We start from the raw sequence: 69,846 nt of genomic DNA on the forward strand, positions 1-69,846 counted from the left end.
AAAGCCTAAAAGGCATTGCAGTTAAGCAGTGGCATAGTGAATACTTTCTTTCACATCATGGTCCTAATCTTCAAATCAACATCTGTTTGGGTTTTTTTATGGAAAGAAAAAAAAGACTGAAAAACTGCATCAAAATATCAAGCAATCTGTGCCCTGTTGAAGAGTAGGATCAGTCATGATCCTACTTAGGATGACTGCACTAGCACTTTTGACCATCAACCCTTTCATCTGAGTCCTTCAGAAGGGTTTGAGATAGTCTCTGGCCACTCTCAGTTACTACCTGTCAGTGGTGCTTCTTGCATTAGAGTAGAAAGATGCAGTACAGTACAAAAGGCATTTAAGAAAGATATATCGCAATAGCCTAAAATGGATGACGTTGTACCTAGCCTCCAAAACTGTAAAAGAGTAATAAGAGGTTTAGTAACCATCATTTTTATCTGCCACTAATTGGAGCCAATTCCAGTAATGAATCACCCCCTAGCAGTTTGTTAGAGGATGGGTCAGTGGTATAGACCTGGTGAATCATTCAGAAGTGCCAGCTGCAGTCTCCACAAGGCACAGATAACCAGGGCGAAGCTGTAGAAACTTTCTGACAGAAAACAGAGGTAATTCCATAATCTAGAAACAGACTGGGATAAAGATAAAACAAACAAGCCAGCAGGTGCTGATTTGATAGTTCTTTCTGGGAGGACTGGTTGAGACCCCAGACTAATGTGAAACCTTTTAAAGAACCTCAACAGATTCTAGGGATGAGCAGACGAGAACAGTCTGAAATACAAGAGACAAAAATGCAGGGTCCTACTAGCAAAGAACAAACCTTCCAAACACAGTGCACTGTGCTTAAATTTTCCTTCCCCACTTTATTTTAGTACAAAGTATATGCTCAAATCTACTTTATTTGGTTATAAAGAGGCATGCCTTCCTCAGAATGAGTGACAAAATTCTGATTTCTGCTTTTTTCATAAACTACTGGTATAAAGAGATCCCTTGAAAAGCTGCTCACTTCTATCTTCCTTTCTGCCAGATAAGCACAGGAGCAGAGCATGAACCCTCCCCTGGGAGCTCTGCCCTCCCCATCCTGGCCTGGCTGCTTGGTTTGAGCAGAGAGCCTTGACAGCTCCGTGTCTCTTTGGCCTGTGCTCTCTCTCTAGTCAGGTGTTGGCATTTTAGCACAGCACGAATATGGAAAGGTAACAAAGCAGCTGAAGGAAAACCTCAAGGAGATGCACAGTGGGAATAATCCTTAATTCTCTATCTCACAAAGAGACATTTCCACACACAGAGAACTGCAGCTGCAGCAATGTGTGCAGGCTGCTCCTGTTGAGGCAAGTGCAAACGTCTCTGATTCGATGCCCGTGATAGCTGAGCGTGGGTCCACATGCTACACAGGCGATTTTCTAGAACACCCTGGCAACAACATCAACATTTGTCTCTTTAGCAGTAGTGTTCAGTGCTCATCTAACATCTCTGTACTGATATATAGGTTCTTTCCTCACTCTCTGTTCATGTTGGCAAAAAATGCAGCTACTGCCTATTTAATGAGGTGTCTAAGTGCACCAAAAATGAGAATTAAATAATAGCCATTTAGCTCAGAACTCAATTTTTTTCTGTCAGTCCCTTACTACACTACGTTTTCCGATCTTTATGGCAATAAAGGCTTGCTAAAATAAACAGTATGTTGTTATGTCAGGATTTTTTTTTAAATCATTGTATCCTAACAGAAGAAAATAAGCAACATTATTTCAGAAGTTGGAATTCTTTTCCTTCTAGCATTCACTTGCTAAAGAGTGAAAGGGTGGAGTATTGCTATGGCTGAAAAGAAAGTTGTCAAAATTAAAAAGGTAAACGTAAATTATGTTAGCCAGAAGCAAAGAGACTTGCAGAAAGGAAAGTAGTTCAGTATCATTAATGTCACATACAGCTACAGAACATGGCTCTGACTCCTAAAACCAAGTATATTTTGTTAATACGTCCTGGTCTGTCAATGATAAGCTCATATGAAAAATTCCATGAAAGCCAGCAGGGAACAACTAAAGCCTGAAGACTTACAGATGCACAAATTTGTAGCAAAGAGTTAACCTTTCCAGGGAAAAAACAAAAGTTCAAGCAAAGTAATAGCTGTGTAGTAAATTTATATATATGCAAATACTTTTATTCATGGGAAAGGGATAAATTAATCCAAAGATTTAGATTAATTAGAACAATCAGGACAAAGAGAACTTGTAAGTCTCCTGACTTTTCTCCAGAGAATAAATTTTCAGGAAGAGCAAGTTCACAGGGTCTTATTCAAAGATGAAACAAAAGGAGCCTCATTTCCAGCAACGAGAAAGAAACTTGCTCACTATACATCTCAGTGTTATGAACAGAATTAATATTGACCTGCAGGACCAACATTATCAAGTTCAATGATACCAGCACTTCTGAAAAACTGGAAACACAAAGTATATTTCCCCATACAACACAAATTCGGGCTTAGCAGTAGGACAGTTGGAGCTTTGTCTTAATACACAGTGAGAAAGAAACTAGAGAAAATCAGTTATCTCTTTGAGCATGTTCAGTTAATTTGAGGTTTTCAATAAAGTCATGTTTTTGATGCTGAGTTAAAATTGTTACTAATGCAGTGATCGCAGCCATGAGAAACCAAAACAGTAACACATAGTCTTCTTTTTCAGATTTACAAAATTCTATTTTCAGCAGACTAAGCAAGACTAGGAAAAAATTGCAGTGCTTCTCAGTTATAAATAATACAAGTAATTAAAATACAAAGGCAAATGAAATTTTACTATTACAGAATTTATAAGAGAGATAATTTAATCAACTAATGAAATTTCCACCTCATCTTCATTAGTCCTTCTAAAAGGTAATAAATTTATCAGTAACTAGATGCAAGAAGAGTCTCTTTAAATTATTTTGAGATTATCACAGCAGGTTCATGAAGTGCCAGAGAATAACAAGAAGGCCATGGGAATTGCTTGAGAAGCAATATCCTCTACAAGTTAGAGGATGCAGTGAGAAGTTCAGGACTCCTGATTCTGTAGAAGAGATATATTTTTTTTTATCCTGATGGTTTGTGCTGGATTTAGCACAGAGTGTAGAGTTTATGCCCTACAATGGGATGATCAGTGCCTGCCCTGTCACAGAGTTAGAATGGGGTGGACAAGCAATAAGCACTGCCCTAAAGCATGACACTGTCAGTTAAGCTATCAAAATTGTATAGAGAAATATGAACCAGCTGAATGAGCCTTATTGCATCAGAGCTTTGCATCACAGCCAGATTCCTAACAGAGGATCAGAACATTAGCTTTACTGCCATTTCCAACTGCAGCTCCTACATCCTTTCCAGCTGAGATTCTTGCCAATTTTAATGTTGCAGGCTAATGTGCCAACTACTTATAATTGTGTTAATAAGGCTTTTTCCATGTGAATATGTGTTCACTACACACAGCCAATAAAACCAAAATACACTGGATCTTTATCTTTTAGCCCTGTCCCAAATTTTTTTTCTATTCTGCAAGCCCATTTTTTATTTTATTCTTAACTTTTGATTATTTGTGTTTCTTGAAGTGGACCTACAAAACCATTGATTTGTTTTTTTCCAAATGACGCTTCAGAACAGATTTTCTTTAACAGCAGAATGATTATTACTTTTAAGATTTAGGACATATGTTTGGGTCATTAAGTATTGACTTAATGACTAACTCCACCAAAGGAAATCTCTGCAAAACCACATCCTTAGACACCAAAACTACTCTGCTACTTTAAATGCTTCTCACAAACAAATAAAATGAATACAATTGACCTTACTTGTTGATGTGTTTGCTAACAAAGTACATGTTTGCAGGAATACAGATGCATGGCAAATGCTTTTTGTATCTACCAAAGCACAGCCCATTAATAAGGGGGAGAGCTCACTCAGATTAGCTGAGGGAGCCAATTAGCAGATGAGGGCAATGAGGTGACCACCCCCAACAGAAGGATGACAATGATACCTGCGTTCCTCCTCTCCTGACCCGGAACAAATCACAGCATTTAGCTGCCTGAAAGACCATATACTTATTTAAGAGGAAGAAGAGTTGAGTGGTCTGAGGTTTGTTGCTTTTTCTAATCCAGTGCTGATAAAACACGTCGTCCAGGGAAGAAGGCCAATAATACCAGCTTCTCCCATCTCAGAGGAGGGTCCTAATGACTGGCTGCTATGAAGAGATCGTGACTTACACTTGTTTGATCCTCTTCCCTATCCAGAGAGCTCACTTTGGTATAGCCTCAACTAAATAGCATCTCCTACAGCAGTCTCTTGGATGAACAACTCTTATTCCTTAGAAAGTGGGAGGCTTGGAGTTGAAGCTCCTGACTCCAAGGGGGCCTGCAATGGAGGCCCTAAGTGAGAGCTTGGGCCCCAAGGCAGTTCAGCGAGTGGTAGGTTTCTCCTTCACTGCTCAAGGCCATGTTTACAGGGCTCAAATGCAGCCTGATGCTGTATTTATTCTACCTACAATCCCAAACTCAGTGTAACCATGATAAAAAGCTTGTCAGATGGAGCACAAAGGTTAAAAAGACCAGCTCTAGCTTCTCTCCCTGTCCCGGGACACTTGCCAAGTAAGCGATGGCAGAGCAGGAGCGAGAGCTGGAACACCAAGCTGTAAATAATATTCGAAAGCCTTTAAGGCTGGGAATGCATACAGTCATGACAGGAAGATCAAATTCCATTTCAGCTTCCATCATCTATTTTAGAACTGAAATATCAATTAGAGATGTGACATCTTTCCAGGACAGTTTCACCTGGCACACCTAGTTGTACTTGAGCTGGTAGAGATGTTTCTGTGTATAATATCTGTCTTTTTGCATCTGTAAATGGTCTGAGCAGTACAACTACACCTCCAGCAAGAAGCTGTACCACTGTCATGTAACTGATGGCACAAACGCTAAACATGTGTGTAAATGTAAGCCCAGGGTGAAACTGAGCACTTGGATCCTCACACACAACCTCTTAGAGGAGAAATGACAGCAGGATTTTTTATTTGCTGCCTCAAAAAAAAGCAGGGCAATTATGTCAACAAGACATTCTCTGCCCTTGTTGGGGGCTACAGAAACCTTCTTTTAGGTCTGATGCTGAAGTATTTTTTCCTTTTTAGAAAAGGTGTGCTCTGGTATTTCGCCCTGAAAACAGCAGTTACATCTAAATACCTTTTCGTGTGAACTTTTTTCTTTTGGTACTAACGGCACTTGGCTTATTTGTGCAAAAAAACCCCAATATTGTTATTAATTAATGTTTCTTTGAAGTACCTCATGCTGGCAGCCAAAGGGTTTGCTTATTCACATGAGATTAGGTTGCTGTGTGAGACATGCAGGAGGTGAAGCTCAGTGAGGAGTGGATTTTCATGTCAGTGCCTGTCGAAAAACAGGACAGGGCAGAGATGCAGCCAGGTTATATCACCCACTATACCATCCAGTGCTGTGGGTGAGAAAGTGAGCATCAGCCTGTGGTTCTAGAGCAGAGGGGAAGAGCTGTGGCGAAAAAGTTTCTGCTACAATACAGTCCAGGCTTGCATCTGGGGAAAAAAATTTCAAAAAACAGACAAACAAACATTACCACTGAATTTGAAAGTCAGAGTTCTGGAGTTAATGACAACAGCTTTTCACTGTTGTCTGACTGCTGCTACAGTTACTTTTTTCTATTTTTTTCAATTTATGCACCACATGTGAGGTGATACGAGGTAAAGTATTGTATCTATGCCAGGAGCAGACACATATGTTGAGGGCTGATTATTGCAGGGGGCTAGAGAAAATGCTCAGGCAGTGGAACTGGCAGGAAACCCCAGGTAGTACACAGTAACTAAAATGTTGCCTACCTTTCTCTGTCAGGGGTGAGAAGTTAAAGGAACCCATAGAAATACATTCCACTGCCCCCAGATTTCTTTTATTAGTCCAAGTTAAAATGTTACTTCATTAATTGTTTCTGTTTCAATTAGCATTTGGGAAGCCAGTGCCCTCTGCTTGATCCACAAGATGTGTGGGTTTGTTTCTTAGTAATAGCATCAATAAACTAATAGTATTTTGGAAATTCCAGGTTTCCTATTAGATGAAATTCTACTACTTGCTTTCAGTCAGGAGAAAAGTTTAAGTATACAAGATTGAAGTAATTTGTTACCTTTTAAAATCACAAAAGTCACACTGGGATTTTACTACTAAAATCCAGTAAAAAATATTTAGAATATTTTAAGACAAAATTTTCTGAGCAATGGAAGATAGACATACCTTTTAATTACATTTGCTTTAAGTTGGGAATTATTAGCATGTCTAGTTCAACTGTTAGCGGCAGAGAAAGCACAGTGATCTATCCTCACACACAGAAATACTGACTGATTTCAGAGAAAGCAGTGGGCGCTCTCAGAATATCAGCAAGGCACAGCTTTAATGAAAACTCCATCTTTCAGCTTTCACAGGAGCATCCTGCCCAATCTTTAAAGCAATAATAGTAAATTTGGCCATAAGTAGTTCAAACCAATTTGTTTTCTAATATGACTTTTTCTCTTCAAGGGCATTTTGACCACAGATTAGGAAACAATAAGTTTCACGGAACAGATTCAAACGGGTGGAAGCTAAATATTGCACTGAACAGGTTGCTGTGACTTTCAGGTCTGAGCAAAGCCTTGTCCAGAAATTCACCCCATTTGCCTCTCTCTGTTTCTTCACCATTATTAAAGGTCACCACAGCAGTATTTTACCCACAGAAGGTACTGGAAGTTGCCTTGGAAAAAGTCATGGAAAGTTACTCAAAACCACATTGAAGTTTTGGTAAGGTTTGATATCCTTGAGTATGTGTGGCTGCCATTATTACAGTGTAGAATTGTACAATCAGTTATTCTCTTCAATTGTTGTTTGTTTTACTGGTGTTGAAGAAGCAATACAGAACTTCTTCCTCATCTTCATTTTAGATTATACAATTTTTGGGGTTTGGCTCCAGTTGGCAACTAAGCATCACACAGCTGCCTGCTCCCAGCAGGACAGGGGAGAGAACCAAGAGAGTAAAAGTGAGAAAACTCATGGGTTGAGATAAAGACAGTTTAATAGGGAAAGCAAAATCCACACATACAAGCAAAGCAGAACAAGGAATTCATTCACCACTTCCCAAGGTTATTCACCACATCCCTTTGGTCAGCTGTGGTCAGCTTTCCCAGCTGTGTCCCCTTACAGGTCCTTTTCCCCCCCCATCCTCCTTGCTGACAAGGTGGTAGGAGAAGCAGAAAAGGCCTTGACCCCATGCAAGTGCCGCTCAGCAACAGTGAAAATGTCCCTGAATTACCAGACTGTTTCGACATACATTCAAAACATGTCCCCATGCCTACTACTATGAAGAAAATTAACTCTATTCCAGCCAAAACCAACACAACAATGCAGTGATTTTCTGCTCAGCAACTTATGGTGAATATATAAATGTAAAAGAATACATAATTGGCTACTTCTTTTTTCTCTTAGTTGTCTTTGTTTCTTTCTGAACATGTAATAAAAAGTGATCCCAGTCTCGTCAAAAAACTGCTTCTTACAAAGTCAGCAGTGAAAAAAAGTCTATTCTTGAAGTTGGAACAGCAATGAGTAAAGAGGTATCATGGACGAATTTGCTACAGAACTGCCTACATCACTGAAGTTAGCATTGAACCTACATTACCAAACTGCCGAAAACACATCTAGGTTCTTCTCTAAACTTACCAAAGGCGAGAAACTAAGTGGTACATTTCAAACAGCTACAGTAATTAGCACCTTTCCCATCCACTGTTAATTGCCTCCACAAAAACAAGAGTCATAATCATGCTGCACTCCAGCTTGTCACTTCATTACACTAATTGCACAGCCACCAAATTTTGAAACTTAAAGTAATGCACTTGTAAACAGAATCTTCACTATATGCCACAAGTGTTTAATTGGGTCTCCAGGAGGCAAAATCTTCTGCTGTGTAGCTGTGATGAAGTAGATCACTGTAATTATTACACATACTTGAGAGGAGATGCCTGCAGAAGCAGTGAAAAATCACGTATTACTACTCAGTGAGTGGAGCACAAACACATAATATAAAGCTAGCCACCAGAAATCTCTTAGCTTTGTAACTTACAGACTTCCAAATTTGCTCAGCTTGCTATCAGGTTACTCTTGCTTCGTGGTAAACACTGCTGTTCAAATAACCATGTGCACAAATAAATTTAGCAGCTAATGGAAGTGGCTTTATATACTCATTATTTCTTGCAGGATTTTAAGAGGGTCCAATTTTCAAGGACTGCCAAACAGGTCATCTTTCAAAAATCAGACCTGTTAATATTCTTTTTAGTAAGGTGCCTTAAAACATAATTTCTAAACTCAGTAACTTCTTAAAATTCAGTTTTGTTGTACTGTGGTGGGTTGGGCCTGACTAGCAATGAAAAATCCAGCCTGACACTTGCACTACACCCCTGTGCTGTGGTACCTGGACAAAATATCAGGAAAGTTAAAAGATTGGTTGATCAAGATAATGACATTTTAATAAGAAAAGCGAGAGTGTTGCCCACAGGCAAAGCAAAAAGAAGAATTCATTCATCACTTCCCATTGGCAGCCAGATGTTCAGCCCCTCACAGGAAAGGTGGGTCCCAGCATCCATGATTATTATTTGGGAAGTTAAGCGCCATAATGATCAGGACTACCACAAATGTCTTCCTTTCTTCCTCCTTTCCCCCAGCTTGTACTGTTGAGCATGATATCATATGGCATGGGACATCCCTTTGGTCAGCTGGGGTCAGCTCTCCCAGCTGTGTCCCCTCACACCCCTTGCCTACCCCCAGCCTACTGGCCTTTGCAGGAGCGGTTTGGAAAGAAAGCCCTGGTGCTGGGATAGCACTGCTCAGCTGTGGCCAAAACAATGGTGTATTATCAACACTGGTTTTGTCACAAGTGCAAAGCACAGCCTCACTGATATGAGCTCCATCCCAGTGTGACAGCAATGAAAGACACTGAAGCTTTTTTTTTTGTCCTACACACACCCCCTTGCTGTCTCTGATGGGCAGTGTGATGCATCCTAAGAACATCAAGTGAGAAGGAACTGTCTGGATGGTTGCATAATGAAGACATTCATTATGCATGGGGAGAGCATAATGAATGAGAGATGGGGGAGCTGTGAGGATGGTGATTGACTTTGGTACACATCTGCCTGCAAATGTTATAAAGTGCTACTGGACACTGGGACAACTGGACAAACTGGTCTCCCAAGGTTGCAGGCAGCTTCTGGTGGATATTTCCCTTGACAGGGATGTCTGCAGGGTACATCCAGCCTGAAGGTGGGGAACACTCACTTTTAGATGAGTGAGTAAAAGTTCTGAGGTCTGATCACATACAGAAATAAAACCCTACAGTATCTCCATAGGTGCTTTGTTTGTGCATTCTGCAAGGCCAAAGACTGTAAAACTGTACATTTCCAGCCAAACCTGCTTGTATTATAATCCTCTAGACCTGCTTGTATTAGATACTGCACTGACAATATTTAAATACTGTATTAGCTATAAACCTAATCATAATCATCCACATAATCAGTGTCATACTTCTCACACCTGACCAAGAGTCTTGTCTCTACCAGCCTGTCAAACCCAGCAAGACCCTGTACACGTACTTTCCATATTTGATTTCTTCATAATTCCTGTAGAATTTGGCAGTACTGATGTGTCTAGGTACTCTTTGTGCTATCCCATCTATTATTTTGGCATGTATGCTGATTGCAAGCCCACTGGGCAATGCAACTAACTCTTTTATAATAAATAGTAAGATAATGCCCTCTGAGTTCAGCCTGTGTAGAAGAGGGATTATAGTAAAATAATTTAGAATACTTAAAGCATTACAGCATTTACTTAGAAATACCCTCATCCAAACCTAGAATATGTATTATAATGCTTTACTACCACAGCCTAATTGTACAACCAGACACTGAATTTCTACCTTTAAGAAAAACCTGAACTATAAGGTTTTAGTACACTTTAATTAATCCTTTGTCCACCCTTCTCTATCATCTTTCACGATAATAGCAACTCCATCCCAGCCAGACCCCATACTAGCACTTTCTCTTTCCTCTTTCTGGTAGCAAGGGACAGACATACTTTTAAAGCTGTTCCTCAGCATTATTCAGTTTTAAGAGTGAGACTGCAGATGTCTAAAACTCTGCATTTGATTATGTAGTCAGCATCATAAAACACACACCTTCAATTTTTTTAAAAAGTCCAATAAAAATATCAATTTCTGTGAATAATAGAGTGCCTAAATTTTACTAGGATGGGCATTACCAGCTCACAAGGCTACACACAGGTCACAAAGGACTTTTTCTCCCTCACTTAATAACAACAATCTTGGAAAAGTATGCTCCGCCTGTTAGTGCTCTGGACTGCTCAGCAGTTTTTGTCAGGGTGATCCTGGACACAAGAAAAGAATTACCCTGTCGTAGCAGAATGCAGCCTTGGATTCAAGCTGTGTGGAACTCTGATGCAAAGCTGCTATGAGGAAACCTGGCCCTGGTCTTGGGCCGACAAAGAGGAGACTGAATGAAAAGAATACCTTATATCCTGGTGCCCCCATAACATCCTGATGCCCCCAAGTTAAGCGTCACTGGTTTTATCTCCACACATCTACAGACATGTGATACCACTTGGCAAAGAGACAAAGGTAAGTGCCAAAAGAGGACAAATCGTGTGTTCAACATTCACATCTGCATAACCACCAGAATTAATATGACCATATGATGAGCCTGCATTCTGATTACATCCCATCTGTGCAAAATCAACACCAAGGAACAAGCTGAACTGTGAACTGGAATTGATGGAATAATTGTGCAGGCTGATGGAAAAATGTTGAACTGAGCTTGATGGAATAATTGTGCAGGCTGATGGGAAAAAAAAACACAGTTACAAACCACTTCCTTAGATTGTTAACCTCCCTCCTGAAAGAAGGTATAGTAACTCCACCAACAAGCCAAACATACTGAGAGTAACAAAAATAGGCCACCTCCAGCACAAGAAGTTGTGATTGCAGCAGTGTTTCACACGGGTTTCTTTGGTAACATCAAAGACTGGAAAGGGCAATGATACCTCTAAACACAGCATACAATGAGTCCCAGTTGCCATCTACTCCTGCTTCCCAGAGGTCTGTAACAAAACTTTACTCTCTTCACAGTATTTTCCACCCTGCACCCTACTGAAAACAGTCAGAAGTCAAAATTTTAAAAGGAGCCTAGAAAGGCTAGAGACAAAAAAAATCATCATTTCTTTTGAACCAAAGGCTCTCTGTAGCATCCTTGGAAATTCCCAGCCCCTGCTATTTTGGGAGCTGAAGATTGGTGTTAAAAAAGATAAGTATTCTTGCCTTAAAGAGTCTTTACATTATTACATTTAAAACTACTCTACTCACAACACAACAGAGTAGACAAGCACGGCCTAAGTACACAATACTCACAGTGCTGCTGTTGCTATGAAAGGGAAAGGGAAAACTCCAAATGTGAGGCTCTGAAGCCTTTTGAGTTAAATATCCTCCTGAACAGAGGCTACATGATATACAGACCACCCTGATGATTTACACTTGAAAAATTATTAAAAGTTTTCAAGTAATGAGGATCCACAAAAATAATTGTATCACCAGATGAGAATCGTTAATGCAAAAAGCAGAGTTTAAAGACATATTGTGCATGATTTTAAGGGCTGCAACAGCCTAACATGTCTTTTCCTAATAAAACCTTCTACCATGTTGTTATTGTGTCCTTCCAGTTGCATCAGCATTCTGATTTAAGGAAATATCTGTTATTTTATGCTTGACTCATTTTCCTCTGTCAGACTGTAATTTGTCTGTGTCACTAATGGGTTTGTCTGTGAATAACAGCTCCTGGAAAATTCTGCTTCTGAATTTGCCTGAAATTCCCACGTGATTTACGGAAACTGTTTCCAAGAGTTGAGGTATCATCTGGTTTCTAGCAATGCCAAGGAAAGTTAGTGTTGAAATCAGCAAGGCAAGGGACCAACTGACTTCTGAAAGAGGACAGCTAACAGTATAAAATGAACTTCCCAAAGTGTATGTTTTTAGTTTGGAATCAGGCACAGTGCACCCAATTGAACATATCCAGGTTCTCCTGCATAGCAAAATAGGGGCAAGTTATAGAACATCATTGAAAAATTCCCTCTGACTGCAGTGGAGGTCACACTGAAGCTTGGTCTTCATTTCATGTGGCTTTTCATCCCAACAGCATGTGCTGGACAAAGGTCATCAGCAAGTGTGAGGGGGCTCAAGCTTAAACAGGCTCACAAAGTTAGGGAAAAGTAAGTTGTGGACAGATGTCACACTTTCAGAACTAAAAATAAATTGACTTCTATTCTGGCATAGATCTACTGCAAAAATACCTACAGGCTTACACTCCTTCCCTCAATAAAACTGTAGCTTGACCACAATTTTCCATGGTGCTGAGTACTAGGCACAACAGTGACACTGAACACGATGCCTTGAGGTGGAAACCTAAAACACAGAGACTAGACAAGAATAAGAGAATAAAGGTAGGTATTTATTTGAAGGGCCTTCAGAGGTACACCCTGGGCAAGCCAAAGGCTACACCCAAGATGGAGCCTGGGTCATGGGTTCTTCACACTTTTATAAGTTTGATTCATTTGTGTATCAGGGTTGATTCTCCAATTATTACCTCAGTTCATGATGTAATTACCCCAAGTTTACCCCTCCTTCAGAGTTTTTAGTTTACACATTTTGGGGCCTGGTGTCCTTGGAGAGCAAACCTAGAGAGGTTTGTTATGTCTAACCAGCATGAGAAAACAGCAGCAAACAGGCCACACGAAACTTCAGTTACATACTAGGCAGTACAGGATTTAAAAAATATAAAATTTAAAACCTAAGGCATCAAGGACATTTATTTCAGCTCCACACAACTCTCATGATTGTCACTACGTGGCATGGGAAATGCTGCCTTTGAGCCTGAGACTACAGAAAAAGTCACATACCAAATCCTGTTGCCTTCACTTCTGCCATGTGAGGATGTCTTGCCTAAATAAGGGATTGTCTTTCTGAGTACCAGCAAGCCTGCAGCCAGAGAAGATTGCCCTATTGCAGTTACTCCACTTTTCAGTACCAAGCTGGAGATCTGTGTCTAAGCTTCAGCTGCAGGCAAAATAACTGGTGCTCCCTGAAGCATCTCTCCTGGATTTATTTTTTCCCAAGTAAAGTAAAAATTATAAATACCTTATGTCCTTCATTTAATAAAATGTTCATCAACTAAATAATGATTCATAATTCATAACAAAATGTCATTTAAAATTACTGATCATTTCCTCTGCTTTTCTGGCCTCTGGAAACAAATGAAAGGACTTAAGAAAAGGATTGAAAATAAAATTTTGTGAAAGTATGAAATAAATTTTTGGTGGCTTCATTTCTCCCTTTCCCTGCTCCTGTTTCTGACTATCAACAGAGAATATGGTTTGCCAGCACTTTTTAATGCAAGGAAGGCTCTGGTCAAAGGCTACAACATTTGGGCTGAAGAACAGCTCTCTTGGCCTGGCTCTCTGTACAGACATTGTCCAAAGAACTAAGTCAGAAACCTATGGCCTTGGGAAAACGAGAACAATGGTATGCTGCAACTATATTCCATGGAGAACTGGATCTGAGAGAAACTCATAGCAAAGAAGTAAGAGGAAATTTTAGAGATGCTATCATACCAGTACTGTATATGAATGCAATTGATGCATAGGAATAGGACAGAAAGACAAGAAGCAACCTGGACTTACCAATGAGACAAACACCTACAGGCAGAAAAAAATGTTACGTTATAAAAAAATGTTTCCTGCTTTATGGTACAGGCAGAAAAAAGTGTTATGTTATATGCATAAAAGCCAACAACCAGCAGTTAAAGCTGAATCAAATGGCTTTTGAGTGATTCTCTGACAGTGCTGAAACACTGCAGAGTAGCCCTGTTGCATTCTACAAACTCGTTTCTGGCTTAATCAGTAATCTTGGCAGGAGCGCAGAAATATTTTTGTGTGCAACAGTCACACAGAGCCTTTGCTGAGTCACTTTTTTCTGTCTCTATCAGCATATCAATAGATACCAGTATTCAATTACTTATTCATGTAGTTGTATTAGCTCAGGATTTCCCAGACTCCTGAGCTCTTGCTGGTGGTCTGTATGTCTACCCTGCATTCATTCTGCTGCCTGCCATACGTCATTTTACAAATTGGTATAATTGCCCAGCAAAGCATTGCCTGGCATGTCTCATTAGTATTCTTCAATTACAGCAGGACTGAATGGCATGTCATTTACTTGTAAATACTATTCACTGTATAATACAAAAGTGATTATAAGCTGATCTCTAAGCTCTGGCTTCCACTTGGACCTGACATTTTTATAGACATCTATACCTCATTCTGGTAGTTCATTACAACATATCCCCTTGACAAAGCTGTTGCCTGTTAATAAGCAATTTGTTCTAATTCTCTATCTCACACTTTATTAAGCATAGGTAAACAAGGAGCTGGGAAATTCTTTTATTGCTTATTTGACTAGTAAGTAAATGCTCATGCTAATTTGAGCTACTCTCTTAGTTCCTACTTTCTGATTCCAATGACTAAAAGGAAGTTTGTATTTCGGCTGGAGTTATGTAAGTTTTGTAGTACAAATACGAACTAACATGTTCTGCCTCAGTGTTGGCCCCTTTACCCAAGCTCTCTTGCTGTCCCTTCTCCTTGCAGAAAGTGATGGCAATGAAGTAACCCTGAAAAAAAAAAAAAAAAAAAGACCCTTTTAGATTATACTTACTCTGCTCAACATAGTCTGAGTAAAACCACGGGATCAGGCTTCTCAAGGAGTCAGCCACGGAAGGGGTAAAATTTGGGGAAAGCAAGAAAAATGGGAGAATTTAAAAAGAGGAAGGGATTTCTATAATAATTTGGAGTCTGCTGAGGAGGCATGTGGGAATCAGAGCTTCAAATCCAAATACTTAAAACTCCTCCTCTGTCCAGGTTTAGGTTTCTAAAACTTCTGTATTACCTGCCATTTGTATAATCCTGTGCCAAGCCAGCCGGATAACAGAACAAAGTTTTGCCTCACAGCACAAGGCTAAGTTGCAGAAACTCTTATTGGTCTCAGTGATTGATCTACAAGCAACCCTGTCACTGCTGTCTACATAAATGTCACCACCTCACTTGATCAAAGCAAATTATGTTTTTAGATCTAACATGCTTAAGTCTAAAAGAGTTTCAAGGTGACAGAAGTAAAACAAATATTTTACTGTGTAAGTGCAAAGTCGAGATTAGCCAGGTTGGTTTGTTACTGAAAGAAAGAAAAATGACTACGTCCTCCTGGGAATAAATGGCATTTTCCATTTAGGCTGAGGAGAAATGTGGTTAGCCCCACTAGCTGAATACAGAAATACAGACTAGGAATTAGTTTTTCTCCACCACAGTGAGTACAGCCATCTTTATACTGGACAAAGTGGGCAACATTAACAACCTCAATCAGGATTTGGCTTCATGCCCACATAGGAAGTTCAGCACACCAAATGGCTGAAAGGTGACCTTGTGAAAGATTCTTTTTTTCTTTTTCTTTTTTTTTTGTAAGCCATACTTTAGTGTATAACTGGTAGATTGCATCTAGAAAGGGCAGCTGTTAGAAGAAAAAAGATGATAAGCAAAATCACAGATACTGTCTGGAGAGAAATGCATCTTCAAGAAGGGAGGAAAGATAATATTCACCTGATTTAAGATGTTAATCTAAAGGGAAAATTACTACTCAAAGCACAATGAGGTAATGTTCTCTGTGCCATTAACTGTCTCTGGCCTTGAATCTGCAAGCAGAATGTCATATTTTTCCCACTGTAGGCAATTTATGGAAAATTCCTTGCCTGCTAGACCAAGAAGGTTTACATTGCTTTGTAATGCATATTCCCATCAATATCTTATTTGTACTGGAGGATCCATGGTACTTTCCCACATGAAGTAGATGCATTTCATAAATAGTAATTGATTACTTAAGGCAGTGTCCAGCAAAGACTGAAACTCATTTCGAGTAAAACAGAGAAATGGGCACTGGTTTTTGTGCATTACAATTGGAAGGAACTCCCGCAAAGCTGGAAAATGCATTTTATTAATAAATGTTTTTCTCCCCAAAATATTCTCACTGTAGAATTCTTAGTTACAATAATTGAGCTGATCAATTCACAAAGGAAACTTGAAAAACATTCCTTCAGCATAGCACTTGAAAAAAGAACAGGGAACAATGCAGAAAAAGGAAACACAAAAAATTTCGAAAGAAGAAATTCTTTTTTTCTGCTCTTTGGTTTATTGTAAGGTGTACTTCCCTACCCTGCACAAACCATTTTTAAGGCAAAACCTAATGAAAATAGTTGCTGAGACAAAAAAATTCTACAGCAGACTCCAGCTGTGACTCATGCACAGGTGCACAGACACTGGGGATGTTCTTCATCAGTGCACCTAAGTCATCTTTGAAGTTAGCTAAAATTGACAACAGCAACAATGACTAAAATTAAAAGCTGTACTACAAAAGTAATGTTAGAATAGAAGAAAACTGTTTAAGACACTGACTTCTTCTGTCAGGCTGGTTGTAGATGAAAGTCAGCTAAGACACCAACATTTTAGACAGTCTTTTAAAAGTGGCATCGCTATCAAACTCCATTGTTTTTACTTGAGATTTCTAAATAATGCCACAAGAAGGACAAGTTACAGTGCTGCAGAATTAAAGGACTTCTACCAGCAGGACATTCTTCCCTCTCTTCTCTTCACTCCTTAGAAAAGAGGCGCACAAAAATGCTTGGCATATGAAAATACTGGAGGCAGTGGACAAATTGCACATTTCATTCCCATTTATCTCAGGAGCTGACAGAGACCTGTGAAAAGGAAAACACAAAATTTGCTCTTTTTGCATTTTTTTTAATACATATCTAGTGATCAGTAAAATAGCAACCCCATCTTCATCAGCAGAATAATTTCAAAAAGCAATGGTAATTTTATAATTTGTATTTCCATATATCCCTATTACCCTTCCCCCTGTACTGCTGGAGGAGAGGAGGTAGAGAATTCAGGAGTGAAGTTGAGCCCAGGAAGAAGGAAAGCATTGGGGGGAAGTTATTTAAAGATTCAGTTTTTCTCATTATCTGACACTGATTTCATTGATAATAAATTCAGTTAACTTCCTCAAGTCAAGTCTGGTTTGCCCATGAGTAACTGGTGGCTGATCTCTCCCTGCACTTATCTTGAACCATAAGCCTTTCACTGTATTTTCTCTCCCCTGCCCAGCTGAGGAGGGGGGTGATAGCAAGGCTTTGGTGGGCACCTGGCATCCAGTCAGGATCAACTCACCACAAACATACAATAAAATCTTGCTGCTTTGCTTGAAATCCTTTAGCCTGGAGAAGAGAATGCTCCAGGGAGACATTATGAGGTCTTTCAGTACTTAAAGAGGGCTTACAAAATAGGTGGAATGAGTTTTTCGTCGGGGCCTATAGTGAAAGGACAAGGTGTAACAGTTTTAAACTAAAAGAGGGTAGATTTGAATTAGGTGTAAGGAAGAAATTTTTTACTGTGGGGGTGGTAAGGCACTGGAAAAGGTTGTCCAGAGAAGTTGTGGATGTCACATGTCTGGGAGTATTCAAGACCTGGCTGGATGGGGCTTTGAGCAACCTGGTCAAGTGGAAGGTGTCCCTGCCCACAGCAGGGAGGTTGGACTAGGTGATCTTTATTGGTCCCTTCTAACATGAACCAATCTATGTATCTATGAAATAGCCAAAAATTCTCACAGAATTAAAATAAAACATCAATTCATCTTTATTGAGGCACAAAGTCATAGTACTAGTGAAGGCAATGTCCATCCAGGAAGGGCAACATAGAAAAACATCATCTTCTGATTTAAGGACATCATCTTCTGATTTTTCAGAGAATAAGCCATTCTTCCACCTGTCTGTAAAGCATCAAACATGCAAGTGTTATCACACCATAAGCTAGTGATACAACTCACAAGCAAAAACCCCATATTTAATTTAATAATTCAGATAATTTAGGGCAGCTTAGGACTGTCTTCTCAATTTGTGCTACATTTTGTATAAACTTTACCTCAAACAGGCATTAGAGGTTCCGTGGTTTTGCCTACAAGCCTCCTGCGGACTCAGACTCTCAGTAGCCAGTCCAGACCCCCCAGTTTGTACGAGATCCAACAGTACACCATTTTACTGAAGGTGCAGGGTGCCCTACACACTTGTACAGCAGCCCATTTCTTCCTTGAGGCTGTTGTTAAGAGGATGCAGTGATTTGCTTCTAGCTGAAGAAATACTTAATTAAATCTTTTATAAATTATACAACAATTTCCAACCCTGTAATTATTGTTATTTGTTCAGCTCACAGCTCTTTTATAAAGAAGCAGGCTTCAGTTCCAGCTGTCTGTTGCAGAGATGTACACTGCAGGTGTCAAAGTGAACTAAAGAAAGAAAAGGACTACTTGAACCAAAGAATTCAGAATGATTCTGCTGCCAGAAGATTACCGCTCCACAGAGAAGTTTCCTTGGACTATAAAAATTAGAGACTCAAAAGCTGTATTTTATATATAGACAAAGACTTTCTTTGTGCTTATTTTTTCATGTAGTTTTTTGTAGTTTAAAACCTACAAAGACTAGCCATGTGTCTAAAGTCAGAACAATTCCATCGCTGTCCAGTTAGAAGTAACTGCAAACTGAGAAGGAAGCTGTTACTAGTTGGGAGCTAGTAAGTCACCAGCTGAGTAGTCTTATTCCAAGACTGTGAAAGAGCCATAAAAGTGAAGAGCAAAGTGAGAAAGGACTCCAGTAATGTCAACCTTGTTACTCTAAATCCCATGGTGATGTTCATGCCACTGCTAAGAGCAGTAAGTTTCTAGTTTAATCACAGTTAGTGATTAAAGCAGACTGTCAGAAACACAGCTTCAGTGAATTCATACAGGAGAGACCAACCCTTATGAAGCTGCCCATAGAAACAATATGGCCTATGAACTAAAATAGTATCCTTTCCTCAGGCTTAAACTAATAACAGCACAGATCAGTCAGGCCTTAAATGTTCAAACACCTTATCCTGCAAATGGACCTCATTTGCTGAGAGACACATTAACCCAAATAAAAAGACAGCAATGCTGAGAAGCAACTTTAATGAAACGAAGAAAGGATGACAGCTTCCATTAAAATGGCATTGGAAAACCTTCAATATAGCAAAACCTAATTGATCAAGCTAACTTTGTTCTGCCTTACATCTGTTCTCTAAGTAACAGAAACATTGAAGGCAGTACATAAATTTACGATGGGGTATGCTGTAAGGGAGGTTAGGGAAAGCCATTTCACCAGGACTAGGACATCCATGTAAAATGAAGCTGCAAAAAACTGAATTGTACTAACAGTTGTTAGTTCAGTACACGGCATTCATAATGTCATCAGCACAAGGATTTCAGACTCTTTTCTTTAAATCTCAAGTGAGGTTTCTTGTTTGAAAACCACTGAAACACTTGTCTTCATGTCTTTTGGCACCTAAACAACCTGATTTTTGCACTTGAAACTCCTGAAAAATCAGGACATTTGTTTGCATTGACAAGTAACAATATAGATGTCCATTTCCTCACTTCCATATAGACAGAGGTTCTAATTTGTGGTGTACAAGGAACACTAGGGACTGAGATTACAAGATTACTATTAATCCTGCTTGATATTAGATCCTGCTGCCTCCAGAAGCATTATTACTTTGGCAATAAGTGGATTGCAAAAGTGGATTTATTATTAGCCCCCTGATTACCCTACAGATGTTTTAAACTTGTTGCTCACCAGCTTAATGTTCCCAAAATTAACAGTTTTCAAAGTCTTTAAAAACACAGTTTAGCAATTAGAACACAGCATATAATTACTCTTTTTCATAAAAATAGATATTATACAAGTGAGCGCTTTATTAAATAGACTGTGACTCAAAAGGAAAACACTCATAGTCAAAGGACTGAGATGTTCATTATGTAAATTAAACTATTCAAGTGTTGTAACAAGAGAACGTGTGAGATTTGCAGCACACGTGAAGGATGGGATGCCATCCAGAGGAATCTGGACAAGCTTGAGAAGTGGGCCCATGAGAATCTCATGAAGTTCAAGACCCAGTGCAAGGTCCTGCATCTGGGTCAGGTTAAGCCCCAGTATCAATACAGACTCGGAGATGAACAAATTGAGAGCAGCCCTGCCAAGAAGGACTTAGGGATTATGCTGGATGAGGGGCTCGGCATGAGCCAGCAATGTGCACTTGGAGCCCAGAAAGCCAGTTGTGTCCTGGGATGCATCCAACTGGTGTGGCCAGCAAGGCAAGGGAGGGGATTCTGTCCCTCTGCTCTGCTCTGGTGAGACCCCCCACCTGGAGTGCTGCATCCAGCTCTGGAGTCCCCAGCACAGGAAGGACATTGACCTGTTGGAGTGAGTCCAGAGGAGGGCCACCAAGTTGACCACAGGGATGGAGCACCTCTCCTATGAGGAAAGGCTGACAGAATTGGGATTGTTCAGCCTGGAAAAGAGGCTTTGGTGTGACCTCAGAACAGCCTTCCAGTACCCAAAAGAAGCCTACAAGAAGGATGGAGAGGGACATTTTACAAGGGCATGTAGTGACAGAACAAGGGGAAATGCCTTCAAACTGAGAGCAGATTTGAGTTAGGTATTAGGAAGATATTCTTTATTTTGAGGGTCATGGGACGCTGGAACAGGCTGCCCAAAGCATTTGTGGATGCCTCATCCCGGAAGTGTTCAAGGCCGGGTTGGATGGAGGTCTGAACAACCTGTTCTAGTGAAAGGTGTCCCTGCTCAGAGCAGGGGGGTTAGAACTAGATGATTTTTGAGGTCCCTTCCAACCCAAACCATTCTCTAAGTCTCGCTTCTTAAGTCAATCAAATACCTTTCACCAGGCAACACACTTCCTTAGGCATTTGCTTGAAACTTAAGCATGAAACACAGCACATGCTTAAGTGTTTTGCAGCAATTTCTACCACTCTGGTGTGTAAGTCACAAAAGCAAACTTCTACAATATAGCACCGATATAACAGTAACATACAGAAACGTGACACATTTCCTCCACAAATACAATATCTCATTTCATTGGTTTTGCTGTAAGGTTGCAGAACACCTAAACAAGGAACAATTACCTCTTCTTTAATACAGAATTTTCATACACGCACTTTCATGGCAAACTGAGGTGTTTCCTGCAGCAAGGAATCTACTCAACCTAAGCACAAAACAGTTTTCCAGCTCTGCTGGCCCCCCCCAGCAACTACATGCTGAACCACTCGGTTCCACCACAGTTCTCAACTGTTTGCCATCATGGAAGAAACTAGAGGAAAAGGTTACATGTTTTCTAGCTCCTATTCCCAACTCATACATCTCACCACCTAACTGAGGGAGGACAAAATGACCTACAAAGTTCACTTGCCATTTCTAATTTCCTTTATTGTGTAAAGTGAATTTGAAAATGGAACCATTTAACTGGTGCAGCACCAGGTATCACTCCTCCATCCTTTCTTAATTCAGGGGATTACCAAATCTCTTTCCATTGCAAAAAAATCATCCAGCTCAGCTGACCTTCGCACTCCCCCATCTTCAAATTCTCATCGGCAGTCCTGAGAACCTAAATGCTCTGTTCACCTTTAATTGCTTCTCTAAAGTCATCCAGTTCTACTGGGAAGACATGTATTTATCAGGAAATATTGCAGGGCTATGATCTGGGTGGGATCATGGAGAAATGGTGAGATGACCTGCATGACTGGAGCGCTGCAATGAAGAGATTGGATTCATCATGAGGAAGTTGTGCTTAACCAACAGTACAAACTTCTGTGAGAAAATAAATGTCTGGCTTGATAGATGATGGAAAAGCAGTAGATAGTCTATTTTGATGTCAGAAAGGGTTTTTAACACCATCTTGGATGCACAGGGAGGGGGCATTGCAAACTGGCTGAGCAGCCAATCCCAGAGTGGTGATCAGTGAAATGAAGTCTAGTTGCACGTCACCAACAGCGTATGCCACGAGTTGATACTGGGTCCAATTGCATTCAAAATCCTGAAAGATCTCTCATACAAAGAAAGGCTGGGAGATCTGGAGCCTGGAGAAGGCTCAGGGCAGTGATATTACCAATGTGTACAAATACCCAAAGGGAGCTTGTAAAGACGGGGCCAGGGTCTTTTCTGTGTGCCCAGTGACAGGGCAAGAGGCAATGGGCACACACTGAAACACAGGAAGCTCCCTCTGAACATAAGGAAGCATTTACTGTGAGAGTGACCAAGCACTGGCACAGGTTGCCCAATGAGGTTGTGGAATCCCCACTGTTGGAGCAGCTCAAAAGCTGCCTGAACAAGGTCCTGGGAACCAGCTCTGGGTGAACATGCTTGAGCAGGGGTGGGGGTTGGACCAAATGAGCTCCAGAGGTCCCTTCCAAACTCAACCATTATGTGATTATGTGACTGATATGTTAAGATCCACTTAAAAGAGGAAAGACACTCCACTGTATTCCCTCTTTTTATTATTATTTCTTCCAAAAATAGCATAACAATGTATTTTCAAATGAAATTTGATACAAGAAATCTAACAAAACTAGCCTTGACACACACAAATTTCAAAGAAACATTTCAGCACTTCTAAAGTGTCATCATTTTTAGCTAGTTCATGAGTACTAATTCTAGCAGACGAGAAGATCTTGTTTTAATTTCAGCAGCAGAACTGACAGATTCTACTGCTTCAGTGAAGTTTACAGGTGTTCTTCTAGTCAATAAAAAAAACAGGAGTCATGGAGAAAAGAGTATGACCTAATTATAGGGGGAAAGCAATACAACTACAAACTCATAAAATTTGAACATTTAAGTCTTAACAGAAATGTCCTCTTCTAGGTTTACTATACCTTTTCAAAATATTCATGTACCATCATCATTTCATCTCTATGTAAAATCAATTAGCCAACAGCAGCCATCAGCTATTGTTAGCCCAAGAATGGAGAGAAAAAACATGAAATATTTAGGCCTTCTCAGTAATGGGTGGCTACAAGCATGTGGAAAGTTGAGCAAACACCATCCCAGAAATCCCTAAGCCAGCTCTAAGAGACTAACAAGCAGTTATGATGGTAGTTAGGCACAGTTCTGCATACTGCTATCATTTGATTACATTCCCAAACAATATTTGACTCTAATTTGGGGATTGTTACCCACAGGTACCAGAGTGTGTACGCACATACACAGCCCTCTCTTCCAGAGGGAACTGCTGGTATCCTCAAATGTTACCCAGGCTCCCCTTTTGGTTTATGATCCATGACATGACCATGTTTTTAATGCCTTAAGACTGCAGTGAGGTCCCCATCACCACCAACAGCTCATCCTATTGCTGAGCCCATTTGGAATTTTATGAAACAAGAAAGAAAGGCATCCTCAGATCTGTCTAATAAGTTTCAAGAAACACTAAAACTATTGAAAAGTCAGGAGAGTCTTTAATACAATAAAAAATATTCAGTAATCTAAATTAAGCAGCTGCTAACGATTACTGCATAGCCTTATTTGGAAAAGAAAGTAGAGACTCAAAACATTAGAAATGGAGTACTTTCAGAGCAGTTTTGTACAGAACAAACTCATTTAATCTTGAAAGTACCATGAAGTGACACTACGTATCAGCAAGCAGGAAAAACAAGAACATTGTGGGATTTTACCATGTAAACTACACCATGAATACCACTAAGGTAGATTTACACTGCAGGCTTGAGCACAGCACAGAGGTTCTCAAACTGACTCAGGTATTCTTTGCTCTGCATGCAATGTAGACATACCCTCTATGTCTGAATAGATCTCGTTATGAATTAACTGAGCTCTGCAGAACAGTATTTAGGCCCTCATTCTGCATTAGCGAAGTCAACAGTCATTCTTCCATCAACTTCAGGAAGTGCAGGGTCAGGCTCATAATCACAAGCATACTTCTACTAACAAAACATTTGTTTCTAGCAAAGTTGTGTCAGTTCAAACACAGGTTTTGAGAGCATGCAGATTGCTTACAAATGCTTAAAAAGACTGGTTCAGAATCTTTCTTATATATACACACACAAGTCCATCTGTCACAGACAGGCAATGTAATTCTGAATCATGAGCTTGCTCTAGTTTTTGGTAGTGTCCTGCACACGTCTGATAATTAAAAAATAAAAAATAAAAAAATAGTTGCCACAATGGATTTCTGATCATTCCAACTTGCACATGGATATGATCTCTTCTTGCTGCATCCAGTACGTGAAGTTTTACGGTTGCTTCTCAAATGCAAATACCAAGTAAATACCTAAAAAAGAAAATGGGAGTATTTAAAGCTTCAGCTTTCTTGGTGACTCAATTAAATTTTCAAAATGTAACCAGTTTGATATTATGCCCAAACAACCTGTTAGCAGATTATTGAAATTACAAAAGATCTTGTGATTTTCCAGTGAGAAACTCTAGCATTCTACTCCAGCATAGTTTTACATGTTTTCAGAAATGTGAATGAAATTCATAAATTACTGTGCCATTCTACACATAATGAAGCATTCACTAGTGCATAAAAAGCCACATGCAAGTTAAGTTTAAAGACTCCTTCACACATGCAGTAATGGACAATCAGGGTTGAAATGATTAACTTCATTTTTAATTGAAAAGTGAATGAACTCATGATACATATTACCAATTTTGCTCTTTTAAATTTTGATGGACAAAGAAGAAATTACAGCATTTTTTCAGTCCAGAACAGTTCTATTAATGGATACTCATACAGTCCACACAGCACCCTTGGAAAACTCTTAGCTGATACCATCAATACCAGATGTTCCTGTGCTCCATACCAGACAGATATGTTAAACCAGTTACTTGAAATCATGGGTCTAATTAAACATTTATGGATTTCCACTTGAATTCAATGTTTATTTTAATGAATGAGGTGCATAGCTACTTGCAAATTTTTCAAGACAAGCTTATCAGACATTCCTCAGCAACAATGCAAAGTTCCATGTAAGGAACAAGCTGTGATTAGCCTCTTATCAGAAGCTCAATTCTGCAAATGTTTCTGGAAAAATAGACTACTTTGGAAACACAGTAACCACTGAATTTTTAAAGGTATAAAGCTTTTTTTAGGTATAAAAAGGTATAAAATGGTATAAAAAGCCCCTCTCAGATAATTGAGATAGTACTTCTAGATTGCTGGAATTGATGTCTACATTATAATTCATACATTCAAAAATTAGATCATAATTTAAGAAAGCAGAGTGAAGATGTTTCTCACCTGTGAAGTAAACAGCATTTTTTTGTTTTTAAACTACTAACACAACCAGGATAATGGCCTGCAAAAATGCAAATCCTGCTTGGCTGCACTTAGGCTAATCTACACACAGACATTTGAATTACACAAAAAAACCCAACATCTTATTATATTCAAAATTTGGATTTGCTTCCATGACTAACAGGCTATTTTATACACTTTCCAAAGCAGTCATTCAGGCAATATGTTTTCAAAACCATTACTTACTTGTTGCTTCCCATTCAGATTTACTCAAGGTTCCCTAGAAGGGGACAAAAAAACCCACAGTTTCAACAAAAATAAGGAAACAGTAAAACACTGATTTAACTCCATCTTTCACTGACCAACATCTAACCACCCACACCAACTGGCTATTTAGGGGCAAGAATGCATTACTTTAAACCACAGATACTTATAACTTCACTATGATGGTAGGGAATTGGAAGACCCAGATGATGGAACACACCTAAATTAAACAGGTACAGAAGAATGGGCCAACAGTCTCTAGGTGTGGATGCCTCTGCAATGCAGAGCATGCCTGGGTCCATCAGCACAGCTCAGTGTGACCTGACCTGGCTCCAGCCACTGCTCAGATCCAGATGCCCAACACTTGTGCAGAAGTCACGAAAAGGCGCCATAGTAAAGAAAAGGCCCTACACCATTGTGCTGCCACATTCCTCAGAACACTGCCTGCCTCCACCCAGCAACACCCCACAGCCCACAGAAACTCTATTTGCAAGAGACTAATTCTCAGCCTCACTCACATATTCTGGAAAAACAGCCTGCTTTCCAGCCTAGGAAACTCCCAGCTCAGGTGATCAGATGAAACCAGGGCAAGGAAAAAGCTGTTGCCATCTACCCCACCAATTAAGAAACATAAGGCAACAACAACAAGCTGATTTTCTGCTCTGCCCACTCCATCCCCTTCCAAGGAGTCCTCACTGGGGCCATGATTTAGTCCATATGCTACCCACTGACCAAACCTGACCAAATGGTTCACCTTTTAAAACAGCACTTGGCAACAGAGGTCTGACTTGGCCATTCTCATCTTCTTATGTCTATTTCTTAAAACAAGCATCTTTCTTTTAAAATTTTTAGATTTCAAATGTGGAGAGCAGGTTTCTTTTCCCTCTTGATTTATATATACAGTAAGAGGACTACACCTTCAAGAATTCAGAATGTGAACAGTAGATGAATCAGTGATTAAAAGAAAAACCGAAACAACAAAACCTAGTGGAAAAACTTCAAGCTGACCACCCTCATGCTGTACTGATGAAAATGAAAAGAATGATTTTGAATATATACTGTGTTATGAAGAAAGCTTTGAACTCTTCCATCAGAGGATTGGAAGTAACACTTTAAATCAGCAGTGTGAAGATTCAGAAACGTAAGATTCCTCAAATTAAGAATAGGTAGAAAGAACAGCTGTCAAGTAAGATGGAAAAAATATCCTTTCCCTTCTGCATTATTACACATTTCTTAACAGCTACCAAATTAAGTGAATTCAGTTCTTTGAGTATGGGATATAGATTAGATGAACCCCTCAGCCCTGCAGCTCTACAATTTTTCACATGCAAAGAGAGACTCATACCAACTTCAGCTGAAATGAAGAAGGCACAACAGTTGGAAATATCAGGACCTCAATTTTAAGACACCATTTGCTCTAGTGAAGTATGAAGGAACTTACCAGTGGTAACTTTGCCTTGCCATCTTTGATAAACTCTTTTGCGTGCTCATAATCATCGGGTTTATCAGAAACAAGCCTGGAATCACCAAGTGTAGAATATGGCTGGAGAACATAGAAAAAAAATCATTGAGTAGTGAGACACATGAATCACATCAAGTAAAGGGTTGGCCACAACACAGTCCAGGACAGAAGTCAGTAATTCTTAAGAGGATTTTAAATTTAGGTCTCTCCTTTACAGCACCCTCAGGAACAGGTTTGATGTTCCCTACATACCAGAAAATCTGACACCCCAGATTTATAAATTTTTATCCTTATGTCTCTAAAGCAGGGGAAACAGAATAACTATAAGCACTCTCCTTCATGTACAGCTCATTATGAGCATTACACAGATATACCTTCTTTTAGAACAGCAACCAAACAAACCAGTATCTCTTCGGCAGAAGTACTAAAAAGTGGGCAACTACAGTTTCAAGACGAACAATTACAATGCTTCAATAGCACACGAGCTGTAACACAAGTATGCAGTAGATTCTTCAAAACTAAGACATACTAATTAACAATCCCAGTTACTAATGATCTGTATGTAACAATTCAGTCCTCAGTTGTTAAGTGGCCACTGCCTTAGGACAACCCTCACTTTCCTAAGAAGGAAGATGGTAAGTCAAAGGCTGTGTCTCTGTGCTACTGCCGGTGTGAGCCCATACACAGCACCATCACTTTTGGAGTTAACAAGGGCAGTCAAATTGCAGCCCACGTGACTCAGCTGAGTAAGTCACAGATACTTGACTTGGTTAAGTGCTGAAGAATTCTACTGTTTGAGGGAGGAGGGAGGCACAGAGAACTTCGAGTAAAACCAAAGCCTCAGAGGTGGCATGGAAAAGCTTCTCTGAAGCTGCTAAAGTTATCCAGGGTAAGAGCCTGAGGATAAAAAAAAATGTAAAAACATTGGGCAAAACCATAAGCTCAGTTACAGTTAAGTGCCATTTTCTTCTACAAACACAGCCTGTCCTTTTATTCCTACAAAGATTCCTTTATGTCTTTTCGCTCAATATTCCTTGTGCAAAGATCCAGCTTTCAGTCTCTCTGCTGAGGAAGAAATAGATTACAGTCACCACTATCTGACACTTGGCATGATTCTTGGGCTCCTGTTTCCTACTTCACAAGAATGAAAACTTGCTTCAAAATTGAAATATTATCTTCAAAACTTGAATCATCTATTGGGTGGGACCTGTGCTGAACGAAGGGAAGAGTGTGAGGAGGAAGGAGAGGCAAAGTGTTACAGACTGCCCACAATCCCCATTCCCCTGCAGAGGAAGGGAGAGGAGGTCAGGAGTGAACGAGCGAAGCTGAGCCTGGGAACAAGCAGTGGATGGGACAAAGATGTTTTTAGGTTTGCATGCATTTCTCATCTTTCTGCTACTTTTTTTTCAATAAATTAAATTAACCTTCTCCAGGTTCGGTCTGTTTTGTCTGTGACAGTAATTGCTAAGCAATCTCCTTGAATTTATCTTGACCCACAAGTTTTTTTTCCTATTTTCTCCCCCCATCTTGTTGGGAAGAGGGAACAAGAGAGCAGGTCAGTGGGTGTCTGGCAGCCAGTCACGGTCAACAAACCAGAGTCACACTTTCAGCCCCAGGAACTAAATATTTTCTATTGGTAGCCCTTAATTAATTGCAAAATGTTCACAAAGGGAATTTCAATTATTGCACAAAAATTAACAAGATGTAAAATGCTATTAAACTTAAACAAGGCAACTCCAAATTTACCTCCAAGGCCTGCATTCTCCTTAACAGCATTTTATGCTCCTCGTTCTTGATTTTTTCTTCATAGAATTCCCGAAATGTCATTTTGTAGACTAATTTCATACCATGCTTCTTTGCCATTCTGTCAAAATAATAAGCTTAATTATGGAAGTCGCAAAATTGTTGTAGCTTTATTTTCAAAGGAACAACTTTAAGCCACAGTGACATCTTATGGTCTTCACTAGGATTACACTTTTTTTTTTTCTTAGTAAAGATATTTAGATGAAAAAAGCTGCAGTACCACCACAAACTGCACTTTTTAAAAAAATTAAGACAACAAAAATCTACACAGAAGTCATTTACAAACATTTTAATAGAAAAAGTCTCTTCTCCCAAAACACAGAAGTTCCATGTGAACTTCCAGACAGACTACACTTTTCCCTGCAGTATCTATCATGTCAGATATTACAAATATATTTAGAGAACTTCTTTCTATTGTATTTAGTGCCTTACATCTCAGTTATATGTAGACACTGTGGACATGCAACACTGAAGTTACAGCTGTCAGTGACAGATGCTGTTATTTTTCACAGACAACTACAAATGAAGTTCTTGAACAGGCTCAACAGGAAAGCTTAACACTCTTTAATCATACTGAGCTTGAATAGCAGGAAAATACCCAGTATGGAAACATTTGTCTGTACCTCAGGATACAGCTGGGAAAAGCAAATCTGAGGTCACACAGAGAGAACAGCAAAATGTATGCTTACAGGTGAAGACCATTTAGAGGAAAAAAAAAATTAGACATAGCAAAAATCCTATGAACATCTAAAGAAAGGTGGAGAAGAAAGAGGTACTATGCTGAAGAAGATATGCAACAAAGCTTGCTGAAAGACTAGAAAAGGGGTAGAAAGAAACCCCTCAAAAAGTTACAATTAGAGAAGAAAAAGCTGACAGTTCTAAAGGTTTGCTGACAGATCCAACATATCAGATACAGATGTTCTCTTGTGAGACACAGTTTAAGTTCTCACAGCTTCTGATCAGAGCACCTTCAACAGAGTCCAATGGACAGATTATAGCTGTGGATGGAAATGCAAGAAACCTCTGTATTTGAAGCAACAACAAAAATTCAGAACTGAAAAATACAGTAAGAAAGACAAAACGTAATTTTCTGCAAGCATTATGCAATGACACATAAACCAAACAAACGTTTATTATATTCCACAGCTTTCATTGTATCGTGAATTTAGAAGTTAACTTACTCTTCCAGTAATGGAAAGTAAACCAAAAACTCAGGGACGTCAACCACTTCTTCCAAGTGGAAATCATACTTGCAGCCAAATAAGGGATAGTCTCCCTTCTTTTCAAATTTTACGTTGTACACATCATTCCCAAATGAATTTGTTTCTGAAGCTTCGAGTCTCTTTCTATAAAATGAGATATAAACAAACATTTATTGACCAGTATTTAACAGGCAGAGAAAACTACACATAAGAGGCCTGAAAGTGTTTCTCCCAGTAATACTCAGTGATTTCTCTGGTTTCCAACTTCCCTTATCTAATACAGCAATGAAACAATGAAATGAAGCAGCATACTGGATTTTAACAGTTTATCACTCCTATACAACATACCAAGGACTAAATGGACCTAGAAGATGAACTTTTAGTCCAGACACATGGACAACCTACATTGACAAAACAGGCTTCTTGAGGCAACAGCCACAAAACCCTGACAGTTTTTCCCCAGGCTGTGGCCATTTTGCCACTATTTAAGTCATGACAGAGGGCTGAAGTGTATGAAGATCTATATACCAGAAGAGCCATGAGGACAAGAGACAAGGGTTAGTATTGATTTACCTGTTTGAGTCAAGTTCATGAGTGAGATTTTTTTTGACTAGAATCCAAAACTGTTGCAAAAAATTTGCTTTTGTTTGCACAAACATATTGGAGCACTGCAAGAACATCTACCACTTAACAATGCTCCACAGACTTTTGGAAGACTAATAGGACATAAAAGTACTTACACAAGTTCAAAGCTATTTGGAGTTGTGCCAATGAAATAACCTCCAGGAGAGAGGTTCCCACAAGCATTTTTAAGCATCATGTCAGCCTGCTCATATGTCTCAAATGAATAGTGGTAAACAAATTGACAACTGCAAATGTCAAAGCGCATATCTGGATCGCTGTACTTGGAAGACAAGAGATCCTGCAACAGATAAAAAGAAACAAAAACTACAGAAACAAGCACGATTCACTTAAATCTTCTAACAAATGCACTACTTCCATAATTCTTTGTATTCTCTGAAGCTTCTCCTTTCAGCCCCCGCTCCTTTGCAAGTTCAACAAAGACAAGATGAAAAAGGTAAGAGTATGAAAAAACTGTCTCCTACACAGAAAACCATACACAACATTTAGAAACAACAAGAATACACACACATTTCAAAGTTCTAATGTCCTCAAATTCTTTTCAGTAACACTGCTACACCTGAAAGACTGAAACCCAAGGTTAGTTAACTTAATAGTTTCCAGAAGTAATTTATTGCTGAGGTTTTATAACTGGCCACAGCTTAGCCAGAAAAAAATACTGTAGAAAAATGAATTTCGGTTTACTAAATCTCTGTAACGAAAACTTACCCATTAAACATGCACTTGAGAGAAGGGGTTGTTTTAAATATGGTAGTTTTCCCTGCCCAACGAGTTTGTATTTGTCTGTATTCTCACCTGTGTTCATCTCCAATGTACTCCTCCCCATCCCAGACCAACTAACTAAAATCTGAAGAACTTGGAGCCCTTGAAATTTGTCAGGTTAAAGCTTGCTTTGACCCTGTACTCAGCAGACATAGAGAAAGACATAGAAAAATGAGAAACAGAGGTGGGCAGAATTAGACAAGCTGTGAGAATCAGATTTTGCTGGATATACAACATTCATGATACAGATCCAAAGTCAGGGAAATTAACTTTTGTGTGCAAGGATAGACAGAACAAAGCATGCAACAGAAAATATGGATGCATCTAAGACTGAGCTGTAATAGCAACAAGAAAATCATCCCTTTCTTTCCTGGCCAAGTCTCTCTTCTCTCTATCCCCCGACTGTAAGCTTGAGTTGAGAGAGAGGCTGTGAACCTGCAACAGACTATTTCTCCGAAGCAGGAAAGGCAACCAAGAATTCAAGCAAACAACCTTTTATGCAAGGCTGAGAACAGGTTCAGCTTATCCACAGATATGAGGATATGAGGTTCTGTCTCTCAGCCTCCATCAGCAGGGAACTCTCAGCCTGCCCTTCTAGGAAGCAAAAGCAGTTCTGGTTACAAGACTGTCTCCTAAGCCTCAGCCATGCATTCACCACTGCCTCCAGAGAGTTTAAGAAACCGGCTCTACCACACAAGTTTTAAAGGTACAAATTACAGTAACCAAAATGCCACTAGAAAGAAAAAATTTTAAATAAAGTGTACAAGTCAAACCAGAAAACATTCCTTATTTATTCCAGCATTCACCGAGACAGTTTTCCACACCTCATGCTGTCTCACAGAACTCCAAAGTTAAACAATCATTCCGCTCCCCTTGTCAAGTAAAAGCCAGTGAAAGCACCAGATTTATTATCTGGAAAAGACATTCAGGCTTCAGGAATGCTACACTATACAACAGCAGCAAAATGCACCTTCTGCTAATCCCTATGGCTGATTCTCCTGGTAGTACAATAATCCAACCTTAGAAATACATATACCCCAAATGTTACAGCACTACCATAAAGGATGTTAAATCTCCAAAATATTGCAAAGCATAGCAACTGTACCTTGCTACTATCTGCTTGTATGAATTCTGCATCAAAAATACGTTCATTATACCGACATCGGGATTTCATTTCTTCATAGCGGTGCTTGCACTGCTGCACAGAAATGTCAGCAATGTCTAGATATGGAAACACAATAAAAATAATAAATAAAATTTTTAGAAGTGTGAAAACTGTTCCCCAGACAAGAAAACTGAAACGAATACTGGAACACAGAAGGTACAACATGGCAGGATAAAAAACTGATCTTCCGTTCCGTTAAAACAACGCAGCTCCCTGGGATTCTTCATATTCTTAAAAATATAAAAGATGTTGAAATGCAATTATTTCTGATATGTCACATCATGGGAATTTTTTTTAGATTCTAAGACTGTTTCTTTCTCAGTCATCAAGTTTCTGACAATATGAAATAAATTTACCTGAGAGCTTTGTAAGTAAATGAATTAAGTGTATTTGAATACTACCCACTGAATAATGCAAGAAAGAACTGTAAAATGTGAAGTACCCAAAATAATTCCCTCTGAAAGAATTTTAGTATTTAATTAAATTTAGAGTTAAGTAATACTTCCTCTGATTATCCTTGGGATACTTTTTGAGAAAAGGGAACATATATCTTCCTCCCAACATCTACGCCAATTATTCAAATGAGATTTTTTTCACCAGACTTCAGCTCTTCCCCCTTTCTGAGTATAAAAATCTTTAGTTGATTGTAACACCCAAGACCATTTTTTGTCACAACATTGGGGTGTTTATTTGGTTTTTTAAATGCAACTCTTCTGTATGTGCTTCAGAACAATTAAAAATACTACAAGCGACTAGATGTGGGAGAAAAGACTTAAAATACAAAACGTCAGTCTTTTCCCCAGGGCCACATTTTGCCTAAGGCAACCTGTGGCAATGGTGGTTTTCTTTAGTGATATCAGTTTTTATTTAGGAGTTGAACTGAAAGCTAAATACACAGAAAACCAGTGATTCTTATATTTCTGCTGGCAGTCAAGTTGTATCTTCAGTTAAAAGACAAAATACAATTTTTTGCACAAAAGGTGTTCATTACATTCTTTGACTTAGTGGAAAAAAAGAAATAATAAAATACTGGAGATGTGCTTGGTTTCCCATAAAAACTGATGTACTTTCCCTAGAAAGTTATCATGTCTTCTTACCAGTACAGACGAGTTTTTTAATTCTGCCTTTTTTCCATTTCAGTAAGTCTCCACCTTTTCCACATCCTAGATCCAAAACAGTTATATCACTCTTCTTCTGTCGTACCCGGTCTATAAATTCACCTAGAAAAATAAAAACAGGGAGCATATATACACATCTCTGCATTTCACTTGCATTGCACATAAAAGCCTAAAGAACCAAAAAGGTTTGGAATTTTAAAACACCTCAGACCTTACTTTGCCTATAAGTTTTCTTAATATTACAAACTTAAATCTCTTTTTTTTTTTTTCCCAGAAGGATAAAAGGAATCACAAACTTTTAAAACTGCATGTAACTTGACTGAAGCTCTGAACTGTTTCCCTGGCTAAGGCAAAACTGCACATGGCGAAACAACCGCCCTGTACATGAGGAGGGAAACAGGGTTCCCTTTCATTAGCATGATAATGAAGGCAGAAGTTATTTGAAAGTATGAGAAAGCCTTTTCCAGAACGTAAAACCCAATTAAATGCATCAGCCACAGCATCTCCTCCCCGTCACCTTACAAAAATGCATAATGTTTTCCACTCACTCTCCCAGGCCTTGCAATAAACAGTAGCTACTCCTTTGCTGTCTTTCTACCCTACATACACCAAGTACATTTTTTCTTCTCTCTCCACCCTGTCTAGATTCCCTCTGCTCTGACTGACGTTGGCATATTATGTAAAACATATCAGCATGCTAGCAACTTTTCTTCACAGTAGGTGACATGAAATATGTTTTGATACAACTGCTATAAAGCCACACTGCTGAAATTCTTTATGACAGAAAGGCTTCAACACAGGCTTCAGGAACAGCTTTATAGAAATCTAAATATTGCTTTTAACTGCTCTGATACAACACAACAAAAAGCGGCATGCTAACACAAATGGTGCCAACATCTCCTGGCACAGATCCCTCTTCATGAACCTGTGGGGCTGTGCTGATGATTCTTTTCTTTGTTGGCAGATATCTGATGGTTTTGTTTCCTCAGTTTGGAATTAATTTGTGGAACAACAGACTTCGCCTTTTAATAAAAACCTGCTGATGCTTAAAGAACTACATCCTTTAGCTTTCCATCTTTTAAACTGCTGACTATGAGTAATATAGAAAAAATTTATGTGTTCAAGCTTCCTGCAGAATTGCTTAACCAGGATCTGAGCACAGACTGCTTTAGGAAAATGCCTAAGAAATTATTTGAGATAGATTGAGCTGTTCTTGTTTGAATCTAAGAACACTTAGATTCTTTATGATTTAAAGCTGTATTTTTCTCTTTAAAAATGTCATGGAGAACAGTTTCCAGTATGAACTTTTTAAGTCAGCTGATCTTTAAAACATAAGCATATGCTTGGCACTCCAACAATACAAAACACTGGTGCAGAGATTTGAATTAAATATAAACATAAGACATTTTATTGCCGTTGAAAAACTTACTATGTATTATGAGATGAAGTGTCACATGCAACATGAAAAAACAGAAAAGTACCTTTTGATACAAAAACTAGTTACATTTTAATCATGTCTGAGCAATCAGTTAAGGAAGCTTACCAATGAGGACACTCTTTGTCCAATTATTAAAGTTTCGGAGGTAGAATATGCGAGACTGGCTACGTTTGTCCAAGCCAACTTCTTGAAGTTCATTATAATGTGCAGCTACTGCTTGCCCATGGCCAATCACACGCTGCAGGAAGGAAATCACACCACAGAAGGAACAGACTCAAACAGGGAATTCTTTTTATTACTTGTTCATTTAATCAAAAGACACATGTGGTCACTTCAAGGATTTAAGAAAGCAAACAAGCAGTACTATGAAGAGCACCATCATTATAAAGAGATTTCCCATATCTATCCTGATACTGATGTCAGTACTTCAATTATTAGATCAACACTCACAAATTTAATCCCCTTTGAAGTTGATTCAAGCAATTTTTGGATGACAGATATTGCCCAGCATCTTTCCTTCAGAGAAATACTTAACGTTCAGTTCTTTAATACTCTCACCACTCTCAAAGAACACATTTCATTTCTCTTAAGCTTAGGACAGAAGAAGAGGATGTTCCTTCTCAAGGAACTTTCAGCCTCTTCAAGGAGCCTGTTTCAGAAATTCAGTGTTTTCATCTGACAGAAGTGTATAAACTGCCAATTTAACCAAAATGCCAACTGGCTGATGTCACATAAAGGCCCAAGTGGACAACCCCACTGCCAGAGCTTTAAACAGACCATGGAAAAGGAATGAGAGAAATCATTTGACAACATATTCCATCTAATGCTTAAGAGTTAGCTGTAGAAACGTCTCTGATTTAGCCTTAACTCAAAATACTCCAAGAGATTTCTCTGCAGCCTTAGCTTTAAGTACTACAAGACATTTCTGTCCCCTGTTACACAGAGAAGCAGTCTAGATCCAGATATTATGCTCCCAACATTTCTTCACCTTGAAAATAATCTTCAACTATGTACATGAAGTGAAAATAAATTGTAAATAAAATCCAAAGTACACAGACAAGCAACATGAATTCTGTGAGGTACAAAAGTACTTGAAATAACAGTACTAACCAGAATTAAGCCATTAAAAGCATTCCCAGCAGTTCACTACAGAAGTCAATATCCCTGCATCTCACTATTCAAATAGCAGTTCCTCAAGGGAAAAAAAGGTTTGGCTGATACATGTGAATATGTGAATTCTTCAGTGTTTCATATAATTTTGGTAACATTCAGAATGAACACAGACTTACTTGTCTGAAATCTCTATAACCTCATCATCTGTTTATCACCACCCTGGACTGACTGATACTAACAAATATTTTGACCACTTCTATTCTTTTTCAGGGTAAGCACAGATGGCTCTCTGAATGGCCACTGAAGGTGACAGAAGCTAGAACAGCTGACTCAGGCAAGTGTGGGGGACATACTCATACAAACCATTAACACATCTCAGCTGCAAAAAGCCATCAGCAACAACATCTAGAGGCTCGCAGCTATGTTCCATCACCTCTCTACACCCTTAAGCTACACGAACCCAGTGTGGTTCTTGTTCATCTAAGCCTTACCCCACCTTATTAAAAAGAGGAAAGGGTTAATAGTGTTTCTACCACAACAAAGGGAACCCTTTATTTTGCCAGTCTGCTAAGCCATATATTAACATCCTGGGACAATTCTGGGCAGAGAAAGAAAACATTAGGTCAAAGATCTTTTCAAATTATACTTAAACATCCGCAGAAGGATAAACTAGACTGGTATTAAAGCATTAGTTTCTACAAGCTCATACATAATAAAGGACAGCACCATGTAAAACATTACCCTTTTCACCCTCCCAGGTGGACATATAAGAGGACATATATTTTCTGCTACTACTGTAGACTTAAAAAAAAAAAAACCACCTGTAAGTCTTTCACTACTTCACTTTGCCAACAAATCATATTGAAATTCTATCACAGAGGATGCAGTCTGTAGAGTTTTGTAAACTATACAATACCTTACCAAGGAAATGAAAGGACAAAATTACCTTATGGAAGAACTTCCCAAGCACAGGTAACTACGCTAACACACAGATAAACAACATACATGAGACCTGAGTTCAAGATATGGGATTTGGACTAATGCCAGTAAACCTTACATTACACTACCAGATTGCTACCACATGGATGATGGAACAACAGTCTTAGAATTGGACTAACTATGTGCTGAGATTATCATTTTAATTACCAGTCCTCCTTCTCCTCTGTGAAGCCCAATATCACTTGTGCACCTGTTATTTCCCTAGGAAATATTTTGATATTTGGTGTTTTGTGCTGGCTCACACATGTCTAGCATAAATATTTTCAATCTTTTCTTGAGCTGAGGCTTCGAAACAAGGATTTGAAAACGGCTCAAAATAAATGATACTCACTACTTTCTTAGAAGGTTCATCTTCAGAATCTAAATTCCTCCTCTGTGCTCTGCCATCCCGATCACCACTATCAACCTCTTTTTCATTTTCAGTGGACTGCTCTGTACCTGAAGCAGAACTATTGCCTTCACACCCAAGACCTGAAGCTGACTCTAAAGCATGAGGTGTTTTCTCCACTTCTTCATCCAAACTCTTCTCTTCCTCTTCTTCTGTCTTGGTTACATCAGCCATTTTGACTGGTCCACTGATTAGAATGGAAATCTATAGAGGGAAAAGAAACAAACAACCAATGATTTTCAGCGCTGAATTTCATTTACTCGTGGTTATGATCATGACTTTCAAACATAACATTGGCATTTCACCCCAGGCAACATACAGACTTCAAATTTGGCCAGTTATTTAATAAAGACAGCACAATAAAATATGTGGAACTTAAAAGTAATCACTAAATAAGATCAAATTAAGACAAATTGTTACTTTTCATTTTAGTTTTTCCTATGTATCTTTATTGATTCAACTTCGACATGTTACTGTTTTTTAAACTGTAATCTCCCTCTTTCCCTCCCCAAAAAAGGTAACCTACAAATCACTCTATGTTTAGAAACACAGACAGGTTCTCTCAAATTAATAAAATTGTTATTTAAACTGATATGCTTTGAAATTGATGTCTTCAAATAAAATATCAAGATGGGTTTTTATGAGCAAGTTTTCTTATCGGTTGTGGATTTTCCAGTTTGCCAAGAATATCCACTATACTTAGAGCTTAACTAATATGTGGAATATTCAGCTGCACCTGCATTTCCACATCTGCACTTCACAAATATCTACACAGGCTGCAGGACAGCAAACTACTGCCACAAAGCTCGTTTGGTCTCCAGCACAACCCAGCTTTCTTTACACCACCAGTGGGAAGCAGGGCATGTACGTTTTAATAAGGCATAGGAGAGGGCAATTTGGCAACTCCTTTTCTGAAACAGTGGCGTAAATCAGCAAAAAAAAAAAACCATACTCAAAAATCATGTTCAAGTCCACCGTGTGCAGGCTCACCTCCCAATGAGGGCCAGATCACATCCACTGAGTGGGCCACTACACAGAGACACCAGAGCAGCTTTCCTCAAAACAAATGGCCTCAAAATACGACTTAGAAAAATAATTCTTCCGCTACGACGCAGCACCTGACTTGGTTTGCGAAGCAGCAGCAGCAGCCTCTTCCTTACCCTCACCCAGCTATTCCAAGCAGATGTTTTGAACGCCTAAATTGTGAAACGGCACGACTTTCACAACTCGCGATGGCAACCAAGTGCCCAGAGGGAGCTGCAGCTCCTTCAGCCGGAGAGCTCAAAGCGCCTGGAGTGATGGGGGAATGAGCCCGCCGGCCTCGGGACGCGCCCGCCCCCTCCCTCCTTCTTTCCCTCCCTCCCTCCCGCCGTGACGCGGCTGGGAGGCCTCAGGGCCTGCTCTCCCGTTAACCGGGCGGCGGCTCCCGTCGCTTCTTTGCGGCCCCCCGGCCCCGTAGCCCAGCGAGGCCGAGAGCCCCGGGCGCCCCCGCCGCCACCGGCCCGTCCGGGGGCAGGGAGGGAGGCAGGGAGGGCGGCCCAGCGCTGATCCGGCCCGGCACTCACCCGGCTCCGCGCTCCGCCATCCCTGTTTGCGGAAGTGACGGACCCCGCAGCGGGCGTCACGTCCTGGGGATGGAGCGGAGGGAAAGAGGGCGGAGGGAAAACACGGCGGCGAGAGCGGGTGGTGTGTTGTGAGGAATGCAGGTCTTGTGAGGAGTGGCTGAGGCAGGTGGGGTTGTTTAGCCTGGAGAAGAAGAGGCTCGGGGGGACCTCATCGCTCTCTATTACTGCCTGACGGGAGGTTGCAGTGAGCTGGAACCAGTTTCTTCCACCGTGCCTGTACTGAGAGGACCGGAGGAAATGGCCTTAACCTGAGGGGAGACTCAGATTAGATACTAGAACAACTTTTTCACTATTAGGATGGTCGGGCGTTGGAATAGGTTGCCCAGGGAGATGGTGGAGACTCCCTCCCTAGAGTTGTTTAAGAGGTGTCTGGATCTGGCGCTGGGTGATTTGGTTTAGGGGTCACAGTGGTAGTGTCGGATTGACGATTGGACAGGGTGGTCATAAAGGTCACTTCCAACCTTGGTTCTATGAAAAGTGGCGGAGCCCGCGCCGGGGCATAGAGACTACGAGTCCCAGGGGGCCGTGCGAGAAGGGGGCGGGGCTCGCGCCTGCGCAGGCGGTGGGCGCCGCCGGGCCTGAAGGTGATTGTGGGGACGGGCGGCGCCGCACGTTGCGCGGGGCGGGCGGGGAGGGGGCGGAAGGGGGAGCGGCGGCGGCCGCTGGTGACACCGGCGCGTGCCCGAGGCTCGCGGGGCCCCTGGGGAGCGGCGCGGGCCCTGCACGAGGTACCCGCGCGGCGGGGGCGGGGGCGGGAGCGGCGGGACCCGCGGGGTCGGGACGGATCTCCCACCGCCCCGGCTTGTGGGGGAATTCGGCTGCCCGCGCCTTCCTCCCGGCTGCCTTCCGTGTGGCGAGTCCGCCTTGTTCGGCGTTGAGGGATGTCGGCCGCGACACAAGAAAGTGCGGTGGGAGATTCGTTTCTTGGTGGGAGGATGAAGCTAGGTGGGCCTGGGTGTTCCGTGGTGGATTGCTGCTGCAGCATCTGGGTGGAAAGGAAGAGATTTGGGGATGGGATCTCAGGCCGTGAGTTCCTCACGAAGGGCAGCGCCGATCCCGGCTCTCTGGTGCCCAGTGACAGACCCAAGGGAACGGCACGAAGCTGTGTCAGAGGAAGTTTAGGCTGGATAGTAGGAAAAGGTTCTTCACCCTGAGGGTGATTGGGCACTAGAATAGGCTCCCCAGGGAAGTGGGAAGCCTGACAGAGCTCAAGAAGCGTTTGGCAATACTCTCAGTCACAAGGTGTGATTCCTGGGGTGTCCTGTGCAGAGCCAGGAGTTGGACTCGGTGATCCTGATGGATCCCTTCCAAGTCAGGATATTCCATGGTTCTATGTTACCACTGAAGGACTACGGGTGGCTTATGTTCCTTAAGGGGGTTCTCTCCCAAGACCTGCCTATGTCTTGTCTTTTAAGAATGCCTGAAGTGGCTGTCCAAGTGCTTTATTGTCTAATGTTATGTCATTAGTAATCTGCTCCTGTTAATTAAGTATATCCAGAGAGTCAGACAGAGAAGTCATCAGAATTTTTGTTAAGGCTGTTAAAGTGAAACATGGGCCTGTGTTGGGTATTACAAACTATAGTTCCACCCCACTAATGTCTATTTCTGAACCCCCCTCTACAAACTGACCTGAAAGAGAAAACATTACTTTTGACAGTAGTACATAAAGTTTCCTAGAATTCTTTACCAAAGCCAGTTCTTAAACTGAAAGTGTTCCTCAGTTTACCTAATCCCAAGATGTCATTGCTGTTACAAGTATAAATGTAAAACCGCTTGCCAAAGTTTTGCTGCTTTGGGAGAAGATAGGGAGCAGGTTCCTCATTTGGAATGTGTTTTGCTGCCTGTGCTTATATGACTTGCAGCTGCTTCAGTGTGGGGATTGCATGCACAGAGGATAGTATGTCCCCACCATCCATCTCCCATGGGGGTGACAGCAGGTGTTTATCTCCTCCTCTGTTCAATGGCTGTTTGAGGTTAAGAGGGTATGACTGACCTCTATGGCAGCGTTATTGAATTGCACTCACTGCCTAAGAGGCACTTCCATAGGGGAATGAAAAAAAAAAATCATTTGATGATTTGGGTGGGTGGATATCAGGTGGCTTGCATATGGCAAAAACTGAGTAGGTCAATTCAGACTGTTAAGGAGAAGGTAAGGCATGTAAGAAGTTAAAGATTTGTCTAGTGTGACTGTCTGCAGGTCTGCTTCACAGGCTGTAGCAGCTGTAAGAAAAGTTTTGATCTGGTTAGGTTTTTAAAAGATTCTGTGTAATTCTCCTGCTGTAGATGGTCTTCTCCAGATAAACTGGCCCAGCTCTGTGTGTATGCTCGTAGGTATCACTTAGAAACTGAAGTCTGTTTTTGCAAGACAGGGAGTTCTTGATGTCCCCTAATCTCTGATAAGAGACCTCAGTTTGCATCTTGGCACATTTCTGGATCTGTAGGGCATCTTGTCTAGTCTTGAAGACAAGGGCATGAGAAATTCAACAACAAGAGCAAGAAGGACACTGATTTTTTTTAAAATGTAAAATTGCTAATTGAATCCCAAAAAATTCCTTGTCATCAATTTAGTCCTGCAGATTGGAAAGACAATTTAACACAGTTCTTTTTGGTGTTGAATCCAGATAGTTGAAGATGTACTTATTTTGAAAATTAGATGCTGAAGCAAATTCATCACCATCATCAATATTTCAAAATTAGGAATGGAATAAAATCACTGAAAGTACTGAGACCTGGGCCCAAAACCTTATTGAAATCTTCCTGGACAACTGGGTATCATCAGAATAGATCATAAGGATTTTACCTTGATATTCTGATGGGTAACTACCTAGTTCCATCACTTTAGATCAAGGCTCAAACTCAGAGTCAGAGATTCTTAATGACCATTATATACCCCCAGTAGATTTTTTGACTTGGGATGAATGGATTGTGCAGTATGACAATAACAACAACAAAAAAGAGCTGATTTTTAAGTCTTGAATCATGACACCTCTAAAAAACACAGATTATTCATGTCACTGTTGCTATAATTAAATTTCAGTAAGAGGAAAGTATTATTATTCAATTAAGAAATCCTTATGATCTATTGTGAGTCTACTTTCCTAAATTTAGTTGAATCTTGGAGGTACCAGTACAGGTGTGCTAAGTCCAACGTATTTTGTCCATATTAAATTTTGTCCAGAATATTAAGATTTAAGCAGGTGCTGGCGGGCCAGAGTGGTGTGCCAGCTTAGGACTTTTTGTCTGGTAAGGACAGAAGCCACATCTTGTTTTAGGCATTGGTGTTATACAATAGGGTTTACTCTGGTTGGAATTTTGTGCTTTCTCTAAAAATCTCCAACCGTTTGTAGCCCAATGCCTCCCATCACTCAGTTTTCCTCTCATCCTCTTCAAACTAGCCACATATTTTGTTATGTTTCCAGACATGACACTGCCCCTTCTAAACAAATTCATCTGAATGGTAAAGCTCTGTTTGTGCACATCAGAAAATGAAAGTGACACTTAGCTGGGCTATGAATTTTAATTCCCTAGATCTACTATTTTATCTTGTCCTAAGAACTGAACTTGACCCTGTGTAACAGTTCTTGTGTAAACAAAACAAGAAGTTGTGTGGCTGTGATTGTGGCTTTGTAGAACGTTGCAGCAGATGATCCCCTGCAGCTCTTTAGGACTTGCCTAGTTTGTCCTTGAGGAGTGGGATGGGGGAAGGGAATGGCGGTTAATACACTCAGGTGCTCATGAACAAATTATAAAACAAATCATTGGCTTTTTTTCCAGTGGATGAATTTTATTGGTTGTTAATAAAAATACACAAGTGGCTTCACAAGAGTTCAGTGAATCTCTTCCAAGAGTGGTTGGTAAAAGATTTTAGTAAAACCTGACAGCACTTAGCTTTAACTGCAGTGGTAGTGCTTAGCCCCAGCGTGTACTAGGCAGTTAACTATTCACTCTTTGTGGATTTAAAAACTGCCTTTGCTGATGTTAAAATTAGATGGCATCTTTTGCTTCCTGCTGTCTCAGGCCATAAGACTGTACTTTCTGATTAGGGATGTTTCTGTGCTGAACCACAAGCCTTGGGCCTTGTTGATGACATCTGGCAGAAAGCAGTGTGCTTCCAAAGGTTGCAGTGTTGCAGTCACAGGATTCCTTTCTCAATCTGAATACAGCAGTGTTGTAACACTGCTGCTTCAGACTGTGAATAGGAATGTTATTAGGATTCTAATACTGAAGTCTCATCAGAGCTCCTTCTGGTGTAGGCACAGCTCTCTGAATCCAGTGCACTTTCAGACACTTGTAGGTGGTGTCATTTTGTTGTTTGCATGTCCTCTGTGCAAAAGATGCTGTGTAAGGCAGTAAATTCAACAGTGGGCAAGAAGGTTTTGCCACTCAGGTATCGAGACCTTAATAAAAATAATACTTCTTTTGTAAGAACTGTTCACATTCATTTGTAGAGATGTTGGGAATAGCATTTGCTGAAAATTAGATGAAGACTGTGGTTTTGAGTGTGTGTGTGTTCTGTAAATGTTATGATCAGCTTCTTCACACATAATTTTTCAAGATATTCTGATTGATACTGCACATATTTCCCCATATGGAGAAATTTGAATTCACAACAGAGAATTCAGCACTTACTTTGAATATTTAGAAAAGATTTGTACTGGAAGTGAATGTCTGCCAACAGTAATTCTGCTGAAAGATGAACGTTCTGTATTTTTTGCTGGGAAAAATGACAGCTTTTCAGTGTTTGAAAATGTGAAATAACTGTGGTGAGAGAATAAAAGAAAAAAATCTTGAACCCAATGCTTCCACTGTGAATTCTGTTCTTATGGAAGCTGGGATGTTTTTTTTTCCAGTTTCATGTTGCTTTACTTTTATTCCTACTTTGTTTGTAATTGTAAGGCTTCAGACTTCTTCCTTGAGAATGTTTTTTTGGACATCTTAGAAGCATTTTGAGTAAAGTTGATGAGTAAAAGACTTGGTACTTCAGGGTTGTTGTTTGAAGTGTTTTATAAAATTATTACATCATATATTTTGCATTTAATACATTATTACAGATGGTATTGTTGATTGCTGTTGGGTTATGGAGAGAAGAAACACAACAATGAGACAAGACCTGTAAAGATAAAAGGTGGCAAAAATGGCATTTTTCAAGGCTAGAAAGAAAACAGGTTTGGTAGTCACTGTGGAAGGTGAGGCAGAAGGCTGTATAAAGCTGATTCTAAGATCTAAGTTTAAGCATATTCCTAATAAATGCCTTTTGTAATTAGTCACGATAAAGTATTTCAATACCTAGGCTCTAACTGTGGTTTGGTGTGGTGGTTTGACTCTGGCTGGATGTCAGGTGCCCACGAAAGCTGCAGTATCCCTCCCCTCCTCTGCTGGGCAGGGAAGAGAAAATACAATGAAAGGCTCTTGAGTTGAGGTAAGGGCAGGGAGGGATCAGTCACCAATTGCTGTCATGGGCAAAACAGACTCAGTGTGGGGAAATTAATTGAATTTATTAGCAATCAAATCAGAATACAGAAATGAGAGGTAAAAGAAATCTTAGAAATATCTTCCTGACACTCCTCCCTCCTTACCAGGCTTAACTGTGCTTCCAATTCTGTCCCTGCTCTTCCTCTCAGTGGCACAGGAGTTACAGTCACACATCACACATTGTCTCTGCCACTGCTTCTTCCGCAGGGGGAGGGCTCCTTCCCCTGCTGCAGCATGGGGTCCCTCCCATGGGAGGCAGTCTTCCACAAACTTCTCCAACATGAATCCTTCCCATGGACTGCAGTTCTTCATGAACTGCTTCAGCATGGGTCCTTTTCCACTGGGTGCAGTCCTTCAGGAACAGCCTGCTCCAGCATGGATCCCCTATGGAATCACAAGTCCTCCCAGCAAACCTGCTGTAGCATGGACTCCTCTTGCCCCAAGTCCTTACAAGACCTTTTCCAGTGTGGGCTTCCTACAAGGTCACAGCCTCCTCCTGGCATCCACCTGCTCTGGCATGGGGTCCTCCACAGGCTGCAGGTGGACCTCCATGGGCTGCAGGGACACAGCTGCCTCACCATGGTCTACACCATGGGCTGCTGGGGTGTCTGCAGGGCCATTCCTCTCACATGTTTTCACTCTGCTCTTCCCTGGCCTCAATTGCATCTGTGCAACAATTTTTTTTTCCTTCTTATCCCAGAGGCACTACCACCATCACTGATGGTCTTGGCCTTGGCCAGTGGTGAGTCTCTCTTGGAGCTGGCTGGCACTGGCTCTGTTAAACATGGGGGAAGCTTCCGGCAGCTTCAAAAAGAAACCACCCCTATAGCCCACCCTCCACCAGAACCTTGCTGCACAAACCCAGTGCATCTGGGCAAAAAGGCTGAACTTTATTTGAGTTAGCACCATCTGTTTAAGTAAAAGTCACTGTGTCTGCAGTGTGTCTCTAATTATTAGTTTCATTACATTTTTCATTAATAAATATTATCATTCCAGAAACTTTTAAAATTAATTATTATAATCCACATTGTATATATCAGTGAAGTGCTGAGTGACCAGAAAAATTATGAATTAAAAAATGAGCTTGGCTACTAGACTGCAAGTTACGAGTAGCAGGAAGTCTTGAGCAAAAGTTCAGGTTTTGGCAGCAACCTTTTGACTTCCATGGATGGCTCTAGCAGTGAAAAGAGGTGTTCATTGCAGCTCTGAATTTCATCATGAAAGAAATATCTGAACTCTGAACATAGAATTAGTAACCATATTTCTAATGTGTTTCAGAATGTGTTAAAGTGTAGAGTCAGAACGCTTGGGATGCTCAGTGAAAAGTTGAAAGAGGTGAGGAATTTGTCAAGTAAAATACAGTGTACTATTGAGAGGGAAGATCCTAAGAGATTCTCAAACAATGTCTTGGTGAAGTGTAGAAAACTGATCTATGTATTTGTTGTTCATGTTTTAGCATCTAACCCCTCATCAGTTCAGTTGTGGGTTGCTTTTTTTTCTGAGGGAGTTCAGAGTCATATGCAGGAAACTGCAGACCTGAAGCTTGCTTATGTGAAGTCCTTTTGCAGCCCCCTTTAGTTATTCGGTAGAAGCTTTCCACTGCTTTGTAATTGTAAAACTTGTAATTGTAATACCACTACACACATGCCCCCACACCTGCATGTCAAGGGCCCTGTGGTTGAAAACCCTCTGACAGGAAAACAGAAGTGTTTTGGGAGGAATGAACTAATGATACCTTGGGAGATACAAGGACAAAAGAAGCTGTTAGGGTTTAGAAAGTTATTACCTAAGTGGACTAGAAAGAGATATTATTTTGATCATTAGCCTAAAGTGGAAGGTAGTGTGAAGAAGCAGATTAATACAGTCCCTGCTTTGAATTAACATAAGGCTTTTTTGACCTTTTTTTAGCATAGATATATAATATGCCTATTTTTAAGCTTAGTTAAAGTCTGTAGGCATAACTTCTCTACCTTGCTTATTGAAGACGTCTATAGAGTGACAAATGGACAAAAAAAACCACAGAGCACTTTAAAAGCCAAATTTTTCCTTGATGCGTGCCTATAATCTGAGAGGCTCTGGAACTAATATAGAAGATGATCCAGCAGCACTTGTTGGAAGGAATCCTAGAGAGCAGAAACCTTTTGTAGTACTAGTATGAGTTGTACTTACGTAAAAATTCAGTAGAGGGCAGAACGAAACTGGTGAAAGAAGGAACCAGCGCTAACAGATGGAATAGCACCAGTTATTAAAAACAGTTCTGAAGAGCAGAATGCGCTACAACTGATTGCGATCCTTTCTTTTAGAAGCATTTGAGAGAGAACATTCACATTTCCATATAATGGTCAGCTACATGCAATCTTAAGATCCAGTACTTTCCATCACAGAGGAAAACGGAGTTACCATGGGCATATTGACTGTGCAGATCAGCTGTGAAGGCTCCTGTTTAGCATTCCAGGTGTATAATTCAGTACGCAGGCATTGCATTACGTTCTCCTGCTTTATTTGTCTTCTGAATCCAGTGTGGAGACTTTTTACATGTCTACAAGATCTTTCATTCTTCCTAAAGCTACTTCTTGTTGGCCTTTTTAATATTTGAGTATCAGAAGATTGTAGTAGTGAAGATTGCTCCGTGTATAAGGACCCTGGGAGAGTTTGTTTTACTTTCTTGATTTTGCTCAGGGTGTTTTAGCAAGAACAAGTCTAGTTTAGATAAAATAAGGGTAACAAAGTTGTTGGCTTATCTCCACTTAGCAGTATTGAATTGTAGTAATATCAATTTTAAAAATTATAGCATAGCATTTACTAAGTGAAGATAGTGTAGAGGTTAGATGTGATGGAGGTAGGGTGGGGCTAATGCTTTAGGGTCGTTTGTCTGCGAGGATTTAGTCTTTTGTTTGTTTTAACAAGATTTTACCAAGTTTTAAATAAATTCCACTATGATTTATTTTGCATTACTCCCTTTAACCTAAATTGTAATGTTGTATTTTTAGACAGTTCTGAATGGTAGACAAAACTACAAAGCTAATGATGCCCAAACTTCAAATTCTAAGCAAGTTTCTTAGTTTAGAATGAATAACAGTTTGAGTGACACTGCAAAAGTAGTAAAGGTCAAAATAGAAATTCTAAATGTTCATTGATGCACTCAAAAGTATTAATACAAAGCATAAAAATTCCCTATGCACTGTCACTTTCCCATCTGTGGTTAGTGACTCCATGCTGTGCCAACCCTTTGCAGTTACCAAGAGGTTTATAGTTTTATTTTACATTGAATTTAAGAAAAACAGTGCTTTGCACGTATTGCACCACTCTTAACAATGATTTTAAAATGTGTTCCCAGATTTTTAGGCAACCTATATTATGTTTTCAGATCAGTTGTGTTTTTCTTATTTTCTTGTTTTGGTTTATAATCTTGGCAAAATCCTTTTTTTTTTTTTTTTTAAATACTGTCAATTAGTTCTTTAAAAGAACAATTTAAATCCACAAACAAGCTTTGGGGTTTTTTATTATATTTAGTAAAAATGTAAGCAATATGATGGTGTTATTTATTAAACTGAGCTGCTTGGATGAGATCTCGATATTTGCTTTTTATGCAATCTAAAAGATGAGTTGAAAAGGATTTCTGAAAACTTGGTTTCAGAAACCTTTCAAAATTTTTCTCTGTCTGCCACACACAACCTTCAAAGTTTTCTTGATTTTACACTAAATATGACAAGAATGTAAATTAATTCTCTTTTTTTCATAGAAAGGTGCCTTGGGAGTGGAAAAAGCTCATGGATTTTCATTGGGAACTCTCCTGTGGTATAATTAATGTTCTTTTTTTAAACAGTAACAGAACAAGTGAAAATGTTTTAAAGTCATCCATATTTACATATTATGTCCAGAGTGTTTCTGCTATAACTGGGAAAATAAACCAGTGTTCTCTACATATACCATACCCTCAGTTCCCTCAGATGCTTTCTGACCTCTTTTACAAAAGAATTTAACACTAAAATTTTTGCCATCTTATATCCACCCCCCTTCTCATGTTTTAATTTCTCTGGTAACTCGAAAAACATTAATTGTAACAGGGTAACCATTTTTATACAAATTATCCTGGCAAAAGTTTCATGTGACAGCATCTCTGGCATGTTTTCTCTTTCCAACAGCAAATATCCACAGCAGCCTTTGCCATACCTATATTGGCCAGGCTTGTTACTTCTGTGTTTTCCAAAGATTCTCTGGGGTCTTTTGGCATAGAATGTTAGCACACATCCAAAGCCAATGACTTTGTGGTAGTCACATAAAGCAGCTCCGTAACATTTCAAATTCCTGAACTTTTGCTGTCCTCAGGAACAAACAGCAAATCTAATATCTACTTCCTAATTATCACTGGAAAGTAGAGTGAATGCAAGAGCTAGGATGCTCCTGCAGTATATCAGATTTATGCCAAAGCTGATCTGAATTGTAACACAAGTACAGAAGTTTCCTAAACAAAAACTCCAGCACTGTAATGAGAAGTTGACCTATACTTTTCCTTGAGAGGCCCTTAGAGCACTCCCTTTATGTTAGAGGCCTTGTTAACAGCTCACCATGGGACCAGGGGTGCCTTCAGGAATTAAATGGATGTCCCAAGAATCCCAACCAGGAGTTTGTCCTGAACAGCCAAGATCTCTACAGCTCAGTTTACAATCAGCTGGAGATACTACCAGTTAGCTGGGATGTGACAGTGCTGAAGAGACCTTATCACAAGTGTTTGTATAGCATTTCATGGTTCGTGTAGCTAGTATCTGTTCAGTCACTGACCACATGGGATTCTTGGAGCAGAGAACTTGGAGCTGTATTTGTCCTTAGACATAATCTTTTTTTTTTTCTTTGTGGCATTTTTAAGAGAAAACTAATATAGAAATCTAAGATGCTTTAAAACACTTTTCCCCTTGCCCCCACCCCACAGACAAGCTTTCCCACCTTGGTATCTGGAGCTTGTACCTTCTTGTCCTTTTCTGTACCTTTGCAGCATGATGCAACAGCAGGGAAAAAAATGAAACACATTAAAATGAAGAAGCAATTTTCCAAAAGTCACTAGGTGCAATTTTGGGTGACATTCAGGTTACTGTCCCGACTTCCTTAGAATCTGAGTGGTTTTAACAACCTTAAGTTACAGGGACAATTGTATAACTTGTATAGCTCCAGTAATTTCTTTGAGAAGTATTATGCTTAGAGAAGAAAATTGTGTCTCAAGTCCATAGGCTGACACACTTCCGGCTGCCTGTTGAGTGCATAGAGTACTAGGAACTTCCTTTCACTAACTGTGAATTAAAGGACAAGTTTCTCTGTATTCATCTTCTGTTTTAGAGAGATGAAACAGCTAGTTTCATATTTATTTGGACCCCCAATTATAATTATTGTGCACTTTATCTGTCCTGTTAAAGATTTGTTTGCATTGTTGAGTCAAGTAACTAAAATATTACAACTGAGCAGCTGCACCCATCATCACTTTAAAAATATGTTTATTTAAAATGAATTTACAAAGTATATGCTGTATTAATCTGTTACTTTATTCATGTGCCCTTCCTACATCATGCTGTAACTGCTATAATACTTCCCTCATGCCAGTGCTTCTGGATAGCAGTGTAATCCTCAATGTACCAACGCTTCAAAAGGTCTCTCCTTTGTTCATTTAGATAAGCAAAGCACGTGCCTGTGACAAACACTAAGGTCACTAGGAAAATTTGAAAACCTTGTTTCAAAAAACATGTTTTCTTTCATTCTCTCAAACATAAGCACTATCATATCTTAGTCTTTCCTTATATATCAAGCTATTGTGCTTCTCCACATTTTAAAGTGGAGAAAGAAAAAGTAAGCAGTTGTGCAGAATATTAGCTAGAACCATACTGTCTGCTTACAAGGTGCAAAAACCTTTTCAGGATCTAGTGTAGATGTTATGGGAACATTCCTTTTGACCTGCCAGGTCATGCATCATGGAAAAAAAAGCCTTTAATTAATGACTTTCAAGTCCATCTGAGAATATAGGAACAAAGAGTAGCATGCAAGTCTTATAATAGCCCCAGAAATTTCTCTGCTTTAAAGCCATTGGTGACATTCTATTTTTAAGTCTTACACAGTGCATGTAACTCAGTGAGCAAAGACCTTGAAACTCATTTACTGATCGCAGCAGTGTTATTGTGCTGCCGGATGACCACTGGACACAGTGGTGACCCACACTCAGGAGAATGGAGCCATTTCCTGCCTCATTGTTCTGCAGCCACTGCAATGGGTCAGAGGTGTTTGGACAGTGCTGGAATGCAAAACCTAGAAATGGTGCTCTGAGAAGTGCCACTGTGTATGCACTACAAGAAATGGAAAAATTCAGAAATGCTTGTTCAGCTTCTTAGTCCTGTACCGAAGAATGATCTCTCCAAGACTGCTGGAATGCAGTGTCCTGCTAATAACATTAATGACTCAAAATCAGAGTGCTCACCATGGTTTCCCTCATGCTGTATGGTGGCAATTTGCAAAGCTTGTTTGGAACAAGTATTTTTCAATAGGCCACTGGTGAACAGTAGAAGTCTGACTCAAGAGCTCCCAGATTCCTATAGATGGATGCCTTTTACTACATCTGCTGGCTGGATACTGAGAAAATCTACTTATGGCAGATGCTCAGTTTTGTGTACTATTAGTGAAAGGGGAAAACAGTTCTCTGTGGAGAGTGTTATCCCTCAGGAAAGAACTGTAATTGGCAATAGGCAAGGAATGCAGTTTTCGTGTTCCAAGTTTGTTGCTACAATTTCTATAAATCGGTTAAGTAGTTGGCATATGACAGAGTGCCATCTGAACACTTGAGTTTTTCTGAGTGTTTTCACTACTTCTTGTTTTGAGAAACAATTGCATTTGGATTTCAGAAAGCAGCAAGAATCTCTGCTTCTTGTAAAACTAGAGAAACCACAAGCAGTTGCTGCTTCCAGTGAAGTCTTACAGAAAACCGAGTTGTGGAGAGCCACTACCTGTAGCTGATTTACTGCTCCATGAACAGCAGCAGCACTTCTTGACTCTGAGTTCATAACTCAATAGGATGGAGTAACTGCTTCCTTATATAGAGACACAAGTTCCTTTTTTCCCTGCTGATGCAGTACCTCCTGTTAGTAGGAGTTCAGCAAAAGTGTATGTCTGCGCTTCACAATGTAGAGGTTCCCAGGGAGTTTGAAACCATTACTCTATTCCCCACATCAAACACTGTAATTCTAGTAATTGCCATTAATTCAAACACAACAGTAGCATAAAACTACCTAGAAAACATACAGGCAGGAATGTTCCAACAGATGCATTTGGATTATGAAACTTTCCTCTCTTGGAAGCAAACAGTAATTCACAGTTGAGGAGCTTCAAAAATTACACAGGAAAAAATCTTCCATTAGCATGTCAGTATTGGAAAGGGAATTTGCGCCAATAACTTCTTCAGTAGCAAGGTTTCAGGCTGCCCAAAAATCTTCATAGGATTAGTTTGTTGTTGTTGCTATTTCTCTAAATGTGCCCTTTTTTCACTTCAGCAGAGTCATCAATGTGTTCAAGATATATATTTGAAAGGTGGGGAACTAGTGGAAGAGTTGCAACTTTTTGAAGATACAAACCTTACCATATCTAGAAAGGAATAAAGGGTATGTATGGTTTCACTTTTTTTTTAACTTCTGCGTATGTTAGGAAGTATTGATCATTTTCTGCAGCCTAGATAAATTCACTACTAAAGCATCTGACTGAAATATATCTAAGCCTGCAGATGAAGGGAAAGCAGAAATGAAGCTTCAATTAAATTTGAATGATTTCTAGTTTGGATAAAGAATTATTATGACAATTAAAAGTAGAAAAGCATTAGGAATATACAAAACTTGTAACTAGCTTAAGTGGCATTTGTTACATCAATGTGCATCACCTTTTTTTTCCTTTCTGGAGGTAAGGAATATTAGTTCTGTAACTTGCAGGCATTGAATAAAGGAAAGGAGAGAGTATTTCATTCGCAATTTCAAAGCATGCATTTTGGGGGGGGAGAAATTATTTCTTGATGTCTATGAATGCGAAACGAAATTCCTTTCTTCTTTGTGGGGAAACTCTCAATAGTTATTTCAAACTTTCAGGAGTAACTGGTAAGTATTCAAAATCATAAAGTTAACTGGGTTATTCCACTGTTTTATAATATTCTTTGCATTGCAGTATTTGGAAAATTGCAGTTCAGTTTTGCTCATGTTAATACATGACATTAAACAGTACCTTCCCCCTTCCTGACAGATGTTACTGGCAGGCTGATACAGTTAGGTTTGTTACTATTTAGGCTATTGCTTGATTATTATTAATTATTTCTATTGGGTTTTTTTCAACTGTATGAACTTTTACTGAAAATAGTATGGAACATAAAAAATTTTGCCAAAACTAAGAATGCACTGACACCAAAAATACATTTTAATTGTATTTACTTCAGTGAATTTATAATGCATTTATGTAGGCTCAAAGTATCACTCAAGCTATCAGTTGCTACTATAAGTGAAGGGTAGCTTTTCAATGGCTGTGCCAGGTTGTGTAGATAAAAGCAGTAGATAGTACTAAACTCTTAAGGGTGTTTTTAGGGAGTAGAGTGATCATTTAGCAGTGAGGAGCAGAGTATGTTAAATGAAGGGGCTATTTTAGTTCAGAATACTGAAGAAATTAGATGGAAAATCATTTCCTTAATTCTAGAAGGTAACAGTTTCTGCAAAGAAAGGTAAGGAAAACCCTTTTAAAGTAGAATAGAAAGCTGTTTTAAATTTGAGAATTTCAAGTGGCATTGGAGCAAATAGAAATCACATCATTAAAATGCAGTTTGTTTACTCTTGTTTCTTCTCTACAGAAACTTCATCCACACTTCATCAAAATGCAGCGGAGTCTGTTACATTCTGCATCTCAGCTGGCGCACGGGACGTGTTGGTTCTTCCCTCGCACTGGTGTCTTTCAGTGCTTAAAAGGACAGTCTGTGTTGTCTAATGTGGGATGCAAAGTGATTCTGGCATTGGACCCTCCTAAACGATGTCTTCATGCAGGTGCAGCTCACTTTGCCTCAGAGAAAACTGCTTTTTCATCACAACCAGCAGACTCTTCTCACAAAGTACCAGAAGAGAGAAATCCTTTGCATTCAGCCACTGATGCGCCCAAGCAGAGCCCTGCAGAGTCAGATTCTTCAGAACCCGATCCATTACAAGACAAATCCATTAGTCTCGTTCAGAGGTTCAAGAAAACTTTTAAGCAGTATGGAAAAGTCATGATTCCAGTGCACCTTCTGACTTCCACTGTATGGTTTGGATCCTTTTACTATGCAGCCATGAAGTAAGTTGTTATTTTGTTGCAGTGCTCAAAACCGTAGTTGAATTGAGGCCTACTTTCACTAGTGAAAGGACATATAAATTATTATTGCATGTTAAAAAGTGCCTTTATATGTAAAAGAGAAATGTGGCTACATTTTTGACTAAAGCATAAGATTAATATTGAAAGTATATAGGATTCATGAGACTGTCATGTACATACTATTATCATGCAGTTATTGCTATGTACCAGGTATGTTGCTAACATTTAAAGGAATGCTCATCTCCCCAAAACGATGCATGGATGTAAACAGCATTGAAATTATTAGTAACTTCTCAAAAGGTAAAGATAGGGATTTGGAATCCTGATTATGAATGGCCAGCTGAGATCTTTATAGACCTTTTCTTCTTTTTTTGCCCTTGGACTTAAAGGTATTTTACCACTTCCTTTCCGCTTCATCCCCACTCCTCCCCCATAACTGGATTTTCATTTCATGGATTTACCTCACTTAGCTGTTCACAACCTATGTGTATCCCTTCCTTTTTTGTTTCTGTTTCCTGTTTTTCCTGCCATCCACTGAAAAAATTGCTTCTGTAGACCATACTTTTAATTGGAAATTAAATATTTGTGTGGTTAAAAAAAAGAGAGATAAACTAAGTATTCTAATTTTAGTTTATTTTAGTTATAGCATGTGCTACATACCATTCTGGAAAATGGCACTTATTAGAAAAAAACTACTACATCAATTATGAGCTGCTAGTTTGCTAGTTCAGATGAAAGAGGCTTTATTTATCTGGAAATAGTTTGCTAAATATGAGCAAATGTTTATCTCTGGACTGCTGGTGTTGTATATTTAATAATAGAAAGCATGAAACAACGATGGTTTGTGGTAGCAAGGATGGAACTCTGACATCAGAATGCCTTACTGCACAAGTGTTTGTTTTAGTTACTCTAACCAGCTGGCATAATTGCCCTTTCTGGGAGCTATAGATCTAAATGTCATTCTAAATTTAGCTCATGTCAGAGGAATAAAGGTCTTGAGCTATAAAAATATTTTGCTTTGGATGAATTCAGGTTGATGCTTACATCCAGACATTTCAGATTGAGGGAAGATTACTTTTCTTGAAACTCTAAAGCCTGCTGCTAAAGTAGGTATTTGGCAGAAAACAACTGAAATATTCAACCAGAAACTAATTATAACAAAGCTTCAGTTTGTTATGCCACAGGAGCAGCACCCTCCTGAAGTGGAAAAATAACTTTCAGAATGACTGTTCATACGAGACTAAACAGTGGTGGTTTATGAAACAGCACAGTTAGCGCTGTCTTTCAGCTCTTACCAGGTCTCCATTTCCTACTCTGGGAACAGGCCCTCAGACTGTAGGTTCTAGTAACGGTTGGTAGATTACTGCCTCTTCCTGTTCCTGATACTAAAGTGACTGCATGCTCAGAAGAATGCTTAAAATACTAAATAGAAATGGATAATGGTACTAATAATACAAAATGTCTAAATATTGGAAACTCAGGTCTTCTGTAACTGTGTGTAGCTTTCTCCTATAATATAAAGATGAGCTTTCTTTTCTCCTTTGGTGCTTCCCTGGATTTCAAATAGAAGGAAATTGTGATTGGAGCTCCCTCCACCCATCTTATATCGACACAGTAGAGCAACTGAGCACAAAGCCCCTGAAGTCTTGTCCATGTAACATGTTGCTTCCTTTTCTTTTGCCACATTCCATTTGTTTGATATATTTAAAAGTGAATAAAGAACATTGTCTGAAATTTTAAAAAGAAAAAATAGGTAATTTTGGGCAAAACAGAACATGAAATCAAATGTGCACAGCTGGAGCCTGAGTAGCTGTCTTACCACCATTACATCTACTTACCTTCAAACATAAACTGGGACACAGGTAAGTTAGAAGCTATTCCCACCCAACAGGGATAATATAAATGGGTCACCTTTTGAAATGCTGAAAAGAACATTAATTTTCCTGTGGTCAGAAACATAAATCCTGTAAGTACATTGCTTAGATAAAAAAACATTTTGTTGTCAAATTACAAGGTTTGTGTAATAAGGATAAAAATAATACTCAAAATTACTTGCAAATTCTAATTCAAGTTACCAATGTTTTTCTCTTTTATAGTGGAGTAAATGTTGTTCCATTCCTAGAGTTGATTGGCTTACCAGACAGTGTAGTAGACATCCTGAAAAATTCCCAGAGTGGAAATGCACTAACTGCATATGCATTATATAAAGTAAGTATAATTATAGTTTGTAAATAAGCTCTAAGTCTTGCCTGGTGAACTAAACAGGGTTTACTTGTTTACAGCAGAAAGAATTAATTAGCTTTCTTCGATAGTTACAAGTACTTGAGCATTCATTTTTGTGGTAAAAATAGTCCCATGCAAGTTGGTATGTGTTCTGTGTTCCTTCAAGGAGTCTATCTGTATTTCTAAAATAACTTCTTTGCTGCAGAGCTATTGCAGCCCTCTGAGATTTAATGACAGTTAAGTTATTCTTCTGTATCCCTGACATAATTAGCAGGGACAAAGAGTCTAAAATCTAAACACCACACTGAATTCCAGCTAAAAGTACCATTATTTTTATCCTAGATGATTTTTTGTCTTCCCCTTAGCTGTCCATCACTCGCAAGCATTTTCATTGTCCATTTGAATCAATTGCTTACATTCAGATTTGGGTTTCCTTTTATTGCTTTATATGGGCAAAGTCTGTGTTTGGGAAACTTGAAACATGTCCGACCATGCAAAAACAAGGTACCATACTTGCTGTACATGCCACTCATTTGTTTTGTTTCCAAATGTGATGTGCTTCCTGCCTGTTATTCAAAGGGGTTATTTTCCCAAACAAAATGTGAAAGTACCACTCTTTCCAATTTTTCCTGTGCCTGAAAGAGACCAATAAATAAATGTGGTTAAACATAAAGATGTTGTTATAGCTGGGAGATCTGGCAGTGTTGGAAGGAACTCAGTTTTCACATGCAGTCTGTTCTGAATTGTATTGAGATGCCTAATGCTTGTCCTACAAGCTGCACAGGGAGAGTTTGTGTGATGATCATTTTTTTTTAAGGGAAATCTAAGGCCCTTGCTGGCTCTGACAAAATGATACTTTAAAGTTAAAGGTATGTATTTCTAGGGGACACACTGTAAACTGGCTTATTTCCTTATAAATTGAAGATACCTTTAGAATCTGAAACTGGTCAAAATAAATTTTCAACATCAAAAATACCTTTTGCTGGATGTTACTGTCCTGTTTTATTTATGTGGTGTGTTCTCTGCTTTCTTTAAGATTGCAACTCCTGCCAGATACACTGTGACTTTGGGAGGAACATCCGTCACTGTTAAATATCTACGTAAGCATGGCTACATGTCCACACCACCACCAGTAAAGGAATACCTACAAGACAGGATGGAGGAAACAAAGGATAAGATTACGGAGAAGATGGAGGAAACAAAGGATAAAATTACAGAGAAGATGGAGGAAACAAAGGATAAAATAACAGAGAAGATGGAGGAAACAAAGGATAAAATTACAGGGAAGATACAAGAAACCAAAGATAAAGTTTCATTTAAAAAAATAAAGGAGTAGGAGAGATGCTTAATTTTTGGATATATCAAACTTAGCACTTTAACCCTTTCTGAGGCAGGATATGCAAAGTGCACTTCTGAGCTTCTTTTCTTTTTTTCTTTCTTTTCTTTTTCTTTGCTCCTTGTCTGGAGACTACAATTGCTGTGTGGATTTAAAGGTTAAAGTTCCCTGGGGTAGAGGTTGTGACTATGTTTCAATATACAGAAGGAAAAGTGAATCTCAGAAGTTAACATGTCCCTTGGTAATAATGTTAACAATTACTCTTCCCTCTTTTTTTTCCACACCCTCCTCCTCAAAATGAAGGTGATTTCTGCAAAAAGCCACTACTCTGTTCTTCTTCCATCATAGTGCACAGCCATTGTTCCACTAAGCCGAGCCTTCCATTAAATGAGAATGACAATTTCTCTGTTGGGAAGGGCAACGTGTAGGTTTTTAGAGTATGTGGACCCAAGCCTCTTCAATTGTGATCATCTCTCAACTTGGAGCAGACCATTGTCACTGATACTGCACATGAAGGAATTGATGGATCAGCTACTCAGCAGGAATTAATTACAATGGCTTCCTTGGCTTCAGCCAGGCTGCAGTGGTTTACAGGTTGAAACTATGAATCTTTCTTGAACACTGCATCTCTTCAGAAATCTCAACTGAAAGCTATAGGAAGATGAGTTAATCACAATAGCCATATTGTCAACTATGTTTCCTGAAGTTCATTTACAGTAGAATGTCATTAAATGAAATTAATCAATAATTGTATATTAAACACTAGGATGTTTTATTGTGTTAAAGTTTACAAACCTGCTGTGTTTCATTTTTAAAACAAAAAAAAATCTGAAAGAGAGGGGTTTTTTGAGAAATTGCTATACTAAGGGGCTTTTTAAACACATGGAAAGTTAAACCCCCAAAGTTCCTCCTGCTATTCAGAAATCCCTCAGACTTCAGTAGAACAATTTGACTAAAATAAGTATGATTTCTGAGACAGTGATCACAGTCTACCAAACTTTTTTTCCCCTAGATTTTCTTAAGTCTTATTCATACCTGAAGGCTGAAATGCTGTCTCAGATGTCATAAAGGACTAAAGTTGAAACTGTTCTATTTGACTGGGCAGGCAAACGTCTCTCAGTTTTACTAAAATGTAGGCTAAATTGAAGTGTGTTTTTCCTATTTCTACTACAGATCTCACCTTGTAGCAACTCAGCATGTGTAAGTTGTTTAACAAAGGTGCTTTTTTGCAGGGGGATATGGGGAAAACAGAGTGAGACCCTGAGCAATTGACTGGAGTGAAAAAATACAGCTGACGAAGTATCAGCTCTGCCCCACTGTCCTGTTTACATTCAAGTCACTGGGGGCCTCTCAGTGTTTGAGTTGAACTTCATTAACTTAATTGTGCAGAATTGATTACATACTTCTCTGCCTCTGTCCACATGTAAAATAGTAACTGCAATCTAATGCCTACCTCACAGGGATGTTGTGAGGAATAATCATTGTATATTCAGTGACCTGAAGATGTAAAGTGCCATGTTTCTGATAAATATTATTAAAAAAAATATTTCTGTGAACTCTTATACTGCTAAGTACTACTGTAGGACTGAAGTTAATAGATGCTATTTTGGTTTTCTATTTTAGTGTGCTTTTCCTTACTGTCCCCATGCACACATTCTTCTGATGTTGGCATTTGTTCTGGTTTTCCACTTTTGGGGGCAGTGTTACCCACATCCTGCATCATCTTGCAAAGCCCAAAGTGTGCCCCAGTAATACTGCATGTTCACTCTCAGTCTGGGGCCACATGTGGGACCCTTTCAGTGGCAGGGATTGCACAGGGGCACCTTGGTGTCCTAGGATGAGTTCTTAGCCCTTAGACACATTAGAACTTGTTCATTACACCACCTCTTCTTGCCCTTCCCCTTGTCCAGCTGGCCTGTGACCACTCCAGTGTTTATATGATCTACTACTGCTAAGTACAAAAGCTGACATGTTGACTGTCCTGTGTGATCCTTTCTGCAGCTGCAGGAACAGCTCATAGTAACTCTCGGCAAGTGCCTACTCTGTGCCGGTCGATTTTCCAGCATGGAGGCACTTCAGTTTCTGGGGCAGCATTTCAATTAACGAAGCACAGTTACGTGGATCCATTTGCACAAAGTGACGGGGAATCTTCAAGACTTTGGAAGTGTGGCCTGGAGAGCTCTTGTGACAATCAGTTACATGCTTGGTTGTACCGGTGACTTTGTCTCAAACTGGCCTCATATGGAACCAGGGTGCAGAGACCTCATTAGTGCAGAGACCACCTGGGGAGTTTCCTGGGCCATCCAGGGAATGAATGTAAGTCCACTGGGTGCCCAGTGGGTACCCAGCTATGCTGCAACTTCAACTAGGCTGAAGTTGACTTTCATCCTGTATCTCACTTACATGAGGTGCAGTTCTTGTCACTGTAGTGACAGTCAGACTTTGCATGAGTCTGCATGGCTGGAAGCCAGGGGCCACCACCCTTTGGAGAGGCAGTGTGCCTGCACTGTGCTGGCAGGCTGGGGCAAGCAAGGGGCACCTGGGGACAGCACAGGGTCTCCTTTTGGTGCCCAAGCCAGCACAGTTGGCACACTCATGTGGCAGCAGTGTCCCTTAAGGTGGAGCAGCATCAGTGAGTGCCTTCAGCAGCAGAGAAGGAACAGGGGAGCAGGTGCTCTGGCCTGGGAAAGCAGACAGTTTGGCCACAGCACCAAGAGCTGGCCCTGAGGCAGCCCACAAGTGACCCAAGCAAGGGAGTACCCAGTGAGTGCCAGGAGTCCTTGGTGAGATGCAAAGCCCAGACAGAAGCTCAGCAGCACCTTCCATTGCCCGCAGGACTGTTCAGTCAGTGCTACCAGGGCTTGCCTTCTTACCCCTGGCAGCTCAGCATCCTCGTGGGAAAGGGCTGTCCCTTGAGGCCTTAGAGGGTGGCTGGGGGTGTGGGTCCCTTCACCTCAGCAGAGCTTCAGAAATCTCATGAGACCAGGACTCAGACATCCATCACTACGTGTACGGCAGGGCAATTGCTGCTTCGGCAACTTCCCCCACTCGTCTGCTCCCTGCCTCACACGTAACACCGCTGCACAGCACCACGTTGGCTGCCTCTGCTCTAGGCACAGGCACAAAGGCACTGAGTGTCTGCCAGAGCAGAAGCTGAAAACAAAGGCACAGTCCAAGTAGAAGCTGAAGTAGTGCCCAAGCAGGACCTGGAACCAAAGTTACAGCCTGAGAGTTGACCAAGTCACGACCTGCGATGGGGCTGGACCTGAAACTGGGACAGTGTTCAACTGTAAGTCTGAGCAGGCTGGGCCCACAATTAGGCAGCCCAAGATGAGTCCAGAGTACAGGCTGTGATCAAAGCAGGGAATCAGTGTCAAAACTGGGGCCCCAGGATGGAACTGGAGTAGATGTCGAGGTCCAAACAGGGGGCAGACCTGAAATCACATCCCAAAATGGGACTGGAGCTGAAGTTGCAAACCAATGCAGAGCCAGAGCCAACATCACAACTCGCTACTTGACTGGAGCCTGAGTTGTGCCTCGGGATAGGGAAGAGACAAAATCAAAGCCCAAGCATTGTCCAGAGCCAAAATTGCAGCTGAAGGTAGGCCCAGAGTCAAGATAACATCCCTACAGGGACTGGAACAGAAATCATGGCCCAGTATAAGGCCAGAACAGCAGTCACCAGCTGAGGTAGTGCCAGAGCCAAAAAATTCATAACCCAAGATGGGCTGGAACCAAAGCCATGGCCAGAGATAGGGGCCAGAGCCTACACTGCTGCCCAGACTGCTGTGGCACTCACTGCCTGAGCATGAACCAGAGCCAAATTTGAGTTGGAGGCAAGTAGTGGCCCAAGATAGGGCAGGAACTGAAGTCACAGACAAGTATTGGGCCAGAGCTGAAATCATGCCCAGAAATGCCACTGAGATGAAGCCACAGACCAATGTAGGGCTACAGCCACAGCCACAACCTGCTATCCAGCCCTAGCCACAGTCTCAGACCAAACAGGCACTGAAGTTGAAGTAGCAATCTGCTATTAGGCCAGACCTGTCTCAAAGGCCCAAGATGTGTCTGGAGCTGAAATCATGACCTGAAATTGCAATGGAGCTAGAGTCACATCTACAGATGGGGCCAGAGCTGAAGCCATGGCCCAAGATTTCCCCTAGAGGCAAAGTAACAGCCCCAGGATATGACAAGGGACAAATTAGCAACCCAAATAGGGGCCAGAGCCACAGACATGTTCTGCGATTGAGCAAGAGCCAAAGATGTAGCAAAAACAGCACTGCCACTGATGTGACAGCTCAGGATGGCGTTGGAGCTGAAATCATAGCCTGATATGGGGCTGGAGCCAAACTTTGCCTTGAAATGGGGCCAGAGCCAAAGTCACAGCTCAATATTGGACTGGAGCTGAAGTCATGATCCTTATAGGGGCTGGAGCAGGGACCACGGTTGAAGCCCTGATCCAAAAACTGGGCCAAAGTCATGGCATCACATTGGACAGGAGCTGAAGGCGTGGCTCAAAAATAGCCACCACTCATTGAGCAGGGAACAGGTCTGAAATCACTGCCTGAGAAGTTGCAGCCTCAAAGGGGCTAAAGCAGAAGTCATGAACCAAGGAGGACCAAAGCTGTCATAGGTTAGCAAGCATAGTCCCAGAAGGGATGTCCTTGCTAAGGGGTGCTTACAGTTTCCTCTGGGAACTGATAGAACCTATCAGCTGGCCAGTTTGAATATGGACAATTCTCTAAGCCACTTAAAGTTGTGACCACCTCTGTGATCCACATTTAAGAATAGGCAAACTCCCCCCCAGCTCTCTCTCGTTTCCGGCGCTGGCACAGGTGGCTGCGGGCCCCGTGTGGGGGCCAGTGGGCCCAGCCAGGCCCTGCTTGGGCCAGGCCGGCCGGGCCACGGCCATCCTGAAGCCATGGACCTGTTCCAGCCGTGGAACCCCCCCCCACTGCCTTGCCGTGGGCAGCCGGAGCGGCTCGGCTCTCCCCCCTCTCCACTGCGATAAGAAAAATTCAACATTCCAGCTGCAAAGCTGCAAGGCCGAGGTGAGATTAACCCTTTTATTGCTGTGAAGAGCTGAAAACCTGAGGGAAGAGAGAGAGGAGATGCTTAAAGCTGAAATTCTGTTGTGAAGCTATGATATATCAGAGTATCCTGTTGTAATTTCATGAAGATATGGGGGGTGGAGTGTTCAACTCGTAAGCAAAAGCACCTGCGCTGAGATAGGCAGATGCTGACGCAGCTGTAATTTCATGAGAAGTTTGGACAGGGAGAGATGAACCAGATGAGGACTTTTGCTCCAAATGGGAAAGGAGAAAACCTCAGTTCCTAGAGATGCTCCCAGAGATAGTCCTAAAGATGAAGATGATGAAGACCCTTTGCTCCCAGGGAAGGAGAAGGGCCTCTGTTTTTGTTTCTGAACGGCTCAACCTTAAAATTGTACCCCAAAAAACTTCAAGAGTGGACCCTCGAAAGCAGTTGCAGGAAAAGCTGCAAGTCGGGGGAAAGGACTCACACGCAGGCAGAGAGACTCCTCTTCCTAAATGGACTGAACAATATTTGGAAGTGGGCGGCTGTCTCGTTGTGATAATGTTTTCATAGCACGAGCAAGAAGAGAATTCTCTTTCTAAATGGACTGAACAAGGTTATTATGGAAGTGGTAAACAGACTGAACATCTTAAGGGTTGTCTTTTTACATTGTCAGTGGGAGAAGGGAGGAAGGTGGGGGAGGAGGAGAGTTCTGAAGGTGGTATAATTTTTTTTTTTTCCCTCTTTTAGGTCTGTTAATAAACTTCTTTATATTCTTTCAAATTTGGTGCCTGCTTTGCATTTCTCCTAATTCTTATCTCACAGAAGATAAACAGTAATGAGTATTTTGGACCAAACCACTACACTAAATTGGTGATTCCGCCTGGTTACAAACCGAACCCGCGACAAAAGCCAAAGTTGCAACTGAAGTATCAAAGCAAAGATGTGGATGGCAAGGTGGCCAAAGTCACAGCTTGACACAGGACTGAAGCTGAAGCAGCCCAAATAAGAGCTGTAATAGCCTCCCAGTCAGAGCCAGAGCCAAAGCTGTGATCTGCTATCAGGCTGTTGGCAAAGCATCTGGCCAGTATCACACCAGAGATTAAGTCACAGCTCAACACCAATCCAGAACCAAAATTGCAATCAGAGATCAGGATGGAGCCAAAGCAGGAGCCCAAGATGGAAATTAAGCCAAATTTGTGGCCTGAGCAGTAGCTAGAGCCAAAGCAGCAGATGAAGATGTGGCTGGAGACAAAGTCACAAGCCAAGATGGGGCCAGAGCCAAAGCCGTGGCCCAAACAGTGGCCAAGTCACAGCAACCTCCTGAAGAGGGGTCAGACCCAAAGCCTGAGCAGACCCAAAGAAGCCACGTGAACAGTGGCCAGAGCAAAAGTTATGGCCAAAGATGGGGCTGAAGCCAAGTTTCAGTCCAAGATGAGGCCAAGCAAAAATCTTGGCCCAGTATTGAGCCAGAGCTGCAGTAGCAGCCTGAGGTGAGCCAGAGCTCAAACTGCTGCTGTAGATGGGGCAGGAGATAAAGTCTCACTCCAATATCTCTACAAAGCTGAGGTTACCAGCTCAATTTGGCACCTTGCTGAAGTCACAGCCCAAGCAGGGACCAGAGCCAAAGTTGCTGCCCAGTATCAGGCAGGACCCAAAGTCACAGACTAAGAAAGGCAGAGCAAAGACCAAGCAGGGGCAGGGTAGACATGGGAGCCTGGGCCGGAGTTAGAGCCCTGTATCAGGCTGGGGACAAGTTCATGACCCAAGATGGGGCCAGAATCAAAGCTGTGGCTCAGGATGGGTCCTGGAGATGCGATCATTGCCAAAGATGGGGCTGGAGACATGATAGAGGCCCAAGATGGCTCCTGATCTCTACTTACAGCCTGAACAGAGGTCAGACCTGCAGTCACAGCCTGAAATGAGAGCAGAACCAAAATCACAGCCCAGCCAGAAGCCAGAGCTGAAGTGACAGCCTGATACCAAGTTGGAGCTGAAGAGACAGGGCCAAGGAGCAGGGGCTGGAGCCCAACTCAAAGAGTGATACACAGCCAGAGCCAAACCTGTGATCAACGCTGGGCTGGCACCCAAGTATCCACCCTGAAACAGGCAGGATCCAAAGTTGCAGACCAAGATGGAGCTGAATGGAAACAGCAGCTCAATACTGGGCCAAAGCTGACTTTACAACCTGAGCAGGACCCAGAGTCAAAATCATGACCCAAGATGGGCCCAGAACCAAAGTCAGAGGCTGCCAGGGGAATGGCTGAAGTCTCAGCCCAAAAGGAGCTGAAATCTTGGCCTGAGCAATGACTGGAGCTGAAGCAATAGTGAAAATGAGGCCAGTCAAAATAATGGCCTGAACAAGGACCACAGCCAGTCACAGTTGAAATTAGTGCCCAAGCTGAAGGTGCAGCCGAGCCTTCTGAGCAGGGTTGGAACCAAAGCTGTGACCTGGTAACAGGACAGAGCAAAAGTAGTGACCCAAGATGGTGCTGGAGCCAAAGTTGAAACAAATTCCTCTGATTGTGTCCCCTTCAGGATGTCAGCTTAGGGCATTGCACCACATTCATCTTTGTTCACCACTTACCATCAGCAACAATAATAATTAGAGAATTGTAATTATCCCCTGGCAATTAGCTGCCTATTTTTATGATCTTCTTAAGTAGAAAGAATACATCTTGATTTCAAAAGCCCACAGGGTAACATGTAGTGTTAAGTTTGGGCTTGAGTTTGATGAATTGATTGGACAATCACAGGGGAGGGAACACAGGGGAGGATATTGAGGAATAAAAGGAAAATTCAGGAATAAAAAGAAAAAAAAAAAAAACAAACCAAACCAACCCAGACTTAATACAACAGGGGCACAGTTTCATAAAGAGATGTCATAAAGAAAGATTTCTAGCTGCTTCTGGGTCTGACCAAGTGGCCAGAGACTAAACTGCATGCAGAGGAGACCCTACCTCAATTCAATTCTCCCGCACTGTTTAAGAAAGTTCTTTAAAGTTTGTTTGGTTTGTGGGTTTTAAGGTACTGTTTAAAAAAAAAAAAAAGTCTGAAAATCTGCTACTTTTTCTGTGCTGAATTGGTATAACTGAAACTTCTCTGTCTTGTTTGCTGCTGCCAGATAGAGGAGGGAGACATCCTCGTGACACGTCATGAGCTCCTCTGAGCTTTGTGATGCTCAGAGAGCAATTGCTCCTTACAGACACAGCAGCAAGTGCAGCTCTCACTGCCCAAGGACAGTGGCGGTTGTGACAATGGCCACCTCTGAAAGTGGAGTCCCACTCCTCTGAACCTTGTCCATTACCATTAAAGAAGAGTCCAATACAGGAAAATAAAGGTTCAGGCCATCCTGTGTCCCAGTGCTCTGAGAAAATGGTGCTGATGATATCAGGGAGATATGGGTGATGCTGGCAAGATCTCATTTGCAAATTCAGGGCTTAAGCATTCCCTAGGATGGATCAGGCTACACAGAGAAGTGGTGGAGTCACCATCTCTGGAGGTATTTAAATGATGTGTAGATGTGGCACTTAGGGACATGGTTTAGTGGTGGACTTGGCAGTGTTAGGTTAACAGTTGGACTTGATGACCCTAGAGGTCTTTTCCAAACTAAAGGATTCCACAGTTCTGGAAGTAACTCAGAAATGTGCAGTGGTACTGCTGTGTTGGGTGGCTGGATGAGCTGAAGAGCTGGACTGCTGCCAAAAACTGTCTTGATAATGTCATCCTTTCTCCAATGGGTAAATACAGTTTTAGCACACTTAGTACCAGATTACTCGTGCCATGGCTTCCTAACGTGGACGATGCAATATGGCCTCTTAATGCCCAAACATGCTACAGTTCCTGAGTCAACTCCATTGCCAGTCTGACTCATTACAGTATCAAATAGCCTGTGTCCTCCTCCCAAGTTCATGCTGAATCAAGAAGAATCTTACCTACATTTGCAATCAGAATAAAGTCATTAAAATTGATGTAATTTCCACTTGAGATGCTATGCTGAATCCATCAGAAATTTACTTGGGATTCTACATATAATATGAATCAAAACTATTCTGCTGGGAGGCTGGTACAGGAACAGATCCAGCACTGGTAATTTCAGTGGGCTGCCTTGGTGACCTAAAGCAGGCCTGGAGAGACAGCACAGGCTCCTTGTGAACACTGCCTTGGCCTGGCCTTTGTGCTTACTGATGACCTCCCATCTGGGGTCACAAAGCAGGTGGAGACAAAATCCAGCTCCACCATTAGGTTCTGAATACATAAGATGCAAGTTTAGCACGCATCTTTTTTTTTGTTATAATTTCATATTGATTTGTTCATAGATGCAAAAAGAATTGCCAGACCTTGTAAGGATGTGGATCTGAGAGAACATGAGAGAAGTCAGAGATGAGAAGTGGTGCTGTACTTGCCCTTCAGCTGAATAGGTTCTGCGGTAAGTGGTGCCAAGTACCTTCAGCTGGCACTGACAAGCACTTCCACCAGCACATTTGCACCAACTCTTTATCCAGGCACTGCCTGAGAGCTGCCTTGGAGCACCTTTCCCCCAAAAACAGGTGCCTGCACACAGCCGTGGCCTCCAGCTACCACCCAGATGTGGCAGCTGTGTTTTAATGTGGAAGGAGACCTTTGGACAAATTTTAGTGGAGGAAGGGAAATTTCTCAGCCTTGGCTGACTGATGATATGGTCAGCCAAATACCTGAATTTAGTTTTTATCCTGGATTAGAAAAGCCATGAAAATAAAGATAACAGTGTCATTTTATACAAGGAGTACTCAAAGTTCTGCCTAATGTACTAACAGCGTATTTTCTATTGCTGGATTGCTGTGCACTAGCCCTCTGTTTAAGCAGTTCACACACCTCTGCACAGCATGTACCCACATACAGCCAATCTCCTTCAAAAAAAAGAAGTCAAAGTGCCAGTGCCCAAGCAGCACTCAAGCTACAGCTGCATGGTTTACTCTCGAGTACAGTTTTACTGCAGACAGGCACTTTACTTCTGTGTCACTGTCAGATGGCGATTTCAGTGTACCTGATGCCATTTCCCTGACAGAGCACAATTTTATAGTAAAGTGCCTGTTTGCCCTAGCAATATTATCTTATCTATAGGTGTAATATACAGCATGACTGTAGAAGGTGAGAGGGCTTGCATGCTGAGTAGTTAATGCAGTTATCACCCTGCCACAGGCCTTTTCATGTTTGCCAATGCACCTCTCACTGAAAAGCTGTGACACCCAGTACTGCCCCAGCAACCTCCCAAAACAAACACAGTCAGTCACTATCAGCACCTCTGATCTGCAGAAGGAGGGGGGTCAAAGAAAGCAGACTGACTCTGCAGTCCCTCAGTCAAGCCTTACCTGTTAGGCTTTTCCTGACAATAGAGCAGTTGAAGTTACCAGCTCAACAGCTTTTTCCCCAAGAGCTACAAAGTTTGCAGCATAAGCAAATTTTATAGCACTTACAATCCTAACCCCATTGTCAGGAAAGGACTAGCTCCTATTCCTTTTGCTGTTGCCATAAACCCTGCTGAATGGCTATGCAAGCACATTTGTGCTTTTATATTTGACTTACATGTCTTCTTCACCAAGTAAAGCCAACCAGGGCAAGCTTGGCTCAGCTCATGAAATATTCACAGCACTCTAATACAATTACATGTGTATGCATATACACAGGGACGTGTAATAAGTGGGAATGTTCTCACTGCTTTGAGATGAAAACTACTTTTTTTCTTTTCTCCTAAGAGTTTCTTGCTGCCCAGGGTTAAATGTAGGTCAAGCTGTCTGAGCCCATGTCTGTGGCACACAGAGCAGGATTAAACTGGAATTTTCCACTCAACTCGACTGTCAATCACTGTAATGTCTGCAAATGTTAAATTAAGCTGGAATGATCTGGTGTTGGCATTGATGGGAGTTTCTGGGGCTCAAGGATGGCATTTTGGCCTCCATGAAAAAGATGCCCTCTTTCTCTGAACAAGGGGTGGCTATGTCCTGGCTGCTTGCTCAAAGCCCTGCCAAGCACAGAAAATAGCTCTGTACAAGACAGTGGGATGTGCTGGAAGTGAGCAGAGGGGAACTATACCTCGCAAGTGGAGGGACTAGGAATGGTGGTGAGGGAAAGGTTATTCCCAGCATTGCCATAGGCTGTGCTGAGACCTAGCACATACTTCTTCATGTGTGTTTCCTCATCTTTAAAATACTTCTAGCACCTTTCTGCTGCTGTTCTACAACACACTTCATAGGGGAAACCACTAAAGGATACAAAATATTTTATCTGGTTTACAGATCAGCCCCCCTTTATTAAGGAGAGCCAGCCTTTAAATGTCCCCCTCTAGCCATAGCAGAGCATCCACTGGCTTAGCATGTGGTGGCTATCCCTGGGATGGGTCATGCAGTCCTGCCAAAATAAATTATGTATTTAAGGCAACTTGGAAGACCTAAGGCAAGCAGAAATTTGCAGTTAAATAGTCGCAACTACAGCATACAGCTTCCCCCTTATGTCCCCATTCTGGAGACAAGTAGGGTCACTGACTACACAGGACACTGAGAAACTCAGCTCATCAATTTTACCACATGTAAAGAATTCAGTGTTTCAGCTCTAATCCCCATTCTCAGGCACTCAGGAGCAATCATTTGGCAGCCAGTCTGGAAGAAAATGTAGAAAACAGGCAAAAAAAAATCATGCCATTTTTTAGTTTTCTTAGTCAATGTTAGAGTTCTGCAAAAGCAGCACAATGCAAACTGCACAAAAAGCAGGGCATTGCTGCAGTAGAAGCAAGCTATTAGAAGAGGATTCAGCAGTAAGGGTTTTAAAATGTGCATTTTAATTAGAACTCATTTAAAGCACAACCGATCAAAACAGTGATAATGAGAGAAGCCTAATTAATTTTTGTCTAAGTAACGAAGTCTCATTACAGAGGGGTCTTTGGAAGAAAAGGGCTTGGGATGTTAAAAACAGGGTGTTTGTAATGAGACACAATACTGCTGGGAGCCTGGAAGCCAGACCTAGAGGTTTCACAGAACTGCTGCAGCCACTATATTAATCTTTTAGCAGAAGAAAAGTAACCCTACTGAGATGAGACATCCCATTTATAGCTGAGCTCTGAGTTGCAACCATTGGCAGTGATATTAAAACACAATCAAACAGAATGGCATATTATAAACCAAAT

At 40.8% G+C, this 69,846-nt stretch overlaps 2 protein-coding genes across 6 annotated transcripts; one reads left to right on the forward strand and one right to left on the reverse strand.

Annotated features, from left to right (window-relative positions):
* Window positions 1–22,532: 22,532 nt before the first annotated feature.
* On the reverse strand, window positions 22,533–39,302 carry RNMT (RNA guanine-7 methyltransferase). The gene is made up of 11 exons (XM_039548478.1): window positions 39,221–39,302; window positions 37,599–37,859; window positions 35,261–35,393; window positions 33,697–33,819; window positions 32,540–32,655; window positions 30,771–30,952; window positions 30,010–30,174; window positions 28,772–28,889; window positions 27,005–27,106; window positions 25,546–25,579; window positions 22,533–24,333 (listed from the first exon to the last, which is right to left on the reverse strand). The coding sequence occupies exons 2-11, from the start codon at window positions 37,827–37,829 to the stop codon at window positions 24,296–24,298; spliced, it is 1,242 nt and encodes a 413-aa protein (XP_039404412.1). The 5' UTR covers window positions 37,830–37,859; window positions 39,221–39,302; the 3' UTR covers window positions 22,533–24,295.
* Window positions 39,303–39,366: 64 nt separating this feature from the next.
* FAM210A (family with sequence similarity 210 member A) lies at window positions 39,367–59,270 on the forward strand. 5 transcript variants are annotated; one of them, XM_039548482.1, is made up of 5 exons: window positions 39,367–39,386; window positions 52,276–52,383; window positions 53,604–54,076; window positions 56,191–56,302; window positions 57,354–59,270. In XM_039548482.1, exons 3-5 carry the CDS (start codon window positions 53,628–53,630, stop codon window positions 57,651–57,653), a joined length of 861 nt encoding a protein of 286 aa, XP_039404416.1. In that variant the 5' UTR covers window positions 39,367–39,386; window positions 52,276–52,383; window positions 53,604–53,627; the 3' UTR covers window positions 57,654–59,270. The 5 variants fall into 5 exon arrangements, with proteins under 5 accessions (XP_039404416.1, XP_039404415.1, XP_039404413.1 ...); XM_039548481.1 differs by lacking the exon at window positions 39,367–39,386 and adding an exon at window positions 39,411–39,864; XM_039548479.1 differs by lacking the exon at window positions 39,367–39,386 and adding an exon at window positions 39,917–40,008.
* The last annotated feature ends 10,576 nt before the right edge of the window (window positions 59,271–69,846 follow it).

This window comes from Corvus cornix, chromosome 2 (genome assembly GCF_000738735.6).
Source record: "Corvus cornix cornix isolate S_Up_H32 chromosome 2, ASM73873v5, whole genome shotgun sequence".
NCBI classification, from domain to species: Eukaryota; Metazoa; Chordata; class Aves; order Passeriformes; family Corvidae; genus Corvus; species Corvus cornix.

Bases quoted from the DNA above. Each gene is read 5' to 3' on its own strand.
- RNMT (XM_039548478.1), bottom strand. From the start codon at position 37,829: ATGGCTGATGTAACCAAGACAGAAGAAGAGGAAGAGAAGAGTTTGGAT. The intron at 33,820-35,260 runs GTAAGCTTCCTT...TTATTTTTCTAG, and splicing joins GACAAAGAGTGTCCTCATTG to GTGAATTTATAGACCGGGTA. The intron at 30,953-32,539 runs GTACAGTTGCTA...TATCTGTTGCAG, and splicing joins TACAAGCAGATAGTAGCAAG to GATCTCTTGTCTTCCAAGTA.
- FAM210A (XM_039548482.1), top strand. From the start codon at position 53,628: ATGCAGCGGAGTCTGTTACATTCTGCATCTCAGCTGGCGCACGGGACG. The intron at 54,077-56,190 runs GTAAGTTGTTAT...TCTCTTTTATAG, and splicing joins TTTTACTATGCAGCCATGAA to TGGAGTAAATGTTGTTCCAT. The intron at 56,303-57,353 runs GTAAGTATAATT...GCTTTCTTTAAG, and splicing joins CTGCATATGCATTATATAAA to ATTGCAACTCCTGCCAGATA.